The sequence below is a fragment of the Cherax quadricarinatus genome, chromosome 98, assembly GCF_038502225.1.
Source record: "Cherax quadricarinatus isolate ZL_2023a chromosome 98, ASM3850222v1, whole genome shotgun sequence".
NCBI lineage: Eukaryota > Metazoa > Arthropoda > Malacostraca > Decapoda > Parastacidae > Cherax > Cherax quadricarinatus.
The window spans coordinates 10606751-10667698 of NC_091389.1; the positions used below are offsets into that span (position 1 = coordinate 10606751).

The following is a 60948-nucleotide window of genomic DNA, read 5'->3' on the forward strand; positions in this document are numbered from 1 at the left end:
CAGTACCTGTACTCTGAAGGATGAGTGAGAATGTTACAGTACTGGAGGTGGGTAGTACAGTACCTGTACTCTGAAGGATGAGTGAGAATGTTACAGTACTGGAGGTGGGTAGTACAGTACCTGTACTCTGAAGGATGAGTGAGAATGTTACAGTACTGGAGGTGGGAAGTACAGTACCTGTACTCTGAAGGATGAGTGAGAATGTTACAGTACTGGAGGTGGGTAGTACAGTACCTGTACTCTGAAGGATGAGTGAGAATGTTACAGTACTGGAGGTGGGTAGTACAGTGTCTGTACTCTGAAGGATGAGTGAGAATGTTACAGTACTGGAGGTGGGTAGTACAGTACCTGTACTCTGAAGGATGAGTGAGAATGTTACAGTACTGGAGGTGGGTAGTACAGTACCTGTACTCTGAAGGATGAGTGAGTTACAGTATGTTACAGTACTGGAGGTGGGTTACAGTACAGTACCTGTACTCTGAAGGATGAGTGAGAATGTTACAGTACTGGAGGTGGGAAGTACAGTACCTGTACTCTGAAGGATGAGTGAGAATGTTACAGTACTGGAGGTGGGAAGTACAGTACCTGTACTCTGAAGGATGAGTGAGAATGTTACAGTACTGGAGGTGGGAAGTACAGTACCTGTACTCTGAAGGATGAGTGAGAATGTTACAGTACTGGAGGTGGGAAGTACAGTACCTGTACTCTGAAGGATGAGTGAGGATGTTACAGTACTGGAGGTGGGAAGTACAGTACCTGTACTCTGAAGGATGAGTGAGAATGTTACAGTACTGGAGGTGGGAAGTACAGTGTCTGTACTCTGAAGGATGAGTGAGAATGTTACAGTACTGGAGGTGGGTAGTACAGTACCTGTACTCTGAAGGATGAGTGAGAATGTTACAGTACTGGAGGTGGGAAGTACAGTACCTGTACTCATGTTACAGTACTGGAGGTGGGAAGTACAGTACCTGTACTCTGAAGGATGAGTGAGAATGTTACAGTACTGGAGGTGGGAAGTACAGTACCTGTACTCTGAAGGATGAGTGAGAATGTTACAGTACTGGAGGTGGGAAGTACAGTACCTGTACTCTGAAGGATGAGTGAGTAATGTTACAGTACTGGAGGTGGGTGGGAAGTACAGTACCTGTACTCTGAAGGATGAGTGAGAATGTTACAGTACTGGAGGTGGGAAGTACAGTACCTGTACTCTGAAGGATGAGTGAGAATGTTACAGTACTGGAGGTGGGTAGTACAGTACCTGTACTCTGAAGGATGAGTGAGAATGTTACAGTACTGGAGGTGGGAAGTACAGTACCTGTACTCTGAAGGATGAGTGAGAATGTTACAGTACTGGAGGTGGGTAGTACAGTACCTGTACTCTGAAGGATGAGTGAGAATGTTACAGTACTGGAGGTGGGAAGTACAGTACCTGTACTCTGAAGGATGAGTGAGAATGTTACAGTACTGGAGGTGGGTAGTACAGTACCTGTACTCTGAAGGATGAGTGAGAATGTTACAGTACTGGAGGTGGGAAGTACAGTACCTGTACTCTGAAGGATGAGTGAGAATGTTACAGTACTGGAGGTGGGTAGTACAGTACCTGTACTCTGAAGGATGAGTGAGAATGTTACAGTACTGGAGGTGGGAAGTACAGTACCTGTACTCTGAAGGATGAGTGAGTCTGTACGCTGAAGGATGAATGTTACAGTACTGGAGGTGGGAAGTACAGTACCTGTACTCTGAAGGATGAGTGAGAATGTTACAGTACTGGAGGTGGGAAGTACAGTACCTGTACTCTGAAGGATGAGTGAGAATGTTACAGTACTGGAGGTGGGAAGTACAGTACCTGTACTCTGAAGGATGAGTGAGAATGTTACAGTACTGGAGGTGGGAAGTACAGTACTCTGTACTCTGAAGGATGAGTGAGAATGTTACAGTAAGTACAGTACCTGTACTCTGAAGGATGAGTGAGAATGTTACAGTACTGGAGGTGGGTAGTACAGTACCTGTACTCTGAAGGATGAGTGAGAATGTTACAGTACTGGAGGTGGGAAGTACAGGTGTACAGTACCTGTACTCTGAAGGATGAGTGAGTACAGTATGTTACAGTACTGGAGGTGGGAAGTACAGTACCTGTACTCTGAAGGATGAGTGGATGTTACAGTACTGGAGGTGGGAAGTACAGTACCTGTACTCTGAAGGATGAGTGAGAATGTTACAGTACTGGAAGTGGGAAGTACAGTACCTGTACTCTGAAGGATGAGTGAGAATGTTACAGTACTGGAGGTGGGAAGTACAGTACCTGTACTCTGAAGGATGAGTGAGAATGTTACAGTACTGGAGGTGGGTAGTACAGTCTGTACTCTGAAGGATGAGTGAGTTACAGTATGTTACAGTACTGGAGTTACAGTGGGGTGGGAAGTACAGTACCTGTACTCTGAAGGATGAGTGAGGATGTTACAGTACTGGAGGTGGGTAGTACAGTACCTGTACTCTGAAGGATGAGTGATGTTACAGTATGTTACAGTACTGGAGGTGGGTAGTACAGTACCTGTACTCTGAAGGATGAGTGAGAATGTTACAGTACTGGAGGTGGGTAGTACAGTACCTGTACTCTGAAGGATGAGTGAGAATGTTACAGTACTGGAGGTGGGTAGTACAGTACCTGTACTCTGAAGGATGAGTGAGAATGTTACAGTACTGGAGGTGGGTAGTACAGTACCTGTACTCTGAAGGATGAGTGAGAATGTTACAGTACTGGAGGTGGGAAGTACAGTACCTGTACTCTGAAGGATGAGTGAGGATGTTACAGTACTGGAGGTGGGTAGTACAGTACCTGTACTCTGAAGGATGAGTGAGGATGTTACAGTACTGGAGGTGGGAAGTACAGTACCTGTACTCTGAAGGATGAGTGAGAATGTTACAGTACTGGAGGTGGGAAGTACAGTACCTGTACTCTGAAGGATGAGTGAGAATGTTACAGTACTGGAGGTGGGAAGTACAGAATGTACCTGTACTCTGAAGGATGAGTGAGAATGTTACAGTACTGGAGGTGGGAAGTACAGTACCTGTACTCTGAAGGATGAGTGAGAATGTTACAGTACTGGAGGTGGGAAGTACAGTACCTGTACTCTGAAGGATGAGTGAGAATGTTACAGTACTGGAGGTGGGTAGTACAGTACCTGTACTCTGAAGGATGAGTGAGAATGTTACAGTACTGGAGGTGGGAAGTACAGTACCTGTACTCTGAAGGATGAGTGAGTATGTTACAGTACTGGAGGTGAGGGTACAGTACAGTACCTGTACTCTGAAGGATGAGTGAGGATGTTACAGTACTGGAGGTGGGTAGTACAGTACCTGTACTCTGAAGGATGAGTGAGAATGTTACAGTACTGGAGGTGGGAAGTACAGTGTCTGTACTCTGAAGGATGAGTGAGAATGTTACAGTACTTTTTGTAATTATCGTTTAAGTTGTATCACCCTGACGGTTTTAGCGCTCCATATAATAATAATAATTGTAATAATATTAATAATAATAGTAATAATGATAATAATAATAATAATATTAATAATAAAAATTATGATAATAATGATAATGATAATAAGAATTAGAGGAAGAAGGAGAAGAAAAAAAAGAAAACAGACCTACTGCTACTAATAATAATAAATAAAAGTGATGTAATGTGTTGTTAAATAACATTAAAATAGTTTTATAAGAGTTAGTTGTGTTATGATGGAAGGTGAGTTAAGGCCAGATAACTGAGGTTCCAACATTATCTTGTTCTTCTCGCTGGGGTAAGTCTGGTAATGGCGGAACCTCCTACTGTATCATCTTTATCACTCTACATCCGCGTTATCGTCCTTCATCCTGCTTATATATTTACCTTGACATATTCTCACATTGTTATATTTTATTGTTGTGGTGGTTTTGTGTGGGATTAATGGAGGGTTTTTGTGTTTTAGGTCTGCCAAGATGGGGCGGCGACCAGCCCGTTGGTGAGTGATGTTTTGGCCAGTTTTTGGGTGAATTCTATTTAATGTAATAAGTTTTTTAGTTGATTTTGGGTAAAAATGTTACCAGTGACGTCAGTTTTTGTTGGAAAAAAGCTTTAAATTCTTCAAGAATAAACAGCTGTAGAATGTCTCGTGTATTTTCACGTGTTGATGGGCTCTTGATCCAGGGAGTTGGGGGTTACCCACACCTTGGATCAAACTACTGAAGGGAGGCTCCTTGTTGGTGGGCTCTTGATCCCAGGAATTGGCGTATTTATCCCATAGTTTCAACCAGATTTAACCCTCTCCAGGTGTGCCCCTACGGGTTTACAGCTCCCCACGAACATAAATCAAGTTTATCAAGGTACAAGAACACCCTTTTTTTGCCGGGGACGAGCTCTTGATCCGAGGAATTGACGTATTTATCCACTTAATTCCAACCAAATATAACTCCAGGTGTGCCCCTACGGGTTTACAGCTCCCCACGACTAAATTTATCAAGGTACAAAAACACAAATATTGTTGGTCTGGCTGTGTTGGTCTGGTTGTGTTGTGTCTGGTTGTGTTGGTCTGGTTGTGTTGGTCTGGTTGTGTTGGTCTGGCTGTGTTGTGTCTGGTTGTGTTGGTCTGGCTGTGTTGGTCTGGCTGTGTTGGTCTGGTTGTGTTGGTCTGGCTGTGTTGTGTCTGGTTGTGTTGGTCTGGTTGTGTTGTGTCTGGTTGTGTTGTTGGTCAGTGTTGGTCTGGCAGTGTTGGTCTGGTTGTGTTGGTCTGGCATGTTGGTCTGGCAGTGTTGGTCTGGCTGTGTTGGTCTGGTTGTGTTGGTCTGGCTGTGTTGGTCTGGCAGTGTTGGTCTGGCTGTGTTGGTCTGGCAGTGTTGGTCTGGTTGTGTTGGTCTGGCTGTGTTGGTCTGGTAGTGTTGGTCTGGCTGTGTTGGTCTGGTTGTGTTGGTCTGGCTGTGTTGGTCTGGCTGTGTTGGTCTGGTAGTGTTGGTCTGGTAGTGTTGGTCTGGTAGTGTTGGTCTGGCTGTGTTGGTCTGGTAGTGTTGGTCTGGCTGTGTTGGTCTGGTTGTGTTGGTCTGGCTGTGTTGGTCTGGTTGTGTTGGTCTGGTTGTGTTGGTCTGGTAGTGTTGGTCTGGTTGTGTTGGTCTGGTTGTGTTGGTCTGGTAGTGTTGGTCTGGTTGTGTTGGTCTGGTAGTGTTGGTCTGGTAGTGTTGGTCTGGTTGTGTTGGTCTGGTAGTGTTGGTCTGGTAGTGTTGGTCTGGTAGTGTTGGTCTGGTAGTGTTGGTCTGGTAGTGTTGGTCTGGTAGTGTTGGTCTGGTAGTGTTGGTCTGGTAGTGTTGGTCTGGTTGTGTTGGTCTGGTAGTGTTGGTCTGGCTGTGTTGGTCTGGTAGTGTTGGTCTGGTTGTGTTGGTCTGGTAGTGTTGGTCTGGTTGTGTTGGTCTGGTTGTGTTGGTCTGGTTGTGTTGGTCTGGTTGTGTTGGTCTGGTTGTGTTGGTCTGGTTGTGTTGGTCTGGTAGTGTTGGTCTGGTTGTGTTGGTCTGGTTGTGTTGGTCTGGTTGTGTTGGTCTGGTTGTGTTGGTCTGGTTGTGTTGGTCTGGTTGTGTTGGTCTGGTTGTGTTGGTCTGGTAGTGTTGGTCTGGTTGTGTTGGTCTGGTAGTGTTGGTCTGGTTGTGTTGGTCTGGTTGTGTTGGTCTGGCTGTGTTGGTCTGGTTGTGTTGGTCTGGTTGTGTTGGTCTGGTAGTGTTGGTCTGGTAGTGTTGGTCTGGTAGTGTTGGTCTGGTTGTGTTGGTCTGGCTGTGTTGGTCTGGTTGTGTTGGTCTGGTCTGTGTTGGTCTGGTCTGGCTGTGTTGGTCTGGTAGTGTTGGTCTGGCTGTGTTGGTTGGCAGTGTTGGTCTGGTTGTGTTGGTCTGGTAGTGTTGGTCTGGCTGTGTTGGTCTGGTTGTGTTGGTCTGGTTGTGTTGGTCTGGTTGTGTTGGTCTGGCTGTGTTGGTCTGGTTGTGTTGGTCTGGCAGTGTTGGTCTGGCTGTGTTGGTCTGGTTGTGTTGGTCTGGCTGTGTTGGTCTGGTTGTGTTGGTCTGGCTGTGTTGGTCTGGTTGTGTTGGTCTGGTTGTGTTGGTCTGGTAGTGTTGGTCTGGTTGTGTTGGTCTGGTTGTGTTGGTCTGGCTGTGTTGGTCTGGCTGTGTTGGTCTGGCTGTGTTGGTCTGGCTGTGTTGGTCTGGCTGTGTTGGTCTGGTAGTGTTGGTCTGGCTGTGTTGGTCTGGTTGTGTTGGTCTGGTAGTGTTGGTCTGGTAGTGTTGGTCTGGCAGTGTTGGTCTGGCAGTGTTGGTCTGGCAGTGTTGGTCTGGCTGTGTTGGTCTGGTAGTGTTGGTCTGGTTGTGTTGGTCTGGTAGTGTTGGTCTGGTTGTGTTGGTCTGGCTGTGTTGGTCTGGTAGTGTTGGTCTGGCTGTGTTGGTCTGGTTGTGTTGGTCTGGTAGTGTTGGTCTGGCTGTGTTGGTCTGGCTGTGTTGGTCTGGCTGTGTTGGTCTGGTAGTGTTGGTCTGGCTGTGTTGGTCTGGCTGTGTTGGTCTGGCTGTGTTGGTCTGGCTGTGTTGGTCTGGCTGTGTTGGTCTGGTAGTGTTGGTCTGGTAGTGTTGGTCTGGCTGTGTTGGTCTGGTAGTGTTGGTCTGGTAGTGTTGGTCTGGTTGTGTTGGTCTGGTTGTGTTGGTCTGGCTGTGTTGGTCTGGCAGTGTTGGTCTGGCTGTGTTGGTCTGGCTGTGTTGGTCTGGCTGTGTTGGTCTGGCTGTGTTGGTCTGGTAGTGTTGGTCTGGTAGTGTTGGTCTGGTAGTGTTGGTCTGGCTGTGTTGGTCTGGCAGTGTTGGTCTGGCAGTGTTGGTCTGGTAGTGTTGGTCTGGTAGTGTTGGTCTGGTAGTGTTGGTCTGGTAGTGTTGGTCTGGTAGTGTTGGTCTGGCAGTGTTGGTCTGGCTGTGTTGGTCTGGTTGTGTTGGTCTGGCTGTGTTGGTCTGGTTGTGTTGGTCTGGTAGTGTTGGTCTGGTTGTGTTGGTCTGGCTGTGTTGGTCTGGCTGTGTTGGTCTGGTTGTGTTGGTCTGGTAGTGTTGGTCTGGTTGTGTTGGTCTGGTAGTGTTGGTCTGGTAGTGTTGGTCTGGTTGTGTTGGTCTGGTAGTGTTGGTCTGGTTGTGTTGGTCTGGTTGTGTTGGTCTGGTTGTGTTGGTCTGGCTGTGTTGGTCTGGTTGTGTTGGTCTGGCTGTGTTGGTCTGGCTGTGTTGGTCTGGTAGTGTTGGTCTGGCTGTGTTGGTCTGGTTGTGTTGGTCTGGTAGTGTTGGTCTGGTTGTGTTGGTCTGGTTGTGTTGGTCTGGTTGTGTTGGTCTGGTTGTGTTGGTCTGGTTGTGTTGGTCTGGTAGTGTTGGTCTGGTTGTGTTGGTCTGGTAGTGTTGGTCTGGTTGTGTTGGTCTGGTTGTGTTGGTCTGGTAGTGTTGGTCTGGTTGTGTTGGTCTGGTTGTGTTGGTCTGGTAGTGTTGGTCTGGTAGTGTTGGTCTGGTTGTGTTGGTCTGGTTGTGTTGGTCTGGCTGTGTTGGTCTGGTTGTGTTGGTCTGGTTGTGTTGGTCTGGTTGTGTTGGTCTGGTAGTGTTGGTCTGGCTGTGTTGGTCTGGTAGTGTTGGTCTGGCTGTGTTGGTCTGGCAGTGTTGGTCTGGCTGTGTTGGTCTGGTAGTGTTGGTCTGGCTGTGTTGGTCTGGTTGTGTTGGTCTGGCTGTGTTGGTCTGGTTGTGTTGGTCTGGCTGTGTTGGTCTGGCTGTGTTGGTCTGGTTGTGTTGGTCTGGCTGTGTTGGTCTGGCTGTGTTGGTCTGGCTGTGTTGGTCTGGCTGTGTTGGTCTGGCTGTGTTGGTCTGGCTGTGTTGGTCTGGCTGTGTTGGTCTGGCTGTGTTGGTCTGGCTGTGTTGGTCTGGTTGTGTTGGTCTGGTAGTGTTGGTCTGGCTGTGTTGGTCTGGCTGTGTTGGTCTGGCTGTGTTGGTCTGGTAGTGTTGGTCTGGTAGTGTTGGTCTGGTAGTGTTGGTCTGGTTGTGTTGGTCTGGTTGTGTTGGTCTGGTAGTGTTGGTCTGGCTGTGTTGGTCTGGCTGTGTTGGTCTGGCTGTGTTGGTCTGGTTGTGTTGGTCTGGTTGTGTTGGTCTGGTAGTGTTGGTCTGGCTGTGTTGGTCTGGTTGTGTTGGTCTGGTTGTGTTGGTCTGGTTGTGTTGGTCTGGTTGTGTTGGTCTGGTTGTGTTGGTCTGGTAGTGTTGGTCTGGTAGTGTTGGTCTGGTTGTGTTGGTCTGGCTGTGTTGGTCTGGCAGTGTTGGTCTGGCAGTGTTGGTCTGGCTGTGTTGGTCTGGCTGTGTTGGTCTGGCTGTGTTGGTCTGGCAGTGTTGGTCTGGTAGTGTTGGTCTGGTAGTGTTGGTCTGGCTGTGTTGGTCTGGCAGTGTTGGTCTGGCAGTGTTGGTCTGGTAGTGTTGGTCTGGTAGTGTTGGTCTGGTAGTGTTGGTCTGGTAGTGTTGGTCTGGTAGTGTTGGTCTGGTAGTGTTGGTCTGGTAGTGTTGGTCTGGTAGTGTTGGTCTGGTAGTGTTGGTCTGGCTGTGTTGGTCTGGCTGTGTTGGTCTGGCTGTGTTGGTCTGGCTGTGTTGGTCTGGTAGTGTTGGTCTGGTTGTGTTGGTCTGGTAGTGTTGGTCTGGCTGTGTTGGTCTGGCTGTGTTGGTCTGGCTGTGTTGGTCTGGTAGTGTTGGTCTGGTAGTGTTGGTCTGGTTGTGTTGGTCTGGTAGTGTTGGTCTGGTTGTGTTGGTCTGGTTGTGTTGGGGGGTAGTGTTGGTCTGGTAGTGTTGGTCTGGTAGTGTTGGTCTGGTAGTGTTGGTCTGGCTGTGTTGGTCTGGCTGTGTTGGTCTGGCAGTGTTGGTCTGGCAGTGTTGGTCTGGCTGTGTTGGTCTGGCAGTGTTGGTCTGGCTGTGTTGGTCTGGTAGTGTTGGTCTGGTTGTGTTGGTCTGGCTGTGTTGGTCTGGCAGTGTTGGTCTGGCTGTGTTGGTCTGGTTGTGTTGGTCTGGTAGTGTTGGTCTGGCTGTGTTGGTCTGGTTGTGTTGGTCTGGCTGTGTTGGTCTGGTAGTGTTGGTCTGGCTGTGTTGGTCTGGCTGTGTTGGTCTGGCTGTGTTGGTCTGGCTGTGTTGGTCTGGTAGTGTTGGTCTGGCTGTGTTGGTCTGGTAGTGTTGGTCTGGCTGTGTTGGTCTGGTAGTGTTGGTCTGGTAGTGTTGGTCTGGTTGTGTTGGTCTGGCTGTGTTGGTCTGGCTTGGTCTGCTGTTGGTCTGGCTGTGTTGGTCTGGCAGTGTTGGTCTGGCTGTGTTGGTCTGGCTGTGTTGGTCTGGTTGTGTTGGTCTGGTTGTGTTGGTCTGGTTGTGTTGGTCTGGTAGTGTTGGTCTGGTAGTGTTGGTCTGGTTGTGTTGGTCTGGTTGTGTTGGTCTGGTAGTGTTGGTCTGGCTGTGTTGGTCTGGCTGTGTTGGTCTGGCTGTGTTGGTCTGGTTGTGTTGGTCTGGTTGTGTTGGTCTGGTAGTGTTGGTCTGGCTGTGTTGGTCTGGCTGTGTTGGTCTGGCTGTGTTGGTCTGGCTGTGTTGGTCTGGCCGTGTTGGTCTGGCCGTGTTGGTCTGGCCGTGTTGGTCTGGCCGTGTCGGTCTGGCCGTGTCGGTCTGGCCGTGTCGGTCTGGCCGTGTCGGTCTGGCCGTGTCGGTCTGGCCGTCTTAATAACTACGTTAATCTTGGTACGGCGATACCTCGAGTTACCAAATTAATTCCAGAAGACTTTGAGCGCCACACCGCTGTATACCCCTTGTGGTTTAGCGCTTTTTTTTTATGTTCTTGTGCCGATACCGAACAAACTTGTTCCCATAAGGAAGGTTCCTTGATGCTGCTGAGGGGCTCTTGATCCAGGGAACTGGATCTGTGCTCCAGGTCCCTGAATTAACCCTGAATACCTTCCATCCCCCCCCCAGGTGCTGCATAATCCTACGGGTTTAGCGCTTCCCCCTTGATTATAATAATATAATAATATATATATTTCAGACCCCAAAGATACACTTACAAGAGCACTTAAATAATTGAGTCGGAAAATGTACAGAACTCGAGGTACCGCTCTATATATTCCCTTTTATTGTTTAAGTTATTACAAGGACCCCGATGGAAATAATTCACGAGGTCTGGACACAGACCGGGGCCACAGGGGGGCGTTGACCCCTGGAACACTCTCCTCTCTCTCTCTCTCTCTCTTTTATCTCTATCTCTATATCTCCATCTCTCTCTCTTTATCTCTCTCTCTCTCTCTCTCTCTCTCTCTCTCTTTATCTCTCTCTCTCTCTTTATCTCTCTCTCTCTCTTTATCTCTCTCTCTCTCTCTCTCTCTCTGTACATTGACGACACGTGCTGCCGTGTGTGTTAATTTATGTAACTGTACCTTAATAAACTTAACAACCTGCCATGGTGGTCCACGACCACAATGGTAAAGTTACTGACATTTTTGGGTTATCCTGGGTAATTCTCACGTTACTATGTACGATAATTTGCATACCTGTACCTAAATACACCTAGCTCAGTGGTAACTTGTTGATCTGTCAGCTTTAGCATCGGTTAGCCACAATGTCCAGTCTTGTGCCGTTCAGATTTTCCATTAGTATTTACAGCATGTTGTGTCCATCCACTTTCTAACAGCGCAGACGTTGTGTCTGTATCTTAATCAAAGTGGATAAAGTGAAGCCAGACTTGTGTAAGATTCGTTTCTAGAGAAACCGACCTAAGATCGTCTTGGAACACGAGGTTACGCAAGGTTTGTCAGGAAAAAATAATTCCCGATGTGGGTCAGTCACATGACCCACAGCTGGAGCTTTTGGTCATCTGACTGAGACCTTGTACTGGCTTACTACCCCTTTAAAAATTATGGCCGTAATAGATTAACGTTTCTTTTAACAATTCTTTGCACGTTTAGTTTGCCGGTAAATTTACCTCTTGTATTTTAGCACTCTAACGTTTCTTTCAGTTATCGCTACTGCAAGAATAAACCGTATCCCAAGTCGCGGTTCTGTCGTGGTGTGCCCGACCCAAAGATTCGTATATTTGACTTGGGCAGGAAGAAGGCCGACGTACGTGAATTACCGCTGTGCGTACACCTGGTTTCTGACGAATATGAACAACTCTCTTCTGAAGCTCTAGAGGCGGGTCGCATCTGTGCAAACAAGGTAAGTGACGGAGACACCCCGAGCTTATAGTATGAAAGATGCATCTGTGTGCACGACTCAGGTGAACGACAGAAATAACACTAAAGATGAGTGATTCGATTCAGCGGGAAACCAAGACAGGTGAACCACTTAATTTCATCTTAATGACTGTACAACCGTGATGACGCTGTAAGTATTTTATTAAATCTAACTCGTTGCATCCATATACAATTACATTATTATTTACAATTTCGAGACCTACAACAAATTTGGTTGATTTTTTGGAGGGTCTAATGAGTCGCTATTTTTCCCCTTATATTCTTCACTTAATCTTGCATGCATTTATTACACTATTTTAGCCCTTAAACTGTCCAAACATAGATCTATGTTCGCATGTGTAGCGCTTCGAGCGTAGATCTACGTTCTATTTTACATTATGTAAAAAAAAAAGTATATCTACATTCGGAGTGCTACGCGTGCAAACGTAGATCTACGTTTGGATTTTCTGGAAATGGAAATTTGTATTTTAGGAAATGTGTAGTAGTGGGAAAACAGGAGCAGTCGCTACCATGGTAGTGTTTTCATCAAGGTTTGTGTTAAACTTTTTTTTTTTTTTTTTTTTCCAACAAGTCGGTCGTCTCCCACCGAGGCAGGGTGACCCAAAAAGAAAATACTTTCATCATTCAACACTTTCACCACACTCACACATTATCACTGCTTTTGCAGAGGTGCTCAGAATACAACAGTTTAGAAGCATATACGTATAAAGATACACAACATATCCCTCCAAACTGCCAATATCCCAAACCACTCCTTTAAAGTGCAGGCATTGTACTTCCCATTTCCAGGACTCAAGTCCGACTATATGAAAATAACCGGTTTCCCTGAATCCCTTCACTAAATATTACCCTGTTCACACTCCAACAGATCGTCAGGTCCCAAGTATCATTCGTCTCCATTCACTCCTATCTAACACGCTCATGCACGCTTGCTGGAAGTCCAAGCCCCTCGCCCACAAAACCTCCTTTACCCCCTCTTTCCAACCCTTTCGAGGACGACCCCTACCCCGCCTTCCTTCCCCTATAGATTTATATGCTTTCCATGTCATTCTACTTTGATCCATTCTCTCTAAATGACCAAACCACCTCAACAACCCTTCTTCTGCCCTCTGACTAATGCTTTTATTAACTCCACACCTTCTCCTAATTTCCACACTCCGAATTTTCTGCATAATATTTACACCACACATTGCCCTTACAGGACATCTCCACTGCCTCCAACCGCCTCCTCGCTTTGCATTTACCACCCAAGCTTCACATCCATATAAGAGTGTTGGTACTATTATACTTTCATACATTCCCTTCTTTGCCTCCATAGATAACGTTTTTTGACTCCACATATACCTCAACGCACCACTCGCCTTTTTTCCCCTATCAATTCTATGATTAACCTCATCCTTCATCAATCCATCCGCCGACACGTCAACTCCCAAGTATCTGAAAACATTCACTTCTTCCATACTCCTCCTCCCCAATTTGCTATCCAATTTTTCTTTATCTAAATCATTTGATACCCTCATCACCTTACTCTTTTCTATGTTCACTTTCAACTTTCTACCTTTACACACATTCTCAAACTCATCCACTAACCTTTGCAATGTTATGTTGATATTCAGTAGTAAAGTTCGACTTACGACCATTTCGACTTACGACCGGTTTCTTGGAACCGAACTCGGTCGTAAGTCGGATGGTAGGTGTACTTCATGCCCATGTATAGCTTAGTTTGGTGAGAGATGGTCGGTATACATTATTTATCTTATTATTCAAACTTTCAGTACCTAGTAAAGAACTGTGGCAAGGATCAGTTCCACGTCCGTGTTCGACTCCACCCATTCCATGTCATCCGCATCAACAAAATGTTGTCGTGTGCCGGTGCTGATAGGTAAGGATTCTTCCTATTCTGAAATTTATGAAACTGAAGCTATGGAATATTTTAGTCTATAAAAGTTTGATACTAGAAATTTTCTTGCCACTTACTGGTGGCATGCTGCTTTTTTCTGCTTTTTGACCATTGCTCATGCCTTTTTGATTTTCTTTTATAATTACTGAGATTCCTGTCGTGACTTTTGAGAACTTATAACCAGTCCTGAAATTTCCATTTTTTCTGTACCGGTGGTATAATTTTAAACTGATAACTTGTCTGGTGTGTATTGTTAGTTCACACTAGTACTTAATATTACCTTCGATTTTGAATTTTTTGTATCCAATTTTGCTGATAAAGGGGTTAAATACCAGGTCAAATCACCCACATCGAAAAACTTCCTTCTTGTAGTGTTATTCTCACACGTTGTTACTTGCAGGTTGCAGACCGGCATGCGTGGTGCCTTCGGCAAACCTCAGGGTACTGTAGCTCGTGTGCAGATCGGTCAGCCCATCATGTCTGTACGGACCCATGACCGTCACAAAGTGCATGTAATTGAAGCTCTCAGACGTGCGAAGTTCAAGTACCCTGGCCGCCAGAAAGTGAGTATGTCACACTCCCCTCAAGGAAGGTTCCTTGATGCTGGTGAGGGGCCCTTGATCTAGGTAATTGGATCTGTGCTCCAATTTCCTGAATTAAGCCTGAATGTCTTGCACATCCCCTCCGCCCAGGCACTGTACAGTGGACCCCCGGTTTACAATCAGCTCCCAGTGCAACCAATTATGTAAGTGTATTTATGTAAGTGCATTTGTACGTGTATGTTTGGGGGTCTGAAATAGACTACTCTAATTCACAATATTCCTTATGGGAACAAATTCGGTCAGTAATGGCACCTGAACATACTTCTGGAATGAAATATCGTAAGCTGGGGGTCCACTGTATAATACTATGTTATAGTCTGTGGTGCTCTATACCAGTGATTCTCCACCTTCATACGCAAGTCTGAAACACTCGGTCAGATGCGTGATGAGGGCCACACGATTCACTGTAGTGTGAAGCCTACATAACTATATTCATTATTTCACGTGAGGGCTGCATCCATTTCCTAGACGGTCCACAGGTTGAGGACCTCTCATCAGGGCAGTGGAAACTTGATAATTATAGTTAAGGATTAAGTAGGAATTTGTATTACAATGGTATTAATTATATATAAGGAAGATAGTTTGAATATACAGTGGAACCTCAAATATCGAACTGCTCCTAACTCGACCAATTATGTAAGTGTATTTTTGTAAGTGCTTTTATAAGTATATATTTGAGGGTCTGAAATGAACTAATCTAATTTACATTATTCCTGATGGGAATAAATTCATTTGGTAATGGCACTCGAACAGCCGTCTGGAACAAAGAAAGTTCGATATTTGAGGTTCCACTGTAATAGGTAGAATTTTAAGTAATTGTTCATAGTTCTTTTGATCTTGGGTATGTCTATACTTTTAGAGTTTTTAAAATTGTTTTATTAAGCAAATATTTCTGAACTATTTTAGAATGGTCATAAAATACTTGTAAAATCTCCACAGTCCTTAAGTGGTTCACAGTGATGCTGATGAAGGTATCTTATTTAAGAAATAAAAGTATTTTAAGAAGGGACAAACTTCTAGTAAGTCAGAGCTGCCATTTATGCAGGAGATGTGTTTATGGGCCATTTATCAAGACGAAGTTGATGAAGGGAAGACAAGTTTTTTTGGAATATAATGTTTTACTTGAAGGCTCTTGTTCAATTGGCCCTTGTAACTTCAACTTGAATCATGGCTTTAGTTTTCTTTCTATGGATACTTGCCATTTAGTATTAGTCAATTCAATTCAAGTTTATTCTCTATAATGGTTACAATGTGGGGTTTACAGGTTTTGGGTATTTTGTTGTTTACTTGTTATAAAATACTAATTATAGAGGGGGCCACTAGGACACCTAGCATGGCTAGGCATTTTGAGCAGACTTAGATTAATTCTTAACATTAAGTCCTGTTTAAGGGCAATGTGTGGTGTAAATGTTGTGCAGAAAATTCGGAGTGTGGAAATTAGGAGGTGGTGTGGAGTTAATAAAAGCATTAGTCAGAGGGCAGAAGAAGGGTTGTTGAGGTGGTTTGGTCATTTAGAGAGAATGGATCGAAGTAGAATGACGTGGAAAGCATATAAATCTATAGGGGAAGGAAGGCGGGGTAGGGGTCGTCCTCGAAAGTGTTGGAGAGAGAGGGTAAAGGAGGTTTTGTGGGCGAAGGGCGTGAGTGTGTTAGATAGGAGTGAATGGAGACGAATGGTGCTTGGGACCTGACGATCTGTTGGAGTGTGAGCAGGGTAATATTTAGTGAAGGGATTCAGGGAAACTGGTTATTTTCATATAGTCGGACTTGAGTCCTGGAAATGGGAAGTACAATGCCTGCACTTTAAAGGAGGGGTTTGGGATATTAGCAGTTTGGAGGGATATGTTGTGTATCTTTATATGTGTATGCTTCTAAACTGTTGTATTCTGGGCACCTCTGCAAAAACAGTGATAATGTGCGAGTGTGGTGAAAGTGTTGAATGATGATGAAAGTATTTTCTTTCTTTTTTGGGTCGCCCTGCCTCGGTGGGTCGCCCTGCCTCGATGGGAGACGGCCGACTTGTTGAAAAAACAAAAAAGTTATAAAATAGTAATAACAGAGGAGGCAACTAGGACACCTAGCATAGCTAGATTATAGTATTAAGGCTAAGTGACTACATAATTTTGAGTTTAGCAATGTGAATGCTTTTGTTTTGGCACAATACATAGTGTCTATATTTGAGTAACATAGGCAGACTTATGACTAAGTGCATGAATGGCTTAGCCAGTTAAAATAGCTTCGATGTACGAGTCACCCATCCTGGGGGTAGTTATCAAATAGAGGCACATGATGAATCCAGGAATAGTCTTGCTCTCTCACTTGATTTACTAATGGTCCAGGTTATTAACCCGTAAACAGTCCAAATGTATATATACGTTTTTTCAACATTTGAAAATATGTAAAAAATAAACGTAATTACTTTAGTAGCACTACACGTGTGAACGTAGATCTGCTTGGACCGTTTACAGGTTAAAATCTAGTTCAGTTACCTTTGTATGATTTATAGGCTAGTTGGAAATTGTTCCTGCCATAGTAAAAGATGAAAAATGCGTTAAGTCAGTACGTATTAGTACCCCACTTATTAAGCCGACATTGTAGAACATTTGTCTGTAATGTGGTAAATGGTGGGCACAATGAAGCCAATTTGGTGTAAGGCTCATCCTTCCTTATAGGCTGAGCCTAAGGAAACATTTGGAACATTTATAACATTACATTAAATTACCTCAGAATCTTGATTTCCACAGTAATTAAGACTTTTTTGTAGATGGAAGTGTTTACACTGTCCACATGCTTGCAGGAGCTCCTGCCTTGTATGTATTCTGTCGTCAGTGGAGTATATTTAAATTCGTCATTTTTGTTATAGGTAATACATATTTTAAGAAAAAGAGGATAAATAAGTATACAAGATATGATGTAGGGCAAAATGACAGTAGTTTGTTGAATTATGTATTGGTAGATAAAAGACTGTTGAGTAGACTTCAGGATGTACATGTTTATAGAGGGGCCACAGATATATCAGATCACTTTCTAGTTGTAGCTACACTGAGAGTAAAAGGTAGATGGGATACAAGGAGAATAGAAGCATCAGGGAAGAGAGAGGTGACGGTTTATAAACTAAAAGAGGAGGCAGTTAGGGTAAGATATAAACAGCTATTGGAGGATAGATGGGCTAATGAGAGCATAGGCAATGGGGTCGAAGAGGTATGGGGTAGGTTTAAAAATGTAGTGTTAGTGTTCAGCAGAAGTTTGTGGTTACAGGAAAGTGGGTGCGGGAGGGAAGAGGAGCGATTGGTGGAATGATGATGTAAAGAGAGTAGTAAGGGAGAAAAAGTTAGCATATGAGAAGTTTTTACAAAGTAGAAGTGATGCAAGGAGGGAAGAGTATATGGAGAAAAAGAGAGAGGTTAAGAGAGTGGTGAAGCAATGTAAAAAGAGAGCAAATGAGAGAGTGGGTGAGATGTTATCAACAAATTTTGTTGAAAATAAGAAAGTTTTGGAGTGAGATTAACAAGTTAAGAAAGCCTAGAGAACAAATGGATTTGTCAGTTAAAAATAGGAGAGGAGAGTTATTAAATGGAGAGTTAGAGGTATTGGGAAGATGGAGGGAATATTTTGAGGAATTGTTAAATGTTGAAGATAGGGAAGCTGTGATTTCGTGTATAGGGCAAGGAGGAACAACATCTTGTAGGAGTGAGGAAGAGCCAGTTGTGAGTGTGGGGAAGTTCGTGAGGCAGTAGGTAAAATGAAAGGGGGTAAGGCAGCCGGGATTGATGGGATAAAGATAGAAATGTTAAAAGCAGGTGGGGATATAGTTTTGGAGTGGTTGGTGCAATTATTTAATAAATGTATGGAAGAGGGTAAGGTACCTAGGGATTGGCAGAGAGCATGCATAGTTCCTTTGTATAAAGGCAAAGGGGATAAAAGAGAGTGCAAAAATTATAGGGGGATAAGTCTGTTGAGTATACCTGGCAAAGTGTATGGTAGTTATTATTGAAAGAATTAAGAGTAAGACGGAGAATAGAATAGCAGATGAACAAGGAGGCTTTAGGAAAGGTAGGGGGTGTGTGGACCAGGTGTTTACAGTGAAACATATAAGTGAACAGTATTTAGATAAGGCTAAAGAGGTCTTTGTGGCATTTATGGATTTGGAAAAGGCGTATGACAGGGTGGATAGGGGGGCAATGTGGCAGATGTTGCAAGTGTATGGTGTAGGAGGTAGGTTACTGAAAGCAGTGAAGAGTTTTTACGAGGATAGTGAGGCTCAAGTTAGAGTATGTAGGAAAGAGGGAAATTATTTCCCAGTAAAAGTAGGCCTTAGACAAGGATGTGTGATGTCACCGTGGTTGTTTAATATATTTATAGATGGGGTTGTAAGAGAAGTAAATGCGAGGGTCTTGGCAAGAGGAGTGGAGTTAAAAGATAAAGAATCACACATAAAGTGGGAGTTGTCACAGTTGCTCTTTGCTGATGACACTGTGCTTTTGGGAGATTCTGAAGAGAAGTTGCAGAGATTGGTGGATGAATTTGGTAGGGTATGCAAAAGAAGAAAATTGAAAGTGAATACAGGAAAGAGTAAGGTTATGAGGATAAAAAGATTAGGTGATGAAAGATTGGATATCAGATTGGAGGGAGAGAGTATGGAGGAGGTGAATGTATTCAGATATTTGGGAGTGGACGTGTCAGCGGATGGGTCTATGAAAGATGAGGCGAATCATAGAACTGATGAGGGGAAAAGGGTGAGTGGTGCACTTAGGAGTCTGTGGAGACAAAGAACTTTGTCCTTGGAGGCAAAGAGGGGAATGTATGAGAGTATAGTTTTACCAACGCTCTTATATGGGTGTGAAGCGTGGGTGATGAATGTTGCAGCAAGGAGAAGGCTGGAGGCAGTGGAGATGTCATGTCTGAGAGCAATGTGTGGTGTGAATATAATGCAGAGAATTCGTAGTTTGGAAGTTAGGAGGAGGTGCGGGATTACCAAAACTGTTGTCCAGAGGGCTGAGGAAGGGTTGTTGAGGTGGTTCGGACATGTGGAGAGAATGGAGCGAAACAGAATAACGTCAAGAGTGTATCAGTCTGTAGTGGAAGGAAGGCGGGGTAGGGGTCGGCCTAGGAAAGGTTGGAGAGGGGGTAAAGGAGGTTTTGTGTGCGAGGGGCTTGGACTTCCAGCAGGCATGCGTGAGCGTGTTTGATAGGAGTGAATGGAGACAAATGGTTTTTAATACTTGACGTGCTGTTGGAGTGTGAGCAAAGTAACATTTATGAAGGGGTTCAGGGAAACCGGCAGGCAGGACTTGAGTCCTGGAGATGGGAAGTACAGTGCCTGCACTCTGAAGGGGTGTTAATGTTGCAGTTTAAAAACTGTAGTGTAAAGCACCCTTCTGGCAAGACAGTGATGGAGTGAATGATGGTGAAAGTTTTTCTTTTTCGGGCCACCCTGCCTTGGTGGGAATCGGCCAGTGTTAATAATAAAAAAATTTGTCAGCTGTAGTAAATGTTTGAAGTTTAATGAAGGATATTTTAACCATGTTACTTTGTGTAATTGTGGGCTAGTTTTGACTGTGATTGGTACTTGGTAATTTCTTTACCAATTATCATTAACTTTAGGTTAAATAGCACAGTAAATTGAAACTTCGTTGCTACTTAAGTATTAATTAACCTTAGCTTGAGTTACTGCTAAACTGCCTACCAAACTTTAAGTCCCTCGTCCATAATAGCTTCCGTCAAATGACACCTTTTAGTACACTCTTCCATTCCCCGAGTCATTGCCCCTGAAGAATGTTCCATGAACCGTCTTTCTGATCATCAGTATGATCAGTGAGGCTTTGTTGGAAATCCCCTTAAATTGGAGGTGTTTAAAAGTTGTCATTGGGAGTACCTTTCACACCTGTTTCTCGTAGACTATAAGACCTGAACAAGACTATTGTAAAGCAGCCGATGTTGCTCATACTCTGTAAGTTGTTATTTAAACTTGTTTTGGATTGATATTTTATTATTGGTCCAGTTAAAGGGCAGGATTCAGCATAGTGTTGGTTTATTTACTATGGTACTGTTTTGTAACAGTTACAGAACTTGTTGGCACTGACCTAGCATAGGTTACCATGGCAGTTGGTCAACCAAATACAGTGGACCCCCGCCTTACGATATTATTTCATTCCAGAAGTATGTTCAGGTACCATTACTGAACAAATTTGTTCCCATAAGGAGTATTGTGAATTACATTAGTCCATTTCAGACCCCCAAACATACACGTACAAATACACTTGCATAATTGGTCACATTGGGAGCTGATCGTAAAGCGGGAGTCCACTGTACCAGTATACTGCTCTTGAAAAATGATTTTGTATCTTACACTTGCAAATACCACTAGCACAATCTTGACCGGCAGTATACCTAATGCTCACCCTATAACATCACTTGCTAACCCTAAAAGGTACAAAAGAACCCACCTGCAAATAATTAAGTTCTGAACAAGTCACACCAGGATTCTCCTCAGTGGAAATAATCCCTAAAATTTTGTAGTACTGTATTTTAAATTTGCCAACTTTTTTCTCAGTGCAGTCTCTTTTTTGGCCTCCGATGTAGATTTTTTTTTCTGCCATTGATCATTATTACCCTCTTGTACTGTACTTTGATATAAATGGTCATTAGCTTGGATGATTTTTTCCCATGTGAGCTTTATACCATTAACCAGTGTTAAATACACAAATAACCCGCACATAAAAGAGAGAAGCTTACGACGACGTTTCGGTCCGACTTGGACCATTGACAAAGTGTGACTTTGTCAATGGTCCAAGTTGGACCGAAACGTCGTCGTAAGCTTCTCTTTTATGTGCGGGTTATTTGTGTATTGTTCCAGTCACGGTATTGTGCCTTTTTGTTATTAACCAGTGTTAAATGTATACTATAATTAGGTACGAGACTGTTCACACATCTCCATGCAAGTTAGTACTTTAGGTGTGTTTTATCACTGATGCAATTGAATGAGTGTGTCTTCATGCAGACTAGGTTGTACCATTGACCAGTGTTTACCGCACTTGTGCTGTATAGCCCTTGTGGCTTAGCGCTTCTTTTTGATTATTATTATAATTACCGCACTTGTACTAAATAACTGCCAATTTACTTGCAGATCTACGTGTCCCGTAAGTGGGGCTTCACCAAGTTCAACAGGGACGAGTACGAGGAACTGATGGCAAGTGGTCGCCTCTTCCCTGATGGAGTTAATGTCCAGTACCGTCCTGAACACGGACCTTTATTGACTTGGAAAAAAGTCCAGTTGGAACTTGCTGGCTTAACCTAAGTTTGTAATTTAAATAAACTGGTGACTAGTTGAATTTTTGTTAGTTTCTTTATCTTTGTGTAGTTTTAGTTACTGAAAATACTTTTAAATTGTTTTTCATACTTGAACTTTTAGAAATTCCAAGTCGGCCTCTTCCAGTGTAGTGTGGACAACGGCAGTATTAATAGGTAACTTTCTAGTCTTGGGTTTAGTGCTTTATATGGAAATTAGTAGACCCACAATTGAGAAAAACGTGCCTTCATAGTAGGTAGTTCTATGCTGTTAGACGACAAAACTAACTACAAACTTGCATGGGTCATTGTGCTGTAAAAAGTAACTTGGTGCCAGTGAGAGATTCTATAAGAGGAATTGAACTCTAAGAGAATTGTAATGCTTAATTTTCCCAGGAGCAGTGTGACTGAGGGGACGATGATAATCCCATCAGTGAAGTAATGGCCCTTTTCTCCTTTTGCTTCAGTAATGGAATATTTCCAGTTTTAAAAAAGCTAGTTACTACACAACAATTTCTTTGTCAAGTTCTAAATTTGCTAGTGGTTGGGTTCTTCCCCACTGGATTATTATAATCAAAAAGCACTAAGCCACAAGGGCTATACAGCAGTTCCTCACTGAAAATTTAATGTTTGGTGAAACTTGATGGCTTAGCGCTTCTTTATTATAATAATAATGGTGAAACTTGAGTTGACCATCTATCTGGACCTCTCTACTGGTAATAGTATATAACCCAACATTGTCACTTCCACCACCATTAATGGCTGATAGATAATGCAGTTGTCTAAACGGGTAAGTTTTGCTCGGCCTTGTTCAGATGATCCTGGCACTGCACACCAGGTAGTGTCTTGGGTGAGTTTTAGTACATTAGTTAATTCTGTGACTTGAGGAATTCTTGATCCTCCCATTAAGACACTTGACTTCTATGGTTAAACTTCTAAGAAAAAGTATAAATATATAAAGCATAAATTAATATTTTATTTTACACTATTACATAAAAAAGATTAAAATCTTGCTTCTAAACTATTAATACTGTAGTTAAAATCAAAATGTTAAATATTAAAAGTATGATTAACAAAAAATATACGACATACTGGTTCTTAAATATAAATGTTTTACAGAGATGGTAAAGCACCAACTGTATGATAAAACTTGCAGAGTATTGGTGTAATATTTCACCCCAAATTACTGGAAGCATTCGAAGTATAATAAAGTTGGATTGTGTGTACAACATCCAGGTGAGGCTGTGTGGAGTGCATGAAGTTAGAGAACCAAGGAAATACTGCAACAGATCTACCAGCGTATGCTTATAATTATTATAGCAATAAGATCACAGTAAACAGGTGATTTCAGAATATGCAAAACAACCACTCTGAAAGAATAGAGAAATTCCAAACGCTTTCGTGACTACTCACACTATCAAGGAACTATGATAGTTCCTTGATAATGTGAGTAGTCACGAAAGCGCTTGGAATTTCTCTATTCTTTCAGAGTGGTTGTTTTGCATAATTATTATAATGCCAGCGTACGCTAGGTTTCTTCTCGTACAGTTGGAGCTGCGAGTGTGGACAGAGCAAGCATACCACTGTTTTGATTGTGGTAAAAAGACAGCAAAGGGGGACTTTGATTTAGTATGTTTCACTACACGAGGCTTAATGAGGTGTAAAGTGTCAAATCTTGTGATGCACATCTAGTGTTGAGAAGTGGAGTCTGGTAACATTGTAAGTGGCCTGAATCACATGCTAAGCTTCTAGTAATTTTTTTCCATACATTTTAGCAAAACCAGTCGCTAAAACTATCTGCCTCTGTTCTCTGTGGTGGTTGTAAACAAATATAGCGGCTGATTCAAGACAACCTTACATTGTCTGGAGGTCATTGTGTACCACACAAGCATTTCATGTGTTGACCATCCTGCTGGAATGTGTATTCTTGTAGTCGGTTATGGTTTAGCGCTTCTTTTTGATTATAATAATAATTGTAGTTGGTTATGAAAGTTCCTCGATGTTACTCCTATGTACATATGATAGCAACACCCACGTGAAATACTATATATCTCTGCAGTGACTGTTTTAGTAATTTCTCTTATAGGTTTCGTGGCAAGTCCAGCTACTTCAATCTCACTTATTCTACATACAGATAACACCAGAGTAGCTGTGCTTGCCACAAAAAATATAAAAGAAATTGGTCACTGCAGTGATGTGCAATATCTCGTGTGGGAGTTGTGGTTGTGTACACAGATACATCGAGGAACTTGCATACCCATTCACAAGAACACTTGTGCCATCAGGATGGACAACACGAAATGCATCTCAGACTAAAAGCACGCTGAGGGTAATTATACCTGGCATCTGTTCTGTGATGGTTGTAGAGACGATATATTTTAGCAATCATTACTATTCTGAAACATTAGTAACTCAGCAATGTTATCTTAACTTATTTTGATGTCACCTTAGCTAATGTATGCACTTTATTATGCCTAGTGTAGGTGAAATGTACTAAATAAAAGTCCCCGTTTGTTGTCTTTTTACCATCATCAAAACGGTGGTACGTTTGCTGTCAAAACTCGCAGCTCTCACATTAGAATACAGAAACAAACCTAGTATAGGCTGCTAGATCTGTTGAATTGCTGCTCTAGCCTCGCCTACTTGGCACCCAATCACCTGGCCTGGAGGTACTTCAAATAACAAAAAGGCACAATACCGCAACTGGAATGACACACAGGAGAGAGGAGCTTACAACGACGTTTCAGTCTGTTGCACTAACAAAAGAGAGGAGGCTGTACATATAGGCCAGCAGACAGAGACGGAACAAGAGAGGCAGTAGAGAGGTAATGGTAGTGGAGTCAGTCAAACACCAAGAAAGGAGCACTGCAGGAGAGCTAAGGGCCCACAAGGGGCAAGAATAAAAATAGGAGGAGGGGAAGTAAAGGACCAGACACCCAAGGCAGAAGAAAGGAAACCCAAAAGAAGGAATAGGAAAAAAAAGGAAAGGGGAGAAAAAAAAATTCTCTACTTCCCCTCTCCCTTTTTTTCCTATTCCTTCATTGGGTTAACTTTCTGCCTTGGGTGTTTGGTCCTTCCCCCCTTCCCTGTGTTTCCGTTCTTACCCCTTGTGGGCCCTGAGCTCTCCTGCAGTGCTCCTCTTTCATGGTGTTTGACTCCACTTCCTTTCCTACCACCTCTCTTGTCCTGTCCCTGTCAGCTGGCCTGTATATACTGTCTACTTCTCTCCTTCCTGTTATAATGTGACTTTGTAAATGGTTAAAGTCAGATCGAAACATTATCATAAGCTCTCTATGTGCAGGTTATCTGTGTACACTACAATATGACTGCTGCTTGATTGATTTGTGGTGAAATGTTATACCAATAGATTGCACTCGGTCATACTAAACTTAATGTTTTACACGTTTATAGCAAGTCTCCCTCAAGGGAGATGCCCTGATGATCTCGGGTCAAATAATTGGATTCATCTTGGATTGAACTCAAGTGCCTCCCATTTCCCAGACACTGTACAACATATATGGGTTTAGCATTACACAAGTATAGAAATAGTCACACTTTAGCTTGGCAGCTGTAAAAGTGTGTGGATGTAATATGGGGCACTTGTAGCTTTAAGAGAGGTGCTAAACCTGCAGGGGTCACAGTAAACCTGGGGAATGTGAGTTGTTAAGAGTTTGATCTAAGGAGAGGAAGGATAATGGCAGTTCCTTGGATCAAGAGCCCCTCACTGACATCAAGACACCTTGATGAACTCTGGATCATGGTTTTAATCAGGCTTCATCAGAGAGGAATTCCTGATCCAAAGAACTGGAGCAACTCCCTTGAATCAAGCCTAATTTCTTCCCATTTCCCCAGTGCTTTATAAGAGTTCAAGTCCAGCCTGAGGCCAAACTAGTTTTCCTGGTCAAGCTGTTTTTGAAGGCTGTCAATTGCACATTACCAACAAAAGTAAAATGATATATACTTGCTCTTGCACATTTGACTGCCTGACCTGGAGTGGCACGTAAAATCCACCACAGCCAGAGAGGGTTTGCTCCCTCATGGTAGCTGGTAGCAGAAGTTGTAGTTGGGTGGTGGTGGTGGTATCATGGGTTGCTGCTGGGGTATCATGACTCCTTCAGCATCCAACAGTCTCAGCTTTATCTCCATGTTCAGGAGCATCTCCACGTCCCGGGTTGTGGCAAGACTTGGCATCCGTTGACCTGCAACAAAGGTTATGGTAAGATGCTGCACTGCTATGCACTACTAACATTAAAACAACAGAGGTGCAATGAATACATTAAGGGGCACTTAAGTATAACCATCTTCTAATAACATCTTCATTTATCCCTATAATCTACCTGTCATCAAAGATTAGTTAAGTTATACCATGAATTAAGGAAAGATCCTCGACTTCACCTTATGAAACAGACAAAGTAGATTGTAGTGGAAAATGACGTTATTAGAAGACAGGTATTTACGTGCTCTTTAAGGGATAATTCGTCAAGTGTTAAGGGTTTTCAACACCCTTCATATACAAGAATTACAAACAGATGAACTAGCTGTCTTCAAATGGAAACTTGACGGAGTTCAATTTAGTATGTGATCAAGCTGCCTGTTCTGGGACCAGACTTCAGGGGTGATGGTCTCCCAGAACTGACAACAGTTTGACAGATCATTGCCACAGCAGAGGCATAACAAGGAAATATAATGGCCATAAATCTGGAGTATCTGAGAGAGTTAGAGCAAAGGAAGGGGTAGCAGTAATGTTAAATGATCAGTTATGGAAGGAGAAAAGAGAATATGAATGTGTAAATTCAAGAATTATGTGGATTAAAGTAAAGGTTGGATGCGAGAAGTGGGTCATAATAAGCGTGTATGCACCTGGAGAGGAGAGGAATGCAGAGGAGAGAGAGAGATTTTGGGAGATGTTAAGTGAATGTATAGGAGCCTTTGAACCAGGTGAGAGAGTAATTGTGGTAGGGGAGTTGAATGCTAAAGTAGGAGAAACTTTTAGAGAGGGTGTGGTAGGTAAGTTTGGGGTGCCAGGTGTAAATGATAATGGGAGCCCTTTGATTGAACTTTGTATAGAAAGGGGTTTAGTTATAGGTAATACATATTTTAAGAAAAAGAGGATAAATAAGTATACACGATATGATGTAGGGCGAAATGACAGTAGTTTGTTGGATTATGTATTGGTAGATAAAAGACTGTTGAGTAGACTTCAGGATGTACATGTTTATAGAGGGGCCACAGATATATCAGATCACTTTCTAGTTGTAGCTACACTGAGAGTAAAAGGTAGATGGGATACAAGGAGAATAGAAGCATCAGGGAAGAGAGAGGTGAAGGTTTATAAACTAAAAGAGGAGGCAGTTAGGGTAAGATATAAACAGCTATTGGAGGATAGATGGGCTAATGAGAGCATAGGCAATGGGGTCGAAGAGGTATGGGGTAGGTTTAAAAATGTAGTGTTAGTGTTCAGCAGAAGTTTGTGGTTACAGGAAAGTGGGTGCGGGAGGGAAGAGGAGCGATTGGTGGAATGATGATGTAAAGAGAGTAGTAAGGGAGAAAAAGTTAGCATATGAGAAGTTTTTACAAAGTAGAAGTGATGCAAGGAGGGAAGAGTATATGGAGAAAAAGAGAGAGGTTAAGAGAGTGGTGAAGCAATGTAAAAAGAGAGCAAATGAGAGAGTGGGTGAGATGTTATCAACAAATTTTGTTGAAAATAAGAAAAAGTTTTGGAGTGAGATTAACAAGTTAAGAAAGCCTAGAGAACAAATTGATTTGTCAGTTAAAAATAGGAGAGGAGAGTTATTAAATGGAGAGTTAGAGGTATTGGGAAGATGGAAGGAATATTTTGAGGAATTGTTAAATGTTGATGAAGATAGGGAAGCTGTGATTTCGTGTATAGGGCAAGGAGGAATAACATCTTGTAGGAGTGAGGAAGAGCCAGTTGTGAGTGTGGGGGAAGTTCGTGAGGCAGTAGGTAAAATGAAAGGGGGTAAGGCAGCCGGGATTGATGGGATAAAGATAGAAATGTTAAAAGCAGGTGGGGATATAGTTTTGGAGTGGTTGGTGCAATTATTTAATAAATGTATGGAAGAGGGTAAGGTACCTAGGGATTGGCAGAGAGCATGCATAGTTCCTTTGTATAAAGGCAAAGGGGATAAAAGAGAGTGCAAAAACTATAGGGGGATAAGTCTGTTGAGTGTACCTGGTAAAGTGTATGGTAGAGTTATAATTGAAAGAATTAAGAGTAAGACGGAGAATAGGATAGCAGATGAACAAGGAGGCTTTAGGAAAGGTAGGGGGTGTGTGGACCAGGTGTTTACAGTGAAACATATAAGTGAACAGTATTTAGATAAGGCTAAAGAGGTCTTTGTGGCATTTATGGATTTGGAAAAGGCGTATGACAGGGTGGATAGGGGGGCAATGTGGCAGATGTTGCAGGTGTATGGTGTAGGAGGTAGGTTACTGAAAGCAGTGAAGAGTTTTTACGAGGATAGTGAGGCTCAAGTTAGAGTATGTAGGAAAGAGGGAAATTTTTTCCCAGTAAAAGTAGGCCTTAGACAAGGATGTGTGATGTCACCGTGGTTGTTTAATATATTTATAGATGGGGTTGTAAGAGAAGTAAATGCGAGGGTCTTGGCAAGAGGCGTGGAGTTAAAAGATAAAGAATCACACACAAAGTGGGAGTTGTCACAGCTGCTCTTTGCTGATGACACTGTGCTCTTGGGAGATTCTGAAGAGAAGTTGCAGAGATTGGTGGATGAATTTGGTAGGGTGTGCAAAAGAAGAAAATTAAAGGTGAATACAGGAAAGAGTAAGGTTATGAGGATAACAAAAAGATTAGGTGATGAAAGATTGAATATCAGATTGGAGGGAGAGAGTATGGAGGAGGTGAACGTATTCAGATATTTGGGAGTGGACGTGTCAGCGGATGGGTCTATGAAAGATGAGGTGAATCATAGAATTGATGAGGGAAAAAGAGTGAGTGGTGCACTTAGGAGTCTGTGGAGACAAAGAACTTTGTCCTTGGAGGCAAAGAGGGGAATGTATGAGAGTATAGTTTTACCAACGCTCTTATATGGGTGTGAAGCGTGGGTGATGAATGTTGCAGCGAGGAGAAGGCTGGAGGCAGTGGAGATGTCATGTCTGAGGGCAATGTGTGGTGTGAATATAATGCAGAGAATTAGTAGTTTGGAAGTTAGGAGGAGGTGCGGGATTACCAAAACTGTTGTCCAGAGGGCTGAGGAAGGGTTGTTGAGGTGGTTCGGACATGTAGAGAGAATGGAGCGAAACAGAATGACTTCAAGAGTGTATCAGTCTGTAGTGGAAGGAAGGCGGGGTAGGGGTCGGCCTAGGAAGGGTTGGAGGGAGGGGGTAAAGGAGGTTTTGTGTGCGAGGGGCTTGGACTTCCAGCAGGCATGCGTGAGCGTGTTTGATAGGAGTGAATGGAGACAAATGGTTTTTAATACTTGACGTGCTGTTGGAGTGTGAGCAAAGTAACATTTATGAAGGGATTCAGGGAAACCGGCAGGCCGGACTTGAGTCCTGGAGATGGGAAGTACAGTGCCTGCACTCTGAAGGAGGGGTGTTAATGTTGCAGTTTAAAAACTGTAGTGTAAAGCACCCTTCTGGCAAGACAGTGATGGAGCGAATGATGGTGAAAGTTTTTCTTTTTCGGGCCACCCTGCCTTGGTGGGAATCGGCCGGTGTGATAATAATAATAAAAAAAATACTATAGAGCACAGATAGGGTTAATAAGTTTAAAACTGGCAAAGATACTAGAACAAGGAGACATGACTGGATATAACATACAAATTAGGTGGTACAGTATTCATTTTAAAAGTGATAAATATGGAGAGGCAAGTCTGATGCTGGATGGAAGTGAGAATGTTGAGGGTTACCGCTCATAATATCGGTTAAATACACGATGATCAGTGAGATGGTAAATACCATTGACTTGCATGAAAAAAATGAGAAAAAAAAACTGTTTGCCTACATCACTTTGTATATACAGAGCAGCAGTGTAATATGTACACTGTAAAGTGCATATATATTGTGATATATGCTTTTTCGTTTAAGTATTATAAAGTATTCTTGACTGGTGGTGCACAGGTGACGTGCAGCTTTAACCCTTTAATTGTCTTACCCCCAGATCTATGTCATTAATGCCAGAGTTACGTATAGCAACATTTTGAGCCTAGACACGAGTGAACAATTTTAAAAATTGTTGCCCCTGATGGAAAAAATAAGCTTCTAACCTTGTGTTTGGTTTAAAATAGCGACTTTGAGGTTTTACTGAAAGTTTCTATTGACTGAGGCTGATATATACAGAATGTTATTTTGCGCTTTATATCCACTTGGGATTTACTATTTTACAAAATGAATTACGCAAACTCGAAACAACATTCAAGGGATACAAAGATGTGCTGCTGACTGTAATGGAAATTGTTTCTTATACAGTGGATCCCCACTTTACGATCAGCTCCCAATGCGACCAATTATGTAAGTGTATTTATGTAAGTGCGTTTGTACATGTATGTTTGGGGGTCTGAAATTGACTAATCTAATTCACAATATTCCTTATGGGAACAAATTCGGTCAGTACTGGCACCTGAACATACTTCTGGAATAAAATAATATCGTAAACCAGGGGTCCACTGTATTGGTGAACTACTGCGGGTCAGTCCGAGCAAGAAATGGTAGACTTGGTCCTCACTCTATTAAGCTCTTTGCAAAGTTTATCGACTCGTCAATTTAATAAAACTCTAAACAGAAATATTGCCAAAATAAAATTCATTCTACACCTGCCTTCTGTTTGGGATGCAGAACACCCACACATACTACAGTATTTTGTTTTATTTACCCTTTTAGACCTTGAGGATAAAAAAAGAGAGAGACTCACGCAGAAGTGCATTGACGCCATCCACCCAGTAGCTGAAGACCGTCTCGTCGGGTGCGACAAAGTCTACGCTGTTAGTCTCATTGACGTTGTTGCTTTCCAAAATGAGCGAGAAAGACAATTGGTATGTATTCTTCTTTCTACAAAAGTAAAAAAAATGTAATTAATGCTACACATCCTAATACAAAAGTCTACTGACTATAACGATAAATAACTCGCAAAGATTCAATCTTCTTTTCCCCTCAAGGGAGGTTCCTTGATGCTGGTGAGGGGCTCTTGATCTGGGGAATTGGATCTGTGCTCCAGTTCCCTAAATTGAGCCTGAATACCTTCCATCCCCCCACATGCGCTGTATAATCCTACGGGTTTAGTGCTCCCCCATGATTATAATAATAATCAACTTTCTTTTTAATACTGTATATCATTTATATTTTTTATTTTCAACACATCGGCATCTCCCACCCAGGCAGGTGATCCAAAAAAGAAAAACACTTTCACCATCATTCACACAAACACTGTCTTTGCAGAGGTTCCCGGATACGACAACTTAGATGACCCTCTAAGTAGCCAATATCCCAAACGCCTCCTTTAAAGTGCAGGCATTCTACTTCCCGCCTCCACGACTCTAAGTCTGGCTAACCGGTTTTCTTGAATCTCTTCACAAAATACTACCCTGCTCACACTCCAACAGCTCGTTGGGTCCCAAAAACCATTCGTCTCCATTCACTCCTATCTAATACACTCACACACCATGCTTGATCTAACACCCAATCATCTTGCAAAACAAAGCGGACTACAGGTAGGTCGCCTTACAATGGTTCATTTTATGACTGTTCACGTTAACAACCTTGTCAAAGTCTGTCTAACCTTGTCAAACCTTGTCTAAGTCTGCCCGAAATGCCTAGCCATGCTAGGTGTTCTAGTGGTACACTCTGTAATTATTATTTTACTACGTGTAAACCACATAATAACCAAATTCTGTAAACTCAGCATTGTAATCCTTATAGAGAATAAACTTTGAATTTGAATTTGAAAAGTAGAGTAAAAAATTTGAAAAAATTGAAAATAAAAAAAAATTGCAACTCAGTAAGACAGCAACACCTGTGAGTCCAAACACGCAATATACGTATGTTTGGACTCGTTTAATTACATTATAATTTGATTTTGTTGTATTTCATTTTATGACCCTGTTTTGCTGGAACTTAACCGTCGTAAAATGGATCCAACCTGTATAATCCAGACACACACATATATGATACTCGCCCAGTTTTGTCCTTCATGTGAGGACATTCCTTGCCAGTTACAATACTCTTGATGTCCACAATGCTGATTTTCTTGCTTAGTTCATCTATAGTTGGCACAGCCTTTTCATCGCAGTCGTCATAGTGAAAAAACTTGTGGTTGGGAGACAGTCGGCAGTAACGGAACTTGTCCTTGGCCCTCTGTAAATTTGAAACTGATTAATTATACTCACAGGAAAAGCCTTAACTCATAGGAGTTGTGTAGGCCTCAGGAATGAGAGGCCAGTTGTGTAGGCCTCAGGAATAAGAGGCCAGTTGTGTAGGCCTCAGGAATGAGAAGCCAGTTGTGTAGGCCTCAGGAATGAGAGGCCAGTTGTGTAGGCCTCAAGAATGAGAGGCCAGTTGTGTAGGCCTCAGGGATGAGAGGCCAGTTGTATAGGTCTCAGGAATGAGAGGCCAGTTGTGTAGGCCTCAGGAATGAGAGGCCAGTTGTGTAGGCCTCAAGAATGAGAGGCCAGTTGTGTAGGCCTCAGGAATAAGAGGCCAGTTGTGTAGGCCTCAGGAATGAGAGGCCAGTTGTGTAGGCCTCAAGAATGAGAGGCCAGTTGTGTAGGCCTCAGGGATGAGAGGCCAGTTGTGTAGGCCTCAGGGATGAGAGGCCAGTTGTGTAGGCCTCAAGAATGAGAGGCCAGTTGTGTAGGCCTCAGGAATGAGAGGCCAGTTGTGTAGGCCTCAAGAATGAGAGGCCAGTTGTGTAGGCCTCAGGAATAAGAGGCCAGTTGTGTAGGCCTCAGGAATGAGAGGCCAGTTGTGTAGGCCTCAAGAATGAGAGGCCAGTTGTGTAGGCCTCAGGGATGAGAGGCCAGTTGTGTAGGCCTCAAGAATGAGAGGCCAGTTGTGTAGGCCTCAAGAATGAGAGGCCAGTTGTGTAGGCCTCAAGAATGAGAGGCCAGTTGTGTAGGCCTCAAGAATGAGAGGCCAGTTGTGTAGGCCTCAAGAATGAGAGGCCAGTGTAGGCCTCAAGAATGAGAGGCCAGTTGTGTAGGCCTCAAGAATGAGAGGCCAGTTGTGTAGGCCTCAAGAATGAGAGGCCAGTTGTGTAGGCCTCAGGGATGAGAGGCCAGTTGTGTAGGTCTCAGGAATGAGAGGCCAGTTGTGTAGGTCTCAGGAATGAGAGGCCAGTTGTGTAGGCCTCAAGAATGAGAGGCCAGTTGTGTAGGCCTCAAGAATGAGAGGCCAGTGTAGGCCTCAAGAATGAGAGGCCAGTTGTGTAGACCTCAAGAATGAGAGGCCAGTTGTGTAGGCCTCAAGAATGAGAGGCCAGTTGTGTAGGCCTCAGGGATGAGAGGCCAGTTGTGTAGGTCTCAGGAATGAGAGGCCAGTTGTGTAGGTCTCAGGAATGAGAGGCTAGTTGTGTAGGTCTCAGGAATGAGAGGCCAGTTGTGTAGGTCTCAGGAATGAGAGGCCAGTTGTGTAGGCCTCAAGAATGAGAGGCCAGTTGTGTAGGCCTCAGGAATGAGAGGCCAGTTGTGTAGGTCTCAGGAATGAGAGGCCAGTTGTGTAGGTCTCAGGAATGAGAGGCCAGTTGTGTAGGCCTCAAGAATGAGAGGCCAGTTGTGTAGGTCTCAGGAATGAGAGGCCAGTTGTGTAGGCCTCAAGAATGAGAGGCCAGTTGTGTAGGTCTCAGGAATGAGAGGCCAGTTGTGTAGGCCTCAAGAATGAGAGGCCAGTTGTGTAGGCCTCAAGAATGAGAGGCCAGTTGTGTAGGTCTCAGGAATGAGAGGCCAGTTGTGTAGGCCTCAGGAATGAGAGGCCAGTTGTGTAGGTCTCAGGAATGAGAGGCCAGTTGTGTAGGCCTCAGGAATGAGAGGCCAGTTGTGTAGGTCTCAGGAATGAGAGGCCAGTTGTGTAGGCCTCAAGAATGAGAGGCCAGTTGTGTAGGTCTCAGGAATGAGAGGCCAGTTGTGTAGGTCTCAAGAATGAGAGGCCAGTTGTGTAGGCCTCAAGAATGAGAGGCCAGTTGTGTAGGTCTCAGGAATGAGAGGCCAGTTGTGTAGGTCTCAGGAATGAGAGGCCAGTTGTGTAGGCCTCAGGAATGAGAGGCCAGTTGTGTAGGTCTCAGGAATGAGAGGCCAGTTGTGTAGGCCTCAGGAATGAGAGGCCAGTTGTGTAGGCCTCAGGAATGAGAGGCCAGTTGTGTAGGTCTCAGGAATGAGAGGCCAGTTGTGTAGGCCTCAGGAATGAGAGGCCAGTTGTGTAGGTCTCAGGAATGAGAGGCCAGTTGTGTAGGCCTCAAGAATGAGAGGCCAATGTATGTTTGTATCACAAATTGTACCACCTCATATTAATAATTGAGTAAAATATTGAATATCTGAAATTTGTCTAGACTTAAGTAGTCTTTAAGTATTATGTTAAGTCTGCTCGAAATGCCTCGGTATGACAGCGGCTTTCTTTGTACCAATCAAATTATGAAATGTAAACAGACATTGTATTATTATAATTATGGGGGAGCGCTAAACCCATAGGATTATACAGCGCATGTGTGTGTGGGGGGGGGGGGAATGGAAGGTATTCAGGCACAGTTCAGGGAACCAGAAACACACATCGTAACCTTTGCAAAAACATAAATACTGTTATTCTTGTACCGATGAAAAATACAAACAACATATAAAAATTAATGTGGTGGTGTTAATGTTGCAGTTTAAAAACTGTAGTGTAAAGCACCTTCTGGCAAGACAGTGATGGAGTGAATGATGGTGAAAGTTTTTCTTTTTCGGGCCACCCTGCCTTGGTGGGAATCGGCCAGTGTGATAATAAAAAAAATAATAAATACAAAAATAAAATTAACACTGAAAGTTATGACCATGAACCCCTCAAGGGAGGTTCCTTGATGCTGGTGAGGGGCTCTTGATCTAGGGAATTGGATCTGTGTTCCAGGTCCCTGAATTAAGCCTGAATACCTTCCGTCATCCCCCCCACACATGCGCTGTGTAATCCTACGGGTTTAGCGCTTCCCCATGACCATGAATAAAAGAACTCGTCACAAATAAATGTTACAATACCAACTAAAACATCCAGCATCAATTAACCTTTAAACTTTCCAAACGTAGATCTACGTCCATGTGTGGGGCGCTCTGAACGTAGATCTACGTCCATGTGTGGGGCGCTCTGAACGTAGATCTACGTCCATGTGTGGGGCGCTCTGAACGTAGATCTACGTCCATGTGTGGGGCGCTCTGAACGTAGATCTACGTCCATGTGTGGGGCGCTCTGAACGTAGATCTACGTCCATGTGTGGGGCGCTCTGAACGTAGATCTACGTTTTTTTTTACATGCTTTCAAATGGGGAAAATCAAGGTCGGAGTGCTACACACGTGAACGTAGATCTACGTTTGAACAGTTTAAGGGTTAAAATCCTCATCATCAATATCATCTCTGCAGGTATATAAAAACTTTCATCCTAATTTTCCAAGTTTACAGCCTCATGTTCTACCTATTGACGGCACTAAGTAAACTTTATTATACGTATGTGCTCCATGAGGACGTGGAGAAGAATCCTTCCTCCATAAGTCATGCCTGTTGTAAGAGGCGACTAAAATGCCGATGCTAGTAACCTCCTCCTGTATAAATTACTAAATGTAAAAAGGAGAAAAATTTGAAGTTTGTTTTATAGGTGACGCACCTCAGTGGGCGACGGCCTCTGTTCTGAAAATAAAAAAAGATGCACTTTTTTTAACCCTATATGCAGTATTGGCAGTTTGGAGGGATATGTTGTGTATCTTTATATGTATATGCTTCTAAACTGTTGTGTTCTGAGCACCTCTGCAAAAACAGTGATAATGTGTGAGTGTGGTGAAAGTGTTGAATGATGATGAAAGTATTTTCTTTTTGGGGATTTTCTTTCTTTTTTGGGTCACCCTGCCTTGGTGGGTCGCCCTGCCTCGGTGGGTCGCCCTGCCTCGGTGGGTCACCCTGCCTCGGTGGGAAACAGCTGACTTGTTGAAAAAAAAAAAATGTGGTTTTCACATGTTTTGTTCCTCTCAGGCGTTGTGAGCATTTTTAGCATTTCCGTATTAAAGATGTTGCAAAATGGCAGGTGTTGCTGCGAATTTTAATTTGTTTACTACTACTGGAACCAGTGTAGAAGCCTTCAAGAGGAAACTGGACAAGTATCTTCACCAGGTACCAGATCAACCAGGCTGTGATGGATATGTGGGGCAGCAGGCCTCCAGCAGCTACAGCCTGGTTGACCAGGCAAGCACCAGATGAGCCTGGCCCATGGCCGGGCTCAGAGAGTAGATAAACTCTCAAAACTCTTCAAAGATTCAAGATTCCCGTGGCTTATTTACCAATAAGACAGAGCGACCCAAACAAAGAAACACCTTTACAATCATTCATTAATAACTCTTGCTAGAAGTGCATTTGCATCATAATTTACATAACCTGTGAATTTCACCATCACTGCCACTCCTTTAATAATCTGAGAGCCTCTCTAAAGTGGACGATGCTGCTGGACTGTGTAAGACACTTACCACACCACGGGCAGACTTGAACCTCGTTCCCTCAACCAAGAACCTCAGACGATGCTGCTGGATTAGTTCCAAAATCTCCGGCTCCAGTTGTCTCCGCAGTTCTCTGAAATACTGGAAATAAGTCATCTGTCCAACACTTCACTCACACATTGTATCTGTTAACCCTTAAACTGTCCAAACGTAGATCTACGTTCACATGCGTAGCGCTCCGAATGTAGATCTATTTTTTTTACACGCTTTCAAATGGAGAAAATCAAGGTCGGAGTGCTACGCACATAAACGTAGATCTACGTTTGGACAGTTTAAGGATTAATGGTTGTGGGGGATAATGGCCCCTGCAACCAGGCCTCACACCCAGCCTTTCTCAGTGGGAATCAAAGCAGTGCATTACAAGATTAAGAACTATTAAAAACACACAGGAAAGTAAAGATAAGTGAATGCTGAATGCAGATAAACGTTTGTTATTTTACATCCTGCCAGAGTGCAAAACATTTAACAGGCTCTGGTTATGCAGTCATGTAACAAGATGGTAATCCATATCCAGACAGCAGAATAATCATGAAAAAGTTGAATGACTCACTGTATATATTACAAATTATCATGTCTATCTATCAGAAGTTGTCTTTATATCTACTAATCACTGGAACCATCAAGTTAATCAAATATAAACTACATGAGGGTCATTAAGACTGTATATCACCTGTACATCTGCACAGCTCTGCTACTGTAACTACGAAGGTGAAGAAAGGAGACGCTTGCCGTTAAAACAAGCTTCTTTATGGCGATGTCTTGCTCTGTGTAGAGCTTTATTAAATTATGAAAACTTGCTATGCATCATGCACCTTTTCTTTACCATTGTTGGTGATGCATCTTTAGGATCAACGACTCACTTGATGGGCGGTGCCTGCATCTCCTGCTCCTCGTTGTTGATCCTCTCCTGCTGCCAGATCTCAGCAATCTCAGCGTAGGTCAGATTGTTGATCTTAGTGCGGAAGTTGTCGAGGGTTGATGGTTGTTGGTTCATCGTGCGGGTGATCTGGTCGCGCACCACACTCAGCACCTTGCTAAGCAAGCAGACAAAACCTTTGGACATGGATTCCTTCATAAATCTGACTTCATATTTTTATTTATCCTGAGATATCCTAATACATGTTACAAATTATCATATCAATCTAGCAGTAGCTGTCCTCATATCTATTAAACACTGGAATGCTTAGTAATAATCCACATACAGACAAAAAATCTAACGATTAATTGGCCTATATATTTCAATCCCTTTCTGGGATCCTCCTCTGCTTAAGAGGATCCCAGAAGGGGGTTGAAATATACAGAAATATACAATAATAACCCCTGTGGGTTATTATTGAGCATGTTACAAGTGTTCATTACACTTTAGTTATCCATGACTCACGAAATCGTAATGACACGATTGCAAACAAACCATACCCCGGCCGGGATTGAACCCACGGTCATAGAGTCTCAAAACTCCAGCCCGTCGCGTTAGCCACAGAGTTCTGAGACTCGATGACTGCGGGTTCAATCCCGGCCGGGGTATGGTTTAGTTATCCATCATTGGAATCATTAAATAAATCAAAAGTAAACTACACAAGTATCACCTGTATACTTGCACAGCTCTGCTACTGTAACTACAAACGTAATCTCACTTTTATTACACGCAATGCAATACTTGCCTAAAGTCCTCAGTGGTTGCCTTCATCTCTTTCCAGGTCTTGTTGAGAAGCACGATGCATATGGAGAATAACTCTTCGAAGGCGTGGTCATGCGAGAAGAACATTGGATGGTACGTCTGGCCCTGTTCGGTTGGCCCATCACCTATCTATTAAGAACTGTCTATCAAGATCACTCTCAAGTACATACTATGAAGATAAAAAGCATTAAATGCAGTAGGCAAAAATACATTAGAATAATCACTCAAACTGATTCCAAACAGCACACACGAACACTTTTCAAAGACTTGAATTTACTTGGCATGTAAAGAATCCATACATACTACTGTGCATTTCTGTCTTCCTCAGTACCACTCCCCTAACTCTCAATGCCATCATCTCTGCCACGTACCTGCAGGATCTCACAGAGGAGTTTGGTCAGTTCGATGCTTGCTCGACCAAATGGACACTCATGCGAGTCTGCGCGGTAACAGTTCTCCAACACCAGCTTGGCATACCTGTAATACAGTATATAATCAATCAATGACAAGTGTTATCTGTCATACAACACACCATCACCTGTAATACAGCATACAATCGATAGAAACAAGTGTCAACTTTCATACAGTTGATTTCACTTCCAATGTAGCGGACATGGAGAAAATATATTATAGAGTAACTTTCAGGGCAAGCGGTCACTGCGTGCTAACATACAGTCACCCGTTCAGGTTAAACTGTAAAAAAGATATTGAAGACTTGAAGAAAGTGATGTACAAGAAGGGCGAGTCTGATGGAACGAGGAATTTTCTTAATCAAGTACAATGGGGGTTATAAATTTAGGGATGATCCATTCAGGAAATGAATAATTTTCAAGCAGAAGTGAGGAGCCGGAAAAGAACCCTTAGTAAGTTGTGTGTGTTGTAAGAGGCGACTAAAATGCCGGGAGCAAGAGGCTAGTAACCTCTTCTCCTGTATAAATTACTAAAAGGAGAAACTTCTGTTTCACTTTTTAAATCACCCTGTCTTGGTGGGATACAGCCGGTGTGTTGAAAAAACAAGATGTTTGCAGTAATAAATAGGCAAACAGGTCAGGTCAGGTCAGGTTAGGTCAGGTCAGGTTAGGTCAGGTCAGGTCAGGTTAGGTTAGGTTAGGTCAGGTCAGGTTAGGTTAGGTTAGGTTAGGTCAGGTCAGGTCAGGTTAGGTTAGGTTAGGTTAGGTCAGGTTAGGTTAGGTTAGGTCAGGTTAGGTTAGGTTAGGTTAGGTCAGGTCAGGTTAGGTTAGGTTAGGTTAGGTCAGGTCAGGTTAGGTCAGGTCAGGTTAGGTCAGGTTAGGTTAGGTTAGGTTAGGTTAGGTTAGGTTAGGTAACTCCTGGGGAGGGCAATGTTGCCACAATAAAATATAGCATGAGGTCAGTGGTGTGAAAGTTACTCACTGGTCAGAATGGTTCCTGGCAAAGAAGACCATGTTGTCAAGAGCCAGCATCCCCGGGGGTATATCCATGAAGTCCTGGGCAGGGTTGATGTCGTTACGGAAACCAAGTTTCTTATATTCCTTCTTGTACTCTGGCCGACGCGTCGTAACATCCCTGTTACACTGAGGACAGAGAAATTCACTAATGAACACGCAGGACTCTTTTATGACCTGTAGATGAATGGTTCAAAGAACCGACATGTTGTTAAATTAGACACATGTGCAACTCTTGGGTATCTTTATTGAGGAAACGTTTCGCCACACAGTGGCTTCATCAGTCCATACAAAAGATAAACTTGAAGAACAGGAGGAGAATGAGGTAATCAGTCCCTCAGCCTTGAGTCAATGTGGTCAGTCCATCAATCTTATGACCTCTAGAAATGCCATTCCTGTAAGTCAGGAAGTTGGAGATTACATCAGAAACTTGTATTATGTAACAGTGACTTGTACAATTATGTTATGATAGAGGGAAACCGGTAGGCCGGCCTTGAGTCCTGGAGGTGGGAAGTACAGTGCCTGCACTCTGACGGAGGGGTGTTAATGTTGCCGTTTTATAACTGTAGTGTAAGTGCACCTCTAGCAAGACAGTGATGGAGTGAATGATGATGAAAGTTTATCTTTTTCAGGCCACCCTGCCTTGGTGGGGAACAGCCGGTGTTAATAATAAAATAACATTAAAAACTTACAGTGCCTGCAGTCTAGAGGAGGAGTTAAGAGATATTTGCTATTTGGAGAGACATTTGAAATGTTGCATCTGCACATCTCTGGCGAGACAGTGATGGCGTGAATGATGGTGAAAGTGATTCTTTTTCAGATCACCTTGCCTTGGTAGGAGATGGCCAGTTTATTACAAAAAAATGTAACCAAAACACTGAAGTTGCTAAAGTGTTTATCAATCAAGGCTTGAAGAAGTGTATGTAAACTAACAGGTAAACTTTTACCCTCGGTAAATACTGTCCAGCGAGACACCCAAATTTCAGAGTTACGTTGCTAGGTCTCATGAATCTGGGAGTCACAAATACAAAAATTATGAATGTATAATAAATCTTCCTTGAAAACTGGGTTCATATCTTTTTCCAAGTTGCTCCAAGCAGGTAGGAATCCTGCCTAATATACAGTGGACCCCCACTTAACGATCACCTCCAAATGCGACCAATTATGTAAGTGTATTTATGTAAGTGCGTTTGTACGTGTATGTTTGGGGGTCTGAAATGGACTAATCTACTTCACAATATTCCTTATGGGAACAAATTCGGTCAGTACTGGCGCCTGAACATACTTCTGGAGTGAAAAAATATCGTTAACCGGGGGTCCACTGTACTAGCAAACACTAAAATTTTGACTGATATACTAGCAGACACTGAAATTCTACCTTAATGTTGCTTAAAACATTGATACTCTGGGTAATATACTACAAAACATCCATTTTCTGCATTATGGTACACTAAATGTGACTTAAAATCGACAAACAGATCAACGTTCAAATTCGTAGCTACAAAAATAGATCTACTTTTTTTTACATATTTTCAAATATAACAAAAAAAAAAATGTAGATAAAAGTTTTTTTTACACGTTTTCAAATGTAAAACAAAAAAGAAGATCAACATTTCTTTACATACTTTCAGATGTTGAAAAAACGTATATATACGTTTGGACCGTTTAAGGGTTAAAAAGAAAGGTAAATATCTGGACATTGGAAAGTCACTGTATGTGCAATATTCTGATTAAAAATTAATGGTTAGTTTTTAATTACAGGGTCGTGCGCTGAGCCAAAAATAAATGGGCACAAAGGAAAAAATTTGATCATATGAGCATTTTTCAAAATGCCTTTTAGTGAAAATACATAACGTATTCACAAATATTGAAGTGCTGACAACCCTGAAGGTTGTGAGCACTTTACAACCCTCAAACACTCATTACAACTACCATCCGACTTACGACCTGCTCAACTTATGACCACTTGACTTACGACCTGCTCAACTTATGACCACTTGACTTACGACCTGCTCAACTTATGACCACTTGACTTACGACCTGCTCAACTTATGACCACTTGACTTACGACCTGCTCAACTTATGACCACTCGACTTACGACCACTCGACTTACGACCTGCTCAACTTACGACCACTCGACTTATGACCACTTGACTTACGACCTGCTCAACTTACGACCACTCAACTTATGACCACTTGACTTACGACCTGCTCAACTTACGACCACTCAACTTATGACCACTTGACTTACGACCTGCTCAACTTACGACCACTCAACTTATGACCACTTGACTTACGACCTGCTCAACTTACGACCACTCGACTTACGACCACTCGACTTACGACCTGCTCAACTTACGACCACTCGACTTACGCCGTGTTTTTTATGCCAAATTTCTGGGAAATAAACCAGTATTTGTGTTGTACACAGTGTTTATGCTAAACCTTACAGTATAAAACACAGTACTAACAACATAAAAAGTAAAGTAAAACATGAAATACCAAAATAAAACAATAAAATAGTCATTACAAAAATGTTTTGTTGATATTCAGTAGTAAAGTTCGACTTACAACCGGTTTCTCGGAACTGAACTCGGTCGTAAGTCGGACGGTAGGTGTATTTTGTATAATAAAGTTAATTTAAAACGAGAAACTAGTTTTATTTGACCATCAGGTTAAGAATCACCAAAAGTTAAGCCCTCATTTTTTGTCTTCCGTCACATTAACCTGTAAACGGTCCAAACGTATATATACGTTTTTTCAACATTTGAAAGTATGTAAAAAAAGTAGATCTTTTTGTTTTTTTACATTTGAAAATGTGTAAAAAAACTTTGATCTACTTTTTTTTTGTTATATTTGAAAATATGTAAAAAAAACGTAGATCTACTTTTGTAGCTCTACACATGTGAACGTAGATCTGCTTGGACCGTTTACGGGTTAATAAGGAAATCTCTGAAATTTATTACTAATGTTGCCCTCACATCAATAAAGAAAACTGAAATTGATTACTAACATCGCCATCAGACTCAAAGGCGATGCGTCGCAGCTCCTTGATCTTGTCAGTGGCATCCTGATCGTTGGCATCCATGCTGGTGTTCATGCGCTCTTCGTACTGGTTAAGAAGCAGCTGTTGCAGCACATACAGCTGGTGTGCCATGTCTGCTCCAACACTGCCACTCTGCAACAAGCAACAGTCGAATGTATCGCTAGAACATGTAAATTATTTCAGCATTGTCTGCGCTGACAAGCTGCAACTATTATATTTAATGATAGGGGAAAAGAGTATACAGTGGGGCCCTGCACGTACAACATCTTCTCGGTGGTCCATTTTTCACCGGTTTCAAATTGAGCCATTTTTAATTTTTTCCTACCTGCTGTAGACAGTCACCAATGGATGGAATGTAACGATCAATGGCTCAATTTTCTGAAAGTCAACAAAAACGTGGAACACCGATAAGAGATGCTGTATATGTGGGGGCCTCCTGTACATGTACAAGGTATACAGGCCTAGCTGACATCAATGACAAGGTATACAGGCCTAGCTGACATCAATGACAAGGTATACAGGCCTAGCTGACATCAATGACAAGGTATACAGTCCTAGCTGACATCAATGACAAGGTATACAGTCCTAGCTGACATCAATGACAAGGTATACAGTCCTAGCTGACATCAATGACATACTACTATATATAAAGCCGCTTGTTATGCTGAACATTTCGGGCAAATTAGGTCAGTTTTGTCCCAGGATGCGACCCACACCAGTCTACTAATGCCCAGGACGCGACCCACACCAGTCTACTAACGCCCAGGATGTGACCCACACCAGTCTACTAATGCCCAGGATGCGACCCACACCAGTCTACTAATGCCCAGGTACCCAACTTATACTGATGGGTGAACATGGACATCAAGTGTCTCATGGAAACATGTCCTAACGTTTTCAAGCCATACTGGGGATTCGAACTCTGAACCTCAGTGTGTGATCCGAGTGCGCTAGCAAGAGAGCTACGGGACAATCTTCATTTCTACAAGTTGATAAATATATGTGCAACACTTGGGTATTGATTAAACCTGTACAAACTTAAAAAATACAGGAAAGTGTGCTAAGACATTTTTTATTGCATATTTTGACAAATCAGAGTAGCTTGAAGCATTTTCTTACATATTTCAATTTTTAGCCAAAATATACACAAGTGTCCCACTTATCAATATATAAATATCATTGTAAAATGTATTAAGATTAACTTCTCAGTAATGAGAAAAAGTAGTTGAACCAGACTAAAAAGTGATCTTTCTGGGTGTAGATAATTCATGTGAGAGAGCGAGAGAGAGAGAGAGAGAGAGAGAGAGAGAGAGAGAGAGAGAGAGAGAGAGAGAGAGAATGAATTACTGCAGCTGACCTCAGTGTGTATGAGAACGTTGTTGATGAGGATGGTGCGGTACTGACGGCTCGACATTGTTGTACAGTACTGCTTCTTCTTCTGGAGGTCAGACTTCTGGATGAGAGCATTAATGACGGCCAACACTGACTGTTGGATATCCACTTTCTGTCCACTCACCAAGGTACAAAAAAGAAAAAAAATGAAAATGAATTCCAAACAGAGCATTAATTAGTTACAATGCAGTAGTTACAAATAAAGTAGTTACAGAGCAGTTATAAACAGTTACTAAATAGGTAACTAGCTACTTGAAAACCCACTAATAATGGAGAGAATTTTGGTCATGCTAAAACTATAATTTATTATTGGGACTCAAAATTATATGTACAATAGCATAAAATTATAGACAGTAAAGATTGCCTAGGGAATGAGAGGTATAAGACACTTGTGCAACACCTGGGTATCTTTAAGATACCCAGGTGTTACACATGTATCTTATTCTTCATCTTCTTGGTACTGAATACCATTAATGTACAATGGGCAGTTAATAAGCCACTTATCAAGGGGGGGGAGAAGGGGTGTTCTAATTAATTTAACCCTTAAACTGTCTAAATGTAGATCTACGTTCGCATGTGTAGCGCTCCAAACGTAGATCTACGTTCAGTTTTACATTGTTTCTTATGTAATAAAAAATGTAGATCTACGTTGGGAGCGCTATGCGTGCAAACATAGATCTACGTTGGGAGCGCTATGCGTGCAAACATAGATCTACGTTGGGAGTGCTATGCGTGCAAACATAGATCTACGTTGGGAGCGCTATGCGTGCAAACATAGATCTATGTTGGGAGTGCTATGCGTGCAAACATAGATCTACGTTGGGAGCGCTATGCGTGCAAACATAGATCTACGTTTGGACAGTTTAAGGGTTACAAAGTCTTTTACTAGCATCAGGGCACAACTAGCAGTTGAAGACTCAGATGATTTACAGGGATGTTAGGAAGTATTTCTTCAGCCTTAGAGTTGTCAGGAAGTGGAACAATCTGGAGAGTGGTATAGTGGAGGCAGGATCCATACATAGCTTTAAGATGAGGTATGATAAAGCTCATGGAACAGGGAGAAAATGGACCTAGTACTGACCAGCAAAGAGGCAGGGCCAGGAGCTGTGACTCAACCCCTGCAACCACAAATAGGTGAGTACTGTTTCTGAAGAGGAAGGTACTGTATCTCTCACCTTGTTGTTGGAGATGTGATGGAGGAGCTTAGGTAGTGCTATCTGTGTTTCCACCGTGGCGAAGTTGGTCTGGCTGTTTAGCATAATGTTCTCAAGGATGGTGAGGGCGGTGGAGAGTGTACGGGTGTCCACCGTCCCCTGTACGTTGATGTACGACACCATCTGTGGATGGTACAGTTACTTGTAGCACATGAAATGTTAAACCTACATTGGTCATTCAGTACCAGGAGAAATAGAGGTTCTATCCTCCATTTACTAAACTCACAATGGTTATTCATCACCAGAAATGGAGGTTCCATCCTCCATTTACTAAACCCACAATGGTTATTCATCACCAGAAGTGGAGGTTCTATCCTCCGTCTACTAAACTCACATTGGTATTCATCACTAGAAGTGGAGGTTCTATCCTCCGTCTACTAAACCCACAATGGTTATTCATCACCAGAAGTGGAGGTTCCATCCTCCGTCTACTAAACTCACATTGGTATTCATCACTAGAAGTGGAGGTTCTATCCTCCATTTATTAAACCCACAATGGTTATTCATCACCAGAAGTGGAGGTTCTATCCTCTGTCTACTAAACCATCACCAGAAGTGGAGGTTCCATCCTCCATCTACTAAACTCACAATGGTTATTCATCACTAGAAGTGGAGGTTCCATCCTCAGTGTGATAATCATGACCTGGTCTTTGACCTCTGAGGCTGTAAGTGATAAAGATTTATGTAAATGACTGACTGTAAAACAACACCTCACTGTGAAATATGGCAACATGTCATGCACACTGCTGTCATGTATTCACATTCAAACATTCGATTTTGTCTTAAATACCAGTGAATACATTTAATAAAACTTCTGTGTTCGGGTCTTGCTGGAAACACTTGTTATAAAAGCTGTGAAAGTATTACTGTGTATATAGTATACTGTAATACATATTGCAAGATGGTATAAACCTTGGTAATAAATACCGACAAGTTGGTTTAAAAAGACACGTAAGCAAACACTCATCATAGCAGAGGTTGTTTTGATAAGGACCTGCTTTGCATGGGCCAGTAGGCCTTCTATAGTGTTCCTCCATTCTTATGTTCTTATGACATTCCTCAGGTCACGTGCGTCACACCTCACTCTCCGCCTATATATATAATGCCTTTCTACCTCTGTATGTTAGAAGTGATCAAGGTCCCAGGACCGAAACGTTTTCTAATAAATATGTCATAGTGTTTGTTTACGTGTCTTTCTAAACCATATTGCAAGATAAATACAATATCTTCAGGCCTGGTCACAGACCGGGCCGCGGGGGCGTTGACCTCCGGAACTCTCTCCAGGTAAACTCCAGGTACCATACACTTATCTCAACTGTCCAAATGTAAATCTACGTTCACTTGCGTAGCACTCCGAACATAGATCTACTTTTTTTTTGCATTGGAAAGCATGTAAAATAAAACGTAGATCTACGTTCGGAGCGCTACACGAGTGAACGTAGATGTACGTTTGGACAGTTTAAGGGTTAAAGGATAAGCGTATAGTGAATGGTAAAGCAACTGTCTTGTGTCAGAATTAAATAAATATATGTGGAGTCTTAACTATCTCAAAGCTGTACAGTATCAGAATATTGGTGTGTTCACCTTGGCTATGTCTATCACCCACATCATCTTACAAGACAAACCTGAAGGCCAGTGGATCCCTTGTTTCACTCACCTCCTTATCTCTTCCCCCTTAAGGGAGGTTCCTTGACGCTGGTGAGGGGCTCTTGATCTAGGGAATTGGATGTGCGCTCCAGTTCGCTGAATTAAGCCTGAATACCTTCCACATCCTCTCCACAGGCGCTGTATAATCCTACGAGTTTAGTGCTTCCTCCTTGATTATAGGAGGGGTGTTAATGTTGCAGTTTAAAAACCGTAGTGTAAAGCACCCTTCTGGCAAGACAGTGATGGAGTGAATGATGGTGAAAGTTTTTCTTTTTCGGGCCACCCTGCCTTGGTGGGAATCGGCCAGTGTGATAATAAAAAAAAAATAAAAAAAATAATAATAATAATAATCTTCATCTCTCCTCTACACAGTGAATTTGTAGAGAAATGGTTCAGAGAACTGGCAAGTTGACAGATTAGATACTTGTGTAACACTAAGGTATCTTGTGGCAACATTTTACCATCCAGTGGCTTCCTCAGTCCAGTACAGAGGAGAATGGTTGAAGATCAGGAGGAGTGTGAGGTAATTAGTCCCTCAGTCTGGAGTCAATGTGATCAGTCCGGAGTCAATGTGATCAGTCCGGAGTCAATGTGATCAGTCTGGAGTCAATGTGATCAATCCGGAGTCAATGTGATCAGTCCGGAGTCAATGTAATCAGTCCGGAGTCAATGTAATCAGTCCGGAGTCAATGTGATCAGTCCGGAGTCAATGTGATCAGTCCGGAGTCAATGTAATCAGTCCGGAGTCAATGTGATCAATCCGGAGTCAATGTGATCAGTCCGGAGTCAATGTAATCAGTCCGGAGTCAATGTAATCAGTCCGGAGTCAATGTGATCAGTCCGGAGTCAATGTGATCAGTCCGGAGTCAATGTAATCAGTCCGGAGTCAATGTGATCAATCCGGAGTCAATGTGATCAGTCCGGAGTCAATGTAATCAGTCCGGAGTCAATGTGATCAGTCCGGAGTCAATGTGATCAGTCTGGAGTCAATGTGATCAGTCCGGAGTCAATGTGATCAGTCTGGAGTCAATGTGATCAGTCTGGAGTCAATGTGATCAGTCCGGAGTCAATGTGACCAGTCTGGAGTCAATGTGATCAGTCCGGAGTCAATGTGATCAGTCTGGAGTCAATGTGATCAGTCCGGAGTCAATGTGATCAGTCTGGAGTCAATGTGATCAGTCCGGAGTCAATGTGATCAATCCGGAGTCACTGTGATCAGTCCGGAGTCAATGTGACCAGTCCATCAAGATTGATGGATGAGGGACTGATACCTCAAATGCCTTCTCATCTTGAACTATTCTTCTCTGTACTGGACTAAGGAAGCCACTGGATGGTAAAACATTATCACAATAAAGATTCCCAAGTGTTACTCAGGTATCTAATTTATCACATATATTAAGAAGCTCTGGTCTTGTATTTTCTATATATCTGCTGAAGTGTCTTTGTCTATGGGTGGAACTTTATACCAGTAAAAGCTTCTTAATATTCATCAAAAATTTCTGCCGTATTTCTGTCAAAATGTGATGTACAGTGGACCCCCGCTTAACGATCACCTCCAAATGCGACCAATTATGTAAGTGTATTTATGTAAGTGCGTTTGTACGTGTATGTTTGGGGGTCTGAAATGGACTAATCTACTTCACAATATTCCTTATGGGAACAAATTCGGTCAGTACTGGCACCTGAACATACTTCTGGAGTGAAAAAAGTTCGTTAACCGGGGGTCCACTGTATTACAAAGGTACAAAAAAACTCTAATCGTCGGGCAAGGAAAAATTCCGCTAAAAGTTTGAAAATCCACATTTTTGGTTTTCTCCCTTTATCTACATGGAGGTAAATTATAGTCAAGGATGGGCTGAAATATCATGAATTTCCACTCAATTTGTTGGTAGGCTGTGAATCGTTCCAGTCATTATATTGTTTTTTATTCAAATTTATAAAAAGATAAAGTATACAGAGCCAGTTAGGGAAGAATAAAGCAGTGAGAAACAGAGATAGAGTGAAGATATACAGTGGACCCCCGGTTAACGATTTTAATCCGTGCAAGAGGGCTCATCGTTATGCGAAATAATCGTTATGCGAATGAATTTTCCCCATAAGAAATAATGGAAATAAAATTAATCCGTGCAAGACGCCCAAAAGTATGAAAAAAAATTTTTTTTACCACATGAAATGTTAATTTTAATACACACAAACTGAAAAAGGCATGCACAATTACATGACACTTACTTTTATTGAAGATCTGGTGATGATTGATGGGATGGGAGGAGGGGAGAGCATTATCTTCTTACTGTTTAGAAGGGGAATCCCCTTCCATTAGGACTTGAGGTAGCAAGTCCTTTTCTGGGGTTACTTCCCTTCTTCTTTTAATGCCACTAGGACCAGCTTGAGAGTCACTGGACCTCTGTCGCACAACAAATCTGTCCATAGAGCTCTGTACCTCCCGTTCCTTCAAGACTTTCCTAAAATGGGCCATAACATTGTCATTGAAATAGTCACAAGCACGGCTTGCAACAGCTGTGTCAGGGTGATTTTCATCTATAAAGGTTTGCAGTTCAACCCACTCTGCACACATTTCCTTAATCTTTGAAGTAGGCACAATGGATTCCACAACTGGCATAGGCTTCTCAGGGTTAGCCCCAAACCCTTCAAAATCTTTCTTAATTTCCATACTAATTCTCACCCTTTTTACCACAGGGTTGGCACTAGAAGCTTTCTTGGGGCCCATGGTCACTTATTTTCCAGAAACAGCACCGAAAATACTGTAATAATACGAAATATTCCGAGTGTATGCTTGGATGTTACCGCGGAGGCTGGCTGGTAAACAATGGGACGGAGCGGCACATGTGAGGCTGGCTGAGGGCACATTGGACGCGTCTCGGACGAAAATCGGTATGCGGGTTTTTAATCGGTATGCGCGGCAAAAATTTTGCGATAAAAGTAATCGTTATGCGGAAAAATCGCTATGCGATGCCATCGTTATGCGGGGGTCCACTGTATACACAGTGTTGCACTAACCTTTCCGATAAAACTTGGCTGCAGGTCGTCCCAAGACATAATACCATGGTCCATCAGTTCCAGGAACGAGGAGAGAATGTTCGGCAGGAGTGGTGACTCGTTCTTCTGCATCTCCATGAAAGAGATTAACAAGCTGATACCCTGAAATATATTTCAACTATAAATAAAAAGCTCCATGAAGTCAATAAAATTTAAATTAATATACGAGTTCGACTTGTAAATGGTCCAAATCGGACTCGAATACTGTCACAAGTTTCTCTCTCCTATGTGTGCGGGTTATTTGTGAATTGTACCAGTCACGGTAATGTGATTTTTTTTGTTCTCACCAAAAACCTGCCCTTGGAAGAGTGTTATGATGATATTTTGACCCATCCTGAGTCATTGTCAAGTCACAACTGGGAAGAGAAAAGTGGAGAATGTCTGAAGACAACATGGCAGGATATTGTGTACGAAGGGCTGAAGTATCATTAAGATAAGATAAGATAAGATTTCGTTCGGATTTTTAACCCCAGAGGGTTAGCCACCCAAGATAACCCAAGAAAGTCAGTGCGTCATCGAGGACTGTCTAACTTATTTCCATTGGGGTCCTTAATCTTGTCCCCCAGGATGTGACCCACAACAGTCAACTAACACCCAGGTACCTATTTGCTGCTAGGTGAACAGGACAACAGGTGTAAGGAAACGTGTTGAAATGTTTCCACCCCCCGGGAATCGAACCCAGGCCCTCCGTGTGTGAAGCGGGAACTTTAGCCACCAGGCTCGTGATGAACTGTTTCGACTTGATAGAGAGACTTATTCTTTGTCGTAACTAACCTTCTCCTACATTATTTAATATTTCCATTGTGTCTACCTTGGGTTAATAATCAAAACTGCAATTCTTCTCTACCAAGCTTATTAAAGCCATATAGCATGACTTGACAGAATATTCAGTTTTCTTATATTGATTGTAACGCAATGACCATATGTACAATTACTGTACTGTTATTGTTGTACATATACAGTGGACCCCCGGTTTACGATATTATTTCACTCCATAAGTATGTTCAGGTGCCAGTACTGACCGAATTTGTTCCCATAAGGAATATTGTGAAGTAGATTAGTCCATTTCAGACCCCCAAACATACACGTACAAACGCACTTACATAAATACACTTACATAATTGGTCGCATTGGGAGCTGATCGTAAACCGGGGGTCCACTGTACTCACAGAATTTGTATTTTTTTCATACTTCTCACTGTTGTGAAGTTCAAGAAAATGGTATACAGTACACCCTACATATAACATACCTTGATATAATGGACTTTTCAAATTATAGATAAAATTTGCTGGTTAAATGGTACTTTGAATTCTTATATTTTCCATGTTACAATGAGAGTTTACTGTACAGTGAAAGGTGCTTTTCTGCTGCCTTATAAACGGGAAGTAATCAGGTTTGATCCAAGGAAAAGGAGGGTAACTCCAACTTCTTGGAACAGGAGCTCATTGTCAGCATGAAAGTCCATCTTACTCTGGGAGACTTGCCTGCTGGGGATGACCTTACTACATCATGGTAGACTTGCCTGCTGGGGATGACCTTACATCATGGTAGACTTGCCTGCTTGGAGATGAACTCATGGGCAAAGGTGATGTCAGAGCTTCGCTTGACCAGACTCTCCAGCGCCTCTTTCTTCTCATCAAGCTGACCTTTCTTCATCTTCTGCAGAATATCGTCCGCCGTTCGAGCGGCAGAATACACCAGGTGAAGCACCGTACCATCCTGGAATGGGCCCCATACACTACAAAATACTGCCTGAAATACATCTCATGCTAATGGCTTTCTTTTACACCTAACAATATATTATTACATGTAAACTAAATTACTGTATACTGCATAAAAGAAATAAATTTTGTATTTTGTATTTATTTTAATAAGCAGACTTAAGCTGAAATGCAAATTTTTTAACACATGGGCCACCTCCCACCAAGGTAGGGTGATGCAAGACGGAAGAAACACTTGCACCATCACTCAACCAATATCTTGCCAGAGGTGTGCCTTCACTACACTTTTGCTGACACTCCAAAATGCAGTATCCCGACCACCCATCCTTCACAGTACAGGCTACTATATACAGTGGACCCCCGGCTTACGATATTATTTCATTCCAGAAGTATGTTCAGGTGCCATTACTGAACGAATTTGTTCCCATAAGGAATATTGTGAATTAGATTAGTCCATTTCAGACCCCCAAACATACACGTACAAGCGCACTTACATATATACACTTACATAATTGGTTGCATTGGGAGCTGATCGTAAAGCATGAGTCCACTGTATTTATGTTTAAGAAAGTATTACAATAAAGCCTAGTAAGTAAGTTTATGTAGATACAGGTAGACATAAGTATAATTATTATACATAGTGTAAATTACCCACCAGGATAATCCAAGAAAGTCAAGTGACTTATTTTCATTGTGTCATTTCGACACAAGAAGTGCTAGGAGTTTGACTGTCTTCACGAAGGCACCAGACAAGCACCTAGTCAGTACCTGACCACCAGGGCTGTGGTTTCTATGTCGGGTTGCATGCGGCCAATAGTAACAGCCTGGTTGATCAGGCTCTGATCCACCATGAGGTCTGACCATAGACCAGGCCGTGGGGGCGCTGACCCCCGAAACCCTATCCAGATATACTTCAGGTATTCCATCCACTAATATTGAGAGAGATTACTATCCTGACTGTACTGACCTGACTGTACTGACCTGACTGTACTGACCTGACTGTACTGACCTGACTGTACTGACCTGACTGTACTGACCTGACTGTACTGACCTGACTGTACTGACCTGACTGTACTGACCTGACTGTACTGACCTGGCTGTACTGACCTGACTGTACTGACCTGGCTGTACTGACCTGACTGTACTGACCTGACTGTACTGACCTGACTGTACTGACCTGACTGTACTGACCTGACTGTACTGACCTGACTGTACTGACCTGGCTGTACTGACCTGACTGTACTGACCTGACTGTACTGACCTGGCTGTACTGACCTGACTGTACTGACCTGACTGTACTGACCTGGCTGTACTGACCTGACTGTACTGACCTGACTGTACTGACCTGGCTGTACTGACCTGACTGTACTGACCTGACTGTACTGACCTGGCTGTACTGACCTGACTGTACTGACCTGACTGTACTGACCTGGCTGTACTGACCTGACTGTACTGACCTGACTGTACTGACCTGGCTGTACTGACCTGACTGTACTGACCTGACTGTACTGACCTGGCTGTACTGACCTGGCTGTACTGACCTGGCTGTACTGACCTGACTGTACTGACCTGGCTGTACTGACCTGACTGTACTGACCTGACTGTACTGACCTGACTGTACTGACCTGACTGTACTGACCTGGCTGTACTGACCTGACTGTACTGACCTGACTGTACTGACCTGGCTGTACTGACCTGACTGTACTGACCTGACTGTACTGACCTGACTGTACTGACCTGGCTGTACTGACCTGACTGTACTGACCTGGCTGTACTGACCTGACTGTACTGACCTGACTGTACTGACCTGACTGTACTGACCTGACTGTACTGACCTGGCTGTACTGACCTGACTGTACTGACCTGACTGTACCGACCTAGCTGTACCGACCTAGCTGTACCGACCTAGCTGTACTGACCTGACTGTACCGACCTGGCTGTACCGACCTAGCTGTACTGACCTGACTGTACTGACCTGGCTGTACCGACCTAGCTGTACCGACCTAGCTGTACCGACCTGACTGTACTGACCTGGCTGTACTGACCTGACTGTACTGACCTGACTGTACTGACCTGGCTGTACTGACCTGACTGTACTGACCTGACTGTACTGACCTGGCTGTACTGACCTGACTGTACTGACCTGACTGTACTGACCTGGCTGTACTGACCTGACTGTACTGACCTGACTGTACTGACCTGGCTGTACTGACCTGGCTGTACTGACCTGACTGTACTGACCTGGCTGTACTGACCTGACTGTACTGACCTGACTGTACCGACCTAGCTGTACCGACCTAGCTGTACCGACCTAGCTGTACTGACCTGACTGTACTGACCTGACTGTACTGACCTGGCTGTACTGACCTGACTGTACTGACCTGACTGTACTGACCTGACTGTACTGACATGACTGTGCTGACCTGACTGTATTGACCTGACTGTACTGACCTGACTGTACTGACCTAGCTGTACTGACCTAGCTGTACCTAGCTGTGCTGACCTAGCTGTGCTGACCTGACTGTACTGACCTGACTGTGCTGACCTAGCTGTACTGACCTGGCTGTGCTGACCTGGCTGTGCTGACCTAGCTGTGCTGACCTAGCTGTACTGACCTAGCTGTACTGACCTAGCTGTACTGACCTAGCTGTACTGACCTAGCTGTACTGACCTAGCTGTACTGACCTAGCTGTACTGACCTAGCTGTACTGACCTAGCTGTACCTAGCTGTACTGACCTAGCTGTACTGACCTAGCTGTACTGACCTAGCTGTACCTAGCTGTACTGACCTAGCTGTGCTGACCTAGCTGTACTGACCTAGCTGTACTGACCTAGCTGTACTGACCTAGCTGTACTGACCTAGCTGTGCTGACCTAGCTGTGCTGACCTAGCTGTACTGACCTAGCTGTGCTGACCGAGCTGTGCTGACCTAGCTGTGCTGACCTAGCTGTGCTGACCTAGCTGTGCTGACCTAGCTGTACTGACCTAGCTGTACTGACCTAGCTGTACTGACCTAGCTGTGCTGACCTAGCTGTACTGACCTAGCTGTACTGACCTAGCTGTACTGACCTAGCTGTACTGACCTAGCTGTACTGACCTAGCTGTACTGACATAGCTGTGCTGACCTAGCTGTACTGACCTAGCTGTGCTGACCTAGCTGTACTGACCTAGCTGTACTGACCTAGCTGTGCTGACCTAGCTGTACTGACCTAGCTGTACTGACCTAGCTGTGCTGACCTAGCTGTACTGACCTAGCTGTGCTGACCTAGCTGTACTGACCTAGCTGTACTGACCTAGCTGTGCTGACCTAGCTGTACTGACCTAGCTGTACTGACCTAGCTGTACTGACCTAGCTGTGCTGACCTAGCTGTACTGACCTAGCTGTGCTGACCTAGCTGTACTGACCTAGCTGTGCTGACCTAGCTGTACTGACCTAGCTGTGCTGACCTAGCTGTACTGACCTAGCTGTACTGACCTAGCTGTGCTGACCTAGCTGTACTGACCTAGCTGTGCGGACCTAGCTGTACTGACCTAGCTGTATTGACCTAGCTGTGCTGACCTAGCTGTACTGACCTAGCTGTACTGACCTAGTTGTACTGACCTAGCTGTACTGACCTAGCTGTACTGACCTAGCTGTACTGACCTAGCTGTGCTGACCTAGCTGTACTGACCTAGCTGTACTGACCTAGCTGTACTGACCTAGCTGTACTGACCTAGCTGTACTGACCTAGCTGTACCGACCTAGCTGTACTGACCTAGCTGTACCTAGCTGTGCTGACCTAGCTGTACTGACCTAGCTGTACCTAGCTGTACTGACCTAGCTGTACCTAGCTGTGCTGACCTAGCTGTACTGACCTAGCTGTACCTAGCTGTACTGACCTAGCTGTACTGACCTAGCTGTACCTAGCTGTGCTGACCTAGCTGTACTGACCTAGCTGTACTGACCTAGCTGTACTGACCTAGCTGTACTGACCTAGCTGTACTGACCTAGCTGTACTGACCTAGCTGTACTGAACTAGCTGTACTGACCTAGCTGTACTGACCTAGCTGTGCTGACCTAGCTGTGCTGACCTAGCTGTACTGACCTAGCTGTACTGACCTAGCTGTACTGACCTAGCTGTACTGACCTAGCTGTACTGACCTAGCTGTGCTGACCTAGCTGTACTGACCTAGCTGTACTGACCTAGCTGTGCTGACCTAGCTGTACTGACCTAGCTATACTGACCTAGCTGTACCTAGCTGTACTGACCTAGCTGTACTGACCTAGCTGTGCTGACCCAGCTGTACTGACCTAACTGTACTGACCTAACTGTACTGACCTAGCTGTACTGACCTAACTGTACTGACCTAGCTGTACTGACCTAACTGTACTGACCTAACTGTACTGACCTAGCTGTACTGACCTAACTGTACTGACCTAGCTGTACTGACCTAACTGTACTGACCTAGCTGTACTGACCTAACTGTACTGACCTAACTGTACTGACCTAGCTGTACTGACCTAACTGTACTGACCTAACTGTACTGACCTAGCTGTACTGACCTAACTGTACTGACCTAGCTGTACTGACCTAGCTGTACTGACCTAACTGTACTGACCTAGCTGTACTGACCTAGCTGTACTGACCTAACTGTACTGACCTAGCTGTACTGACCTAGCTGTACTGACCTAGCTGTACTGACCTAACTGTACTGACCTAGCTGTACTGACCTAACTGTACTGACCTAACTGTACTGACCTAGCTGTACTGACCTAGCTGTACTGACCTAGCTGTACTGACCTAGCTGTACTGACCTAACTGTACTGACCTAGCTGTACTGACCTAGCTGTACTGACCTAGCTGTACTGACCTAGCTGTACTGACCTAACTGTACTGACCTAGCTGTACTGACCTAGCTGTACTGACCTAGCTGTACTGACCTAGCTGTACTGACCTAGCTGTACTGACCTAGCTGTACTGACCTAGCTGTACTGACCTAGCTGTACTGACCTAGCTGTACTGACCTAACTGTACTGACCTAGCTGTACTGACCTAGCTGTACTGACCTAGCTGTACTGACCTAGCTGTACTGACCTAGCTGTACTGACCTAGCTGTACTGACCTAGCTGTACTGACCTAGTTGTACTGACCTAGCTATACTGACCTAGCTGTACTGACCTAGCTGTACTGACCTAGCTGTACTGACCTAGCTGTACTGACCTAGCTGTACTGACCTAGCTGTACTGACCTAGCTGTACTGACCTAGCTGTACTGACCTAGCCTTGATAACCGGGGCCAGGAGCTATGATTCAACCACAAACAGTAAAGTGCAGCATATATACAAAACAAAATGATTATCATAATCACGGGGGAGCGCTAAACCCTTAGGATTATACAGCGCATGTTGGGGGGGGGATGGAAAGTATTCAGGTTTAATTCAGGGAACTGGAGCACAGATCCAATTCCCTAGATCAAGAGCCCCTCATCAGCATCAAGGAACCTTCCTTGGGGGGATACAAAACAAAAGACTAACTAACTGGCTGAAATATGGCGTACAAGCGAGTGTTTACGCTGAACAACATCGGCGGAACAAACATTAGGGTGACCCACAGCGTCTTTCAAACTGAAATAACCGTAGCTACAAAATTTTTAATTATTGACAAAAACAAATCACAAATAATCCCATACCCCGGGCGGGACTGAACCCGCGGTCAGAGAGTCTCACGGTCTGGAGTTTTGAGACTCTCTGACCGCGGGTTCAGTCCCGCCCGTGGTATGGTTTGTTTGCAATCGTGTCATTACAATTTCGTGAGTCACAAATCATCGACAGAAACAAAACTCGCTACCTTAATCCTTCCTCTGTTTTTCTCGGTGACATAATGGCAGGTGGGTTCGGTGTACTGTAAGGCGTAGAACTCCGGGTTGTCCACTTTCCAGTGTGTACACAGTTCCTGCAACACACCGACTCTATTAATACAAGTGCGAGTATATTACAACATAATGCACTCTATATAGAAAAATGGGCGACACTTGAGCGATAGTCACAGCAATGTGACCATCACAGCGGTGCGACCATCGCAGCAGTGTGACCATCACAGCGGTGCGACCATCGCAGCAGTGTGACCATCACAGCGGTGCGACCATCGCAGCAGTGTGACCATCACAGCGGTGCGACCATCGCAGCAGTGTGACCATCACAGCGGTGCGACCATCGCAGCAGTGTGACCATCACAGTGGTGCGACCATCGCAGCAGTGTGACTATCACAGTGGTGCGACCATCGCAGCAGTGTGACCATCGCAGCAGTGTGACCATCGCAGCAGTGTGACCATCGCAGCAGTGCGACCATCGCAGCAGTGTGACCATCGCAGCAGTGTGACCATCGCAGCAGTGTGACCATCGCAGCAGTGAGGCCATCACAGCAGTGCGACCATCGCAGCGGTGCGACTATCGCAGCGGTGCGACCATCGCAGCGGTGCGACCATCGCAGCGGTGCGACCATTGCAGCGGTGTGACCATCGCAGCGGTGCGACCATCGCAGCGGTGCGACCATCGCAGCGGTGCGACCATCGCAGCGGTGCGACCATCAGTGTGTGTGCCTTATTCAAGACAACTACTTTGCTATATTCTCGTGATATCCCAGCCAATCGCATCACTTCAAGTTGTTTCAGTTAAGTCATTTTTGAGCAGAGGAGGTGACCCCAGAGGCAACCCCAGAGGTGACCCCAGATGCGACCCCCGAGGCAACCCCAGAGGTGACCCCAGAGGTGACCCCAGATGCGACCCCAGAGGCAACCCCAGAGGTGACCCCAGAGGCGACTCAAGAGGTGACCCCAGAGGCGACCCCAGAGATGACCCCAGAGATGACCCCAGAGGTGACCCCAGAGGTGACTCCAGAGGCGACTCAAGAGGTGACCTCAGAGGCGACTCAAGAGGTGACCCCAGAGGCGACCCCAGAGGTGACTCCAGAGGCGACTCAAGAGGCAACCCCAGAGGTGACCCCAGACGCGACTCAAGAGGTGACCCCAGAGGTGACCCCAGAGGCGACTCAAGAGGTGACCCCAGAGGCGACCCCAGAGGTGACCCCAGAGATGACCCCAGAGGTGACTCCAGAGGTGACTCAAGAGGTGACCCCAGAGGTGACCCCAGAGGTGACCCCAGAAGTGACTCACCACGATGAACGCTGCCAGAGGTTGCTGGAGACTAAACTCTCCCAGGTATGGGATGGGTTTGTTCTCTAGGGTCCTCATCTCCACCGCCAGCTTCACCACGTTGGCGTCCCGCGCCGGCGCCATGATCGATACCGATCTCGAGTCTTCGAACCAAGGAAAATAAAAATATTGTTAGAATAACAGTGAAGCGCTGTGTGTAGTATGGGGTGTTACCTCTCACCCGGGAGCACTAAACCCGTACTGGCTATATAGAGCTTCGAGAATGACTAATTAATACCACGGTGGAGCACTAAACCCGTACTGGCTATACAGAGCCTCGGGAATGACTAATTAATACCACGGTGGAGCACTAAACCCGTACTGGCTATACAGAGCCTCAGAATATATTACTATGGTGGAGCACTAAACCCGTACGGGCCAGTGCCAACGGGAGAGACAAAACCCCGAGTCGAGGTGTCGGGAGCAAGTTGCTCCCCTTCCTGGGATCAAGAACCCTCCACTGGCCACCCCCAGACATCACTATCACACCCACCAACCGAGCGCTAAACTCGCATGGGGGTCACAATAATACCTGGCCTGGGGGGGGTCCCCTCAAGACGCGGCTATACTCCCCATTACATACCCGGGGGAGCTCTAAACCCGTAGGGCGAATACAATGGTATATACACCAACTGTCAGAATATATTATATATTAAACATAAGTCACCTGGGGAGAAATATAACAGGAAATGTCAGAGAAAATGACAGTGAACTGCTGCTGCTTCCTGTTGTTATTGTTGGGTTGAAGGGTTGATGAAGCTCAAGTATCTTGTTGGGTGGAAGGGTTGGCACAGTTTAGTCAGGTGTACATAAATACATGGATTTTCATACATAGCAGCATATGTGTAGTTATATGGATCATCATACATAGCAGCATATGTGTAGAGAACCTGGGATAACTCAAAAAGTCAGACAAAGTGACTTATTTCCATTGTGGGCCTTGAGGGTCTTGTTAGGTTGAAGGGTTGAGACAGTTTAGTCAGGTATACATAAATACATAGATCATACATAGTAGCGTATGTGTAGTTACATAGATTATCATACATAGTAGCGTATGTGTAGTTACATAGATTATCATACATAGTAGGGTATGTGTAGTTACATAGATTATCATACATAGTAGCGTATGTGTAGTTACATAGATTATCATACATAGTAGGGTATGTGTAGTTACATAGATTATCATACATAGCAGCATGTGTAGTTACATGGATTATCATACATAGCAGCATATGTGTAGAGAACCTGGGATAACTCAAAAAGTCAGACAAAGTGACTTATTTCCATTGTGGGCCTTGAGGGTTTTGTTGGGTTGAAGGGTTGAGGCAATTCTAGTCAGTCAGTAATAAGTTTATTCAAGTACAGGTACACACAAATACACTTACATAAATTATCATACATAGCAGCATATGTGTAGATTACCCACCAAGATAACCCGGAAAAGTCAAAGTGACTTATTCCGAGGGGGGGAGTTGAAGTATCTCGTTGGGTTGAAGGGTTGACACAGCTTAAGTATCTTCTTGGGTTGTTAAAGGCTATTGTTATTGAGGCTGTTAAGACTAAGTTTATTTGGGTACATGTATACATAAGCACAATTATCATACCTAATTCTCTCTCTAGTGTAAATTACCCACCAGGATAACAAAAAGGTCAAAGTGACTAATTTCCATTGTGGTCCTTGACGCCTGTGGAGATTGTTAAGGGTCACTAATTGGGGAGGTTATGAACCATCAATTGTTATTGAGTCCTGCCTCTGGAAAGTCAGGAAAAAACATGTAGCCCAAATATGGGAGGCAAATTATAAAGAAAAAGTTTCCTTAGGAATGAAAAACAGAAATAAAATATTCCTAATTAGGTGAATCCTCTTAGTTACATACAGCAGAGCCAGGCACCTTTACTCACACCTAAGTCAACAGATTAGGGAATGGGTGGGACTTAAACCCATGGTGTGTTAAAACTCACAGGCGTGTGTGTTAACCACTGGGCCAGCTGGCTCTAATAATATTCATACAACTGGGTGTAGGTAAGGGGATTCATCTAATTTGAGAACATTTTCTATTTATCATTCCAAGGGAAACTTTTTCCTTCTTAATTCCTCCCCATATTCAGCCTACACATTTTTTCCAGACTTCTGGGAGGCAGGGCTCAATAAGGCATAAGCTTTGGAGGCCCTTAATGACCCTGACAACACTTGGTGGCCCTTAACAACCCTGACACTAGTTGGTGACCTTTAACATCCCAAATAATTAGTGACCCTTAACCTCAACTGGTGGCCCTTAACAATTGGTGGTCCTTAAAAACCCTAACACTTGGTGGTCCTTAATATCCTCAATAACAGGTATGGTTTGAACCCATGGCAAGCAAATCCTAAAACTCCAGGCCAACGGCCATTAACCAAAACAAGAATTTATGGCCCTTAACCCAACAACGTTAAGGGCCACCAACAATTATGGTTCTTTTATTACCATTGTGGTCCTTGTATTACCATTGTGGTCCTTGTATTACCATAGTTGTCCTTGTATTACCATTGTGGTCCTTGCATTACCATAGTTGTCCTTGTATTACCATTGTGGTCCTTGTATTACCATTGTGGTCCTTGTATTACCATTGTGGTCCTTGTATTACCATTGTGGTCCTTGTATTACCATTGTGGTCCTTGTATTACCATAGTCGTCCTTGTATTACCATTGTGGTCCTTGTATTACCATTGTGGTCCTTGTATTACCATAGTCGTCCTTGTATTACCATTGTGGTCCTTGTATTACCATAGACGTCCTTGTATTACCATTGTGGTCCTTGTATTACCATAGTCATCCTTGTATTACCATAGATGTCC

General features: G+C 43.6%; 2 protein-coding genes across 2 annotated transcripts; one reads left to right on the forward strand and one right to left on the reverse strand.

Moving 5' to 3' along the window:
- Positions 1-3838: 3838 nt before the first annotated feature.
- RpL10 (ribosomal protein L10) lies at positions 3839-21095 on the forward strand. Its single transcript, XM_053796845.2, has 5 exons — positions 3839-3996; positions 11026-11224; positions 13038-13144; positions 13563-13725; positions 20891-21095. The coding sequence occupies exons 1-5, from the start codon at positions 3974-3976 to the stop codon at positions 21059-21061; spliced, it is 663 nt and encodes a 220-aa protein (XP_053652820.1). The 5' UTR covers positions 3839-3973; the 3' UTR covers positions 21062-21095.
- Positions 21096-24692: 3597 nt separating this feature from the next.
- On the reverse strand, positions 24693-58867 carry Ced-12 (engulfment and cell motility Ced-12). Its single transcript, XM_053796844.2, has 16 exons — positions 58780-58867; positions 58074-58216; positions 56749-56853; positions 50758-50919; positions 49162-49302; positions 44458-44619; positions 43248-43394; positions 41858-42022; positions 38812-38972; positions 37791-37896; positions 37403-37548; positions 36602-36775; positions 35712-35814; positions 31202-31380; positions 29942-30078; positions 24693-25250 (listed from the first exon to the last, which is right to left on the reverse strand). Exons 2-16 carry the CDS (start codon positions 58194-58196, stop codon positions 25087-25089), a joined length of 2175 nt encoding a protein of 724 aa, XP_053652819.1. The 5' UTR covers positions 58197-58216; positions 58780-58867; the 3' UTR covers positions 24693-25086.
- Positions 58868-60948: the final 2081 nt, after the last annotated feature.

What these genes read in the sequence shown, in the direction of transcription:
- Ced-12 (XM_053796844.2), bottom strand. Translation starts at nt 58,196, where the DNA reads ATGGCGCCGGCGCGGGACGCCAACGTGGTGAAGCTGGCGGTGGAGATG. An exon ending in CTCTGGCAGCGTTCATCGTG is followed by an intron (nt 56,854 to 58,073) that starts GTGAGTCACTTC and finishes GGTGTGTTGCAG; the next exon opens with GAACTGTGTACACACTGGAA. An exon ending in CCTTTGAGTCTGATGGCGAT is followed by an intron (nt 38,973 to 41,857) that starts GTTAGTAATCAA and finishes CTCTGTCCTCAG; the next exon opens with TGTAACAGGGATGTTACGAC.
- RpL10 (XM_053796845.2), top strand. Translation starts at nt 3,974, where the DNA reads ATGGGGCGGCGACCAGCCCGTTG. An exon ending in GGGCGGCGACCAGCCCGTTG is followed by an intron (nt 3,997 to 11,025) that starts GTGAGTGATGTT and finishes CGTTTCTTTCAG; the next exon opens with TTATCGCTACTGCAAGAATA. An exon ending in AGTACCCTGGCCGCCAGAAA is followed by an intron (nt 13,726 to 20,890) that starts GTGAGTATGTCA and finishes ATTTACTTGCAG; the next exon opens with ATCTACGTGTCCCGTAAGTG.